General features: G+C 45.9%; 2 protein-coding genes across 2 annotated transcripts; both read right to left on the bottom strand.

Annotated features, from left to right (window-relative positions):
* Positions 1 to 18,127: 18,127 nt before the first annotated feature.
* On the bottom strand, positions 18,128 to 20,731 carry LOC135175620 (G2/M phase-specific E3 ubiquitin-protein ligase-like). Its single transcript, XM_064143953.1, has 8 exons — positions 20,495 to 20,731; positions 20,304 to 20,402; positions 19,910 to 20,034; positions 19,519 to 19,681; positions 19,326 to 19,432; positions 18,999 to 19,112; positions 18,752 to 18,870; positions 18,128 to 18,585 (listed from the first exon to the last, which is right to left on the bottom strand). Exons 1-8 carry the CDS (start codon positions 20,729 to 20,731, stop codon positions 18,128 to 18,130), a joined length of 1,422 nt encoding a protein of 473 aa, XP_064000023.1.
* Positions 20,732 to 39,325: 18,594 nt separating this feature from the next.
* Positions 39,326 to 41,929, bottom strand: LOC135175619 (G2/M phase-specific E3 ubiquitin-protein ligase-like). The gene is made up of 8 exons (XM_064143952.1): positions 41,693 to 41,929; positions 41,502 to 41,600; positions 41,108 to 41,232; positions 40,717 to 40,879; positions 40,524 to 40,630; positions 40,197 to 40,310; positions 39,950 to 40,068; positions 39,326 to 39,783 (listed from the first exon to the last, which is right to left on the bottom strand). Exons 1-8 carry the CDS (start codon positions 41,927 to 41,929, stop codon positions 39,326 to 39,328), a joined length of 1,422 nt encoding a protein of 473 aa, XP_064000022.1.
* Between the last annotated feature and the right edge of the window lie 29,048 nt (positions 41,930 to 70,977).

Here is a 70,977-nt window from a genome sequence, read left to right as displayed (position 1 = left end):
TACTCTACCAATTCCCTCCTCATCTGCATCAAATTGGTCCATTTTGTAGCTATCTCACACCACCTTTCCTAAGATGCTGAGGGATCTTCTTCAGGTCTCTGCATGACTTGGTGCAATTTAGACCCATTCTGGGATTTGGGTGCCCAGTACTGGATCACTTTTCCAATCAGTTGAGAGAGTTTAATCATCATTATTGCTTGAAACTTGTTCCTCACATTCAATCTCAGTCGGTTGTCGTGATTGGTTTGGGTGCTACCTGCCCCCCCACACTTCAGAAGTACCCAGCTAGACTGAGCCATCTCTGGGAATATAAACGAAGCTATGTATTTACAGCTAGCACAATATACAAGCAGATATTTTCAGTATATACAGCTATATACAGAAATATACAAGGTAAAAGCAATACAGAAACACAACTCCCCTCCCAGAGTCCCCAGGAGGGGCTCTCAACCACCCCTGCACCTTCCCTGTGCCCCTCTCAACCTTACCTCAGTCTTAAGGAAGAATAGAGGTTCAGCCAAGAGGTTAAGAAGCAAAGGTGAGTGGAAGGTGAGGTTAGGGAGATGCAGCTCAGTCAAAGCCCAGCCGGAGAGTGAAGAAAAAATGGCGAGAGTGTTATCTAATGTTTACTTTCTTCTTCAGCAAGACTGTGAGGGAAGCAGACATCACCATTGTTTTCCTTTCACGGCCTATAATATACTTTTTCTCACCAAAGTGCCTAACAACGGATTCTTTGCCTGCGATTGCACTAACCCCTTTTAATTTTTATGCACTAACTTCTAGCATGGTTGTGCTGTGTGGTGTATAATGTTATGCTTAGTGTGTGCTTTGTGTAAGTGTTCAGTAAACATTTGTGTACATCTTCTCATATTTGGACAAGAAAAAATGCACAGCCCAAGATTTTTAAAGTATGGGTTAAATTGACAATATGAAGATATGTACAAGTTATCTAAAATACATTTCCTTCTGATGAACTTTCCTTTTCCTGTAACTGAAAAGATGATTAGTTTGCTGGTGTTTTTAGGACCCTATTCATCTAGACTTCTGGAAGCAGAATCCTTCTTATCTTTTGTTAATGATATATATGTTATATGAATTCTCCTGTAAGTATATGTTACATGTCCTCCTGTATGTATATGTTATATGAATCCTCCCTTAACACAATGGCTTGTTCTCAACTAATGTGCAAGATCCTCCACAGCAATTGTAATTTAAAGCATTATTCTACTCATGATCCTAGAGGCACACATTGTATTAAAGTAACACGTTTATCATTATCATTTGTGTTATGATAATGAGTAGATGGAAAGATCAAAAATACAATGAGTAGGCAGTCTCTCTCTTAAAGGTGGATGGTAGCAACTTCATCTGGGGATGTCCTAGTTGTCTACCTAGGTACGTATTATGTTGTAGTGCTGCAGGATGAATACCAAGGCTGTTGAGTGGGAAACTGAGAGAAAAACATTCAGGTCTACAATCTTCAGTAAAACCAAATGGGAACTTCTAGGGCTCCACATGAGACCTTAACCTCAGAGGTACTGCTGGGCACCTAGCATTTCTCAGGACAGAAAGAAAATATCACTATGGTGTGTGGAGAGTGTTTTTCATGGGGCAGGAGGAAAGAAATTTTCTTGAGTGATAAATTATGCAGACAAAATCATAAGCAATAATGAGAAAGTACATTCCACTTCCAACAACTTTTCAAATTTTATTACTGAGAAAAAAATCTATTGAGGGGGAACACTGAAGTCTGAATGTCATGGAAAAGATCAAAAAAGAAACATAGGAGAGGCAGAATATTAATCTGCAAAGATAACAGAATGGAACATGCATGTACTGGAACAGTTGCAACCACACTGAAACATATCAAAGAAGGAAAACCACTTTTGATTTCCTTACACTAATGAAACCTGATAAATAACCACATGTTGAACTTCCACATACTGCAGCATACTGCAGAGAAACTACTGGAAAGCAAGACTCAGATCTGAGCCTACAGTGTTTAGGTACCCTTAATACTACTTATTTCTGAGAACATTTAATTTCATCAATAGGAACAGAGGTAGACAAAGGTGCAACTTGTTGCATACAGAAACGATTAACTGAATTCATGGGAGAGATACTAAAAAGAAAACCTATTTTCAAGGAAAGAAACTAAGCACTAAGAGAGATTTTAAAGATTAATTTTTTTCAGACAAAACATAATCCTTATATCAGAATTCTCATATCTTATCAAACTGAGTGAGTTGGGCTTTTTTGTTTGTTTTGAGGCAGGAGTTGTTGGTTTTGGTTGTTCACTTTTCAGAAAATCACTGACTATTTCTTGGCATCACGACACCACAATGGATTTTCAACTTTTGCACCACAAAATCGTATCATCTATACATCATGATTATAGACAATTGCTGTCTCTGGACAGGGACCAGTCACGACCCCTCACAGGACAGCCAGTGACTCACAGGAGCAATTATCATTGGAGAACTAGATGGTGCTGCGTTGTCAAAAACAGTACTTGACATACGTACAGCAGAACAGAGAGACAATTTGTAGGTTGATATCACAAGAGCAAAGTTTTAAAGTATTTCCTTCTCTTGACAGGATACTTGTGACAAATGAATGAATGTAAAGACTAGATAGTTGCTTTGTGTTGGTCTTTATGTTGATTTCTGTAATAATCCATTTCTCTTTGGGAAGCTGTAAGTAACTGCACTGCAGACACATGCAAAACAGAGACATTCTTATGTTTAGAAAACCAAATAACCAGTCTTTAATGTCTTTGTTAATTTTGCTTTTTCAAGTGCAAGATACTGCTAGATATTTTCTTATTGTGTTTGTTGTTTCAGAATGAAGCACTGAGGTCTTACCCAGAATCTGGTTTAGCTGCCTGCGTTCAATGAGAAGGGTGATATCTTATGGACGCAGTCTGCTTCATCATAAACTATGCTATAAACAGTAAGTAGTCCTGATTAAAAATCAGACACAGACTTACCAAGTTTTGCCTTCTTTTTTAGTTATAAAACTTTCACAGAAGTTTGTTGTTATTATTGCTAGCATTGTTGTTAAGAATCCTCTTTCAGCTCTGCTGGATATAAATACCTGTTTGGTTGATACTCTTCACTAATAAAGAAGTACTCAGTGTTGTAGCACACAAGGTAAATTACACACAGAAATACTGTTAACTGATATGTAATTTTCTTAAATATCTGGGGATTTGAACTTACCTGAAGACTGTAACTGAAAAGCCACCAGGTTGCCCAATGTGACAATCATTGAACATGCTTGAAAGATGAGTTTCATGGTTGGAATGACACAACAGACTGAAGACTCTACTATTTGATCACCTTGTACCAGCAACTGGAGGGAACTAGAGGAAATTACTACAGGAAACAAAAATTTGACATATCTCTAGCTATAAAAACGGAAAAAAAACCCACCCCCACCACCAAAAAGGCAGAACTTCAGAATGCACACCATTTTAACGTATTAAGAAAAATATATATTCATATTCTGAGAAACTAACTGTATGTCTCTTCTCAGTGCTTCATCTCTTCACAGCTGTATCAATCAGGTGTGACTGTAGCCCTGATCCAAATGACTATCAGGTAGCTGTGATCACATCACACGACAAATGAAGATTCCGACTACAAGAACACGGTGACTGAGGGTACACGAAGTATAAATAATGTACCTTCCCACAAGAAATCAGAAGCTATTCCTTCTAGCAATGTTTATATTGCCACTCCACATGCCTGGTGCACGTGTGCTGGTTTGAGCCATTTCTCTCACCAAATCAAAGGAAGAAGTTGTGGGTCTCTGTAACAATGGGACCTGAGCTGTTGAGAGTATTACACAACAGGTAACCCCAGAATGAGCTTCCTCCTGTGTCACCTGGATATATGCTTCTGCAGCTTCCAAAAATGTCCATATACCTAAAATTATACATATACATGTAGATACTACACCTCTAATATATATCTATATACCTAAAATTATGCGTAAGAAGTGGGAAATAGAACATTGTTTTACCTGAGATGAAACATTCTAGAAATGGCAGAAGTTAAAATCTTGTAATAAACACAATTATCACATCTAAAACAGACCTATAGGTCTACAGTAAACTGAGTTTAGACTGTCCTGCACACACTAGAGCAGCAAGCAGGAGCAGTGAAGCAGTGAGGTGAAGTAGCTGGTGCTGAGGACTCAAGCCACACAATGTGCATGGGAACACCAGAGTCTTCCCTAGACTAACACCAGTCCTTGTGGGCTGAATGCCTGCTAGCAATCAGCCTGTCATATGCTCTCCGGGAGCACATCTTCAGGGCAAGGCTCATCCAAGAGGAATCCAATGCTCCACTGAGTAAACAAAAGTACAGGAACATTTACATCCACAAGGACGGTCTTAATATAAACGAACAAGTTGGTGTGGCCCTAGCTTGGTGGCTTTGTCCAGCAAGATCTCAGGAAGAAATACCTGAGAAACCAGGAGGGGCATGGAGAAACCAGGAGGGGCATCAACAGAACCTCCACACTGGACTTCCGAAGGGCAGACTTCAGCCTATTTAAGGAACTAATTCAGAAAGTTCCTTGGGAAATAGCCCTTAGAAACAAAGGGGTCCAGGAAGGTTGGACCTACTTCAAGACAGAACTCCTGAAGGCACAGGAGCAGGCAGTGCCACTGAGCCGGAAGATGAGCCGACGAGGGAGGCAGCCAGGCTGGATGGGCAGGGAGCTGCTGAAGGAATTAAAGATTAAAAAGAGAGTGTATCACCTTTGGAGAAGAGGGGAGGTGTCCCAGGAGAAGTTCAAGGAGGTTGCTAGGTCTTGTAGAGGAAAAATTAGAGAGGCAAAAGCCCACTTGGAGCTCAGGCTGGCCACGGCTGCCAAGGAAAATAAAAAGTGTTTCTTTAAATATATGAATGGCAAGAGAAGGGCCAAGGCCAACCTCCAGTCCTTACTAGATAGAGAGGGGAACATAGTGACAAAGGATGAGGAAAAGGCAGAGGTGCTTAACACCTTCTTTGCCTCAATCTTCACTATTGGGACAGGTTGTCTCCAGGACAGCTGGACTCCTGAAGTGGTGGATGGAGTCAGGGATCAGTACAGTCCCCCTCTAATCCATGAGGAAGCAGTAAGGGACCTGCTGCGTCATTTGGGTCCTCACAAGTCCATGGGACCGGATGGGATCCACCCTAGGGTGCTGAGAGAGCTGGCAGCTGAGCTGGCCAAGCCACTCTCCATCATTTATCAGCAGTCCTGGCTCACTGGAGAGGTCCCTGAAGACTGGAAGCTGGCCAATGTGATTCCCATACACAAGAAGGGTCGCAAGGAGGAGCCAGAAAACTACAGACCTGTGAGCCTGACCTCAGTGCCAGGCAAGGTCATGGAACAGGGCATCTTGGGTGCCATCACAAAGCACCTACAGGATGGCCAAGGGATCAGGCCCAGCCAGCATGGGTTTAGGAAGGGCAGGTCCTGCCTGACCAACCTGATCTCCTTTTATGATCAGGTTACCCGCCTGCTGAATGTGGGGAAGGCTGTGGATGTAGTCTACCTGGACTTCAGCAAAGCCTTTGACACTGTCTGCCACAAGAAGCTCCTAGCCAAGCTGGCAGCTCATGGTTTGGACAGATTCACTCTGTGCTGGATCAAGAACTGGCTGGATGGCAGAGCTCAGAGAGTGGTGGTGAATGGTGCCACATCCAGTTGGCAGCTGTCACTAGTGGTGTTCCCCAAGGATCAGTGCTGGGCCCAGTCCTGTTCAATATCTTTATTAATGATCTGGACGAGGGCATTGAGTCCAGCATCAGTAAGTTTGCAGATGACACCAAGCTAGGAGCAGGTGTGGATCTGTTGGAAGGTAGGAGAGCCCTGCAGAGGGACCTGGACAGGCTGGATGGGTGGGCAGAGGCCAATGGGATGAGATTCAACAAGGCCAAGTGCAGGGTTCTGCACTTCGGCCACAACAACCCCAAGCAGCGCTATAGGCTGGGGACTGAGTGGCTGGAGAGCAGCCAGGGGGAAAGGGACCTGGGGGTACTGATAGATAGTAGCTGAAGATGAGCCAGCAGTGTGCCCAGGTGGCCAAGAGAGCCAATGGCATCCTGGCCTGGATCAGGAACAGTGTGGCCAGTAGGACAAGGGAGGTTATTCTGCCCCTGTACTCAGCACTGGTCAGGCCACACCTGGAGTCCTGTGTCCAGTTCTGGGCCCCTCAATTCAAGAAAGATGTTGAGGTGCTGGAACATGTCCAGAGAAGGGCAACAAAGCTGGTGAGGGGCCTGGAGCATAAATCCTATGAGGAGAGGTTGAGGGAGCTGGGCCTGTTTAGCCTGGAGAAGAGGAGGCTCAGGGGTGATCTGATTACTGTCTACAACTACCTGAAGGGGCATTGTAGCCAGGTGGGGGGTGGCCTCTTCTCCCAGGCAACCAGCAATAGAACAAGGGGACACAGTCTCAAGTTGTGCCAGGGTAGGTATAGGCTGGATATTAGGAAGAAGTTCTTCCCAGAGAGTGATTTCCCATTGGAATGGGCTGCCCAGGGAGGTGGTGGAGGCACCGTCCCTGGGGGTCTTCAAGAAAAGACTGGATGAGGCACTTAGTGCCATGGTCTAGTTGACTGGATAGGGCCGGGTGATAGGTTGGACTGGATGATCTTGGAGGTCTCTTCCAACCTGCTTGATTCTATGATTCTATGATTCTATGAGTGACAAAGTGCTCTCTTCTCTGGGCTTGCTGATTGCCTGATGTCTTGGTAAAGGTTTACAGTTTGCTTATCTAGGCACATGTAAGTGTCCACTGACTCCAATCAAATACAGTCTCTGCCTTCATTAAGTATCTCACTGTAGGAATAGGGGAATGGCCTGTTAGCAGGGAACAGCTCCCCAAGACGAAACAAAACATAGTATAGACCTTGGGCATGTAATGTGTGGGTCAGACAGACCTCAGAAGAGTAAGATAAGTAAGATCCTGCGGTCAGGACTGCTCAGATAGTTGCATAGCAACTTATATCAAGGAGCAGAGAAGAAAGTAGAAACAGCGTCTTCGGCCTGAGCAGAGTATCAGCCAATCATATAGTAGTTACTAACTTTTACTGTAATTCTATCCAATCAGTGAGTAACATGCTAGCCCTTCTGATACAATATATACCTGCCTATTTTTCTAATAAAGTGGATTTTTGGCTTGCATCAAGCCGCTGCCCCGTCCCTTCATTGCGGCAAATGGTGACTCCCGATGTGATATCGGTGCTTATCGTCCGGGATATGAGGACGACCGGCCGCAAGCCTCTGGGAACTGAAAGCTGCTGAAAGGAAGCAGATCGCGGGCCCGCACTTCATCACCTCCTCGAGATTGGTAGGTGAGCTCAGAGGAACTTAAACATGGGGAATCAAACCTCATATGAAGAAAGGGACGTTTATAAGCTCACGAAAGATTTTGTATATGAACATAAGAAAGACGTATCTGGTTATGAGCTGGAATTACTTATGAGATGGGTCAAGGATAAATTCCCTGACACTACAGAAATTACGGTTTTTGAGTCGGAACTATGGGACAATGTAGGGGTCTGTTTATGGGATCTTTCTACAAATGGTGATTTAGAAGCACAGCGCTTGCTTGCACCGTGGCGAAAGGTGTTTGAGGCTGTTAAAGAACAGGAGGGGAAGTCGGGGAGAGCATTTAATCCCGTAGATTTAAAGAAGAAGGGAATGCAGACGAATGCTCCGATTCAACCCTCTGCCCCTCCCTTGCCTTTTGATGCTAACGACTTGCCTACTCTATCGGCGCCTAAGCCGCGAGTGCGATTTAAGCCCGCTGTGGGAACTTCGCAATCAACATCATTTAGCGAAGATCATTTTGAGTTAGATCCCTTTGATCCCGAAAAGGAACCAGACCCGTATCTACCGGATGGTCATGATCCCCGTGTCGTGTGGGCAGCAATTAAACAACGAGCTTTAGACGAAGGGGATGCCGACATGGCAGGGCGTATTACGATTCCGCCCCGACCTGCCACAGTACCAGCCCGCATCGTCGCAGCACCGGTGATCTATCCAGGACGTGGCGGCAACCCCCAGTGGGAAGCTCTCAGCTTTTCAGTTACCAAAGAGCTGCGCCGTGTTGCCGCTGATAATGGACTGGGTTCACATTATTTCGCGGGACTGTTTGAGTCTGTTTGTGAAAGTTACGTTTTAACACCTTATGATTTGAAGACAATAGCCAAATTGCTTTTAAATTCTTCTCAATACATGCTTTGGGAGTCGGGATGGCGTCAGAGTTTAGAAACTGTTTTACAAAGGTTTGCAGCGGGGAATAATCCAGCCCTGCAAGCCTTAACTATGGATCATCTGATGGGCATGGGGCCGTTAGCCGATCCCGTTGCCCAGGCGAGAGATTGTCCGAGAGAAGCTCTGGATGCCACTAAGGAGGCTGCTAAGCGAGCGCTCCTTAAGATTCCGGACACCCGTAAACCCCAAAAGGCTTTTACGACTATCATGCAAGGACCAAAGGAGTCGTCCGGACACCCGTAAACCCCAAAAGGCTTTTACGACTGTCATGCAAGGACCAAAGGAGTCGTTTATGGACTTCGTAGCAAGATTGCAGGAAGCTCTTGGAAAGCAGGTTGAAAACGAGGAAGCTAGAGAGATTTTACTTCAACAATTAGCAATTGAAAATGCCGATGTGGACTGTAAGAAGTTGCTGAAATCGTTACCGAATCCAAAACCCTCCCTGGTTGAGATGATGGAAGCTTGTAATCGCTTCGGGACGTCCGATTTTAAATGCGAGACTATGGCGGCTGCTTTTGCCGCTGTGAACACGGGGGGAGGGCGACTGTTTGTTTTGGCTGCGGGAAGCCAGGTCGCATTAGGAAGAACTGTTACGCTCAAAAGGGGCAAGTGAATAAGCCTGTATCAATATGCCCCCGGTGCCAGAAAGGTCGCCATTATGCAACTCAGTGCCACTCTAAATACGATAAACAAGGGAAGCCGCTTCAGGGAAACTGGCGGAAGAGCGCGGATCGGCGCCGCGCTCCGACACAAATGGTGCAGCCGGCATACCAGCTCTCCGAACGCCAGTCTGCGGCTTGCAACGAGCCACAACAGGCAGTGCAGGACTGGACTTGGAAACCAAATACGCAGTGACCTCACTCGATTCTTCAGTTCACTTATTAGACACGAACTTTCAGGGACCTTTGCCAAAAAATACAACGGCTTTGATTTTGGGAAGATCGTCAACTACCCTGACTGGTCTTTTTGTATTACCAGGAGTTATTGATAGTGATGCAAAGGAAGTGAAAATTATGGTTTGGACACCACTCCCTCCTTGTACGATTGCAAAAAATAGCCGTATAGCTCAGTTGCTTTTACTTCCTAGGGATCCATTTAATCCTCAAACAGTGAAGAAACGTGAAGGAGCTTTCGGTTCAACAGGACTTCCAGAGGTCTATTGGACTCAGTCGGTGTCTAATGAAAGACCTATACAAAAATGCATAATGAAAAAAGCAGACCAGCAGGTTGTTTTAAATGGCATTATTGATACTGGTGCTGATGTTACTGTTATTTCTTTGGCCAAATGGCCCCCGGTATGGCCACTGGCAAAAATCTTACAGCCACTGGCAGGAATAGGGGGTGTGGGGAAATGTCAGCAGAGTGTGGAATTTATACAGATTGTTGGGCCTGAGGGAAGGATTGCCACTGTTAAACCTTTTGTGTTGCCGGTACCTATGGTCCTGTGGGGGAGAGATGTCCTGTCGCAATGGGGTCTCACATTGGAAACACATTTTCAGAGAGGGCTGCTGATGGGCGCGATACGCCAAAATTATCTTGGAAAATACAAATTCCTATATGGGTAGATCAGTGGCCCCTCCCTGAGGAAAAACTTCGTGCCTTGGAACAGTTAGTACAGGAGCAGCTAGAGCAAGGGCACGTAGTACCTTCTTTTAGTCCCTGGAATACTCCTGTCTTTGTGATTCAAAAAAGGTCTGGCAAATGGCGTTTGCTTCACGATTTAAGAAAAATTAATGATGCTATGGAATCCATGGGAGCATTGCAACCAGGGCTCCCCTCTCCCACAATGATTCCTAAAGATTGGGCTTTAACTGTCATAGATTTGAAAGATTGCTTTTTCAGCATTCCTCTTCACCCTCAAGATGCTCCTCGGTTTGCCTTTTCCATCCCAAGTGTTAATATGCGAGCACCTCTAAAGCGTTATCAATGGACTGTATTACCACAGGGAATGAAAAATAGCCCCACAATTTGTCAATGGTATGTGGCTAAAGCATTGTCTCCAGTACGTGAGCAATTTCCTCAGGTGTTGCTGTATCACTACATGGATGATTTGCTTATTGCTGCCAAAGATCCATTTGACATGGAACGGGCAGTACAGGAGGTTTGTGCAGCCATTGAAAAAGCCTGTCTTTGTATCTCTAAAGAAAAGATACAGAGATTTGAACCTTGGCAATACCTGGGATGGAAAATAAGAGCTCAAACAATAACACCTCAGAAGGTTCAGCTGCAAACTCAAGTGAGCAATTTGCATGACATTCAAAAACTACTAGGTTCTATAAATTGGCTACGGCCTCTTCTGGGTATTTCTAATTCTGATTTGACCCCACTATTTGAACTCCTAAAAGGTGACATTAATTTGTCTGCCCCCCGTTCTTTGACTCCAGAAGCAAAGAAAGCCATTCAAAAAATTTGTGAAGCCATACAATCACGACAGGCTCATCGTTGGGACCCTGACCTGCCACTGTTTCTGATAATTTTGTGGGATGATGTTAAACCTTTGGGTCTCATCTTTCAATGGGATTTGAGCCTGAAAGATCCATTGCTACTTCTTGAGTGGGTCTTTTTACCCCATCAGCCTTCAAAAAACTATTTATTCCCAGCCAGAAATGTTTGCTCATATTATCATGAAAGCTAGGAATAGGGTAGTTACCCTAACGGGCAAACAATTTTCAGTCATTTACACCCCACTTACAGATGCTTATTTTATCTGGCTGATGCAGAATTCCTTACCATTTCAAGTGGCAGTCCAGGGGTATGTGGGTCAGTTTTCAAATCACCCACCACCCCACAAATTGTTTCATTTATCTTTCGCTCGGGCAGAGGAACCTAAGAGAAGCCTTCAACCACTGGATGCGATTACCTTTTTTACAGATGGGTCAGGAACATCACAAAAGTCAGCAATAGTTTGGTGGGATGTTAATATGCAAGGTTGGAATTCAGAAGTTTCTTTATGTCCAGGTTCCCCTCAAATAGTGGAACTAGCAGCAGTAACACGTGTGTTTCAATTGCATCATGATAAGCCTTTCAATTTAGTCACTGATTCTGCCTATGTGGCAGGGATTGTTATACGTGCTGAAGCTGCTGCACTTAAAGATGTTTCCAATCCCCACCTTTTTGATTTGCTGCAGAAATTGATTTTTCTTTTAAATAACAGACAACATTCATTTTTCATTATGCACATTAGATCTCATACTGACCTCCCAGGATTTCTTGCAGAAGGGAATCGTCAAGCAGATTTACTAACTTTACCACTTTTGACTTTACCTGATCGGATGGCTCAGGCCAAGCTCAGTCATATGTTTTTCCATCAAAATGCAAAAGGCTTAAGAAGGCAATTTGAATTGTCTGCTCAACAAGCAGCAGATATCATTGCATCCTGTCCAGATTGCCAACGTACTATTGTACCTACAGGTAGCGAAGGTGTTAACCCTCGTGCATTAAACAGCTTAGAAATCTGGCAATCAGATGTGACCCATGTTCCAGAATTTGGATTGTTTAAATATGTACATTCTTCTATTGATACCTTTTCTGGAGCATTATATGCCTCCTGTCACAAAGGAGAAAAAGCAAAGGATGCAAAAAAGCATTTTCTTAGAGCCTTTGCCATGTTAGGAGTGCCTCGAGCTATTAAAACTGATAATGGCCCTGCCTATATTTCTCAATTCTTGCAAACCTTTTTTTCAGAATGGGGAATTCGGCATGTCACTGGGATTCCACACTCCCCTACAGGGCAATCTATCATTGAGAGATCACATCAGACTTTGAAATCTCTTTTGCAGAAACAAAAAGGGGGAGGAGGGATTTCAGTGACACCTGAAGAAAGATTACAAAAGGCTCTTTATGTTTACAACTTTTTGAATTGCACAAGGACAGATGATATTCCACCAATAGTGCGGCACTTTGCAAATAATCACCTTTTTGAGCTTCAGGAAAAGCCACCAGTTTTAATTCGTGATTTAGAATCAGGTAAAGTCAAAGGTCCTTATCCTTTAATAACATGGGGAAAAGGATATGCTTGTGTTTCCACAGAGTCAGGTCCTAGATGGATACCAGCAAAATATGTTCGTCCTTACAAGGGATCGATTCAAGAAGATCAGACGGACAAGGACAAAGTAACAGCTTTGACTCTAGGATGAAAGTTGCAGTTATTGTGATCTTGGGAATATGGGTGGTTGGATTAGTTGTTAGTTTACTTTAGTTAAAGTCACTGAATTAGAATTGCTTTGTTTAGTTATGGTCACTTTTTAGAATTTCTTTTTGTAAAATCTTTTGTGGGATGGGGACTAATTGGATTTATTTGTAGTGTGTAAAAATGCTTTGTTATGTATTGCTTATAATATTCTTGCTACTTATATTGCTGCTATGTATTTTGTTGTGTATTTAACGAATGATTGGTTGTGCTACTGTTAGGTTCTCCTTTGTATAACAAAAAGGGGGAGATGTAGGAATAGGGGAATGGCCTGTTAGCAGGGAACAGCTGCCCAAGACGAAACAAAACATAGTATAGACCTTGGGCATGTAATGTGTGGGTCAGACAGACCTCAGAAGAGTAAGATAAGTAAGATCCTGCGGTCAGGACTGCTCAGATAGTTGCATAGCAACTTATATCAAGGAGCAGAGAAGAAAGTAGAAACAGCGTCTTCGGCCTGAGCAGAGTATCAGCCAATCATATAGTAGTTACTAACTTTTACTGTAATTCTATCCAATCAGTGAGTAACATGCTAGCCCTTCTGATACAATATATACCTGCCTATTTTTCTAATAAAGTGGATTTTTGGCTTGCATCAAGCCGTGGCCCCGTCCCTTCATTGCGGCATCTCACAAAAAAAGCTACTCTATAAAATCAAAAGCTGAACATATAAATGATAGATCTCAATTCCTATCTCTGTTTCCCAGCTTGTCTAATGTTTTTCTGTGCTTGTATCAGAAACAGTACAGGAACCTCCTTCTGATGCAGGGGCATGCCTGGCCACACAGCTAAGTCAAGCTGCATGGATAGTGGCCTGGGCACACACAGCATATTGCCTTCTGGAGATCTCATCCCCCAGATTATGTTTTGCTTTGAGTTTCTCAAGTACGAAGAGTAGGAATTTTTCCTGCTGCATATGGTACAAGGTAGGGAGCTTGATCATGACTGGGGGATACAAGCAGAAATGCTGCCATGATTTCTGTATTGGCTTAATTTTCTTCCCCTTCAGAGCCTTTCATAACTTGTTCACTGTCCTTTTTAACCCAATAGTATGGTTTTTCAGATGAGATATTTATCAACTTTGACACAGTCTCCACCCAAGTGATGTGAAAAGTTTTGATCTGGCTATTCATCTTTCTTGAGTTGGCTACTTTCACTAGCTTACCTATCGCATGTTCTAGAAAGACCTATTCAAATCTCAGGAGCTCTTGGTAACTCCAGCATGACTGTCTGACATACGCCGAGTCCTTTAACTGTCTAGCCCCTGATGTGATCCAGATCCTCCAGGGAGGCATTAATTCCTGCATACGTCTAGGTAAAGAAAGTCAGTTAACATCTGCTTTCAAATGGGAAAGTCTTGCCATTGGACACGCAACTTACTTGGACAATGTTGCCACAGGGATTAAAAATAGGTGGTAACTGGCTGAAGAATTGGAATCGTGGAAGAAAGAGTAGCATTACAATATGTGGGTGAAAGTTTATTAGCTGCAGAAACCTAAGAATGCTTGCAAATGACTACAAGCAGGTAAAATCTTCTGGGATAGAGGGAGTACCATTTGTTGAAAAATAGGATCCAAATAGGAAAAGAAGCTGTGACTTATCCGGGCTTCAAAATTCTGCATGAACAAAGAGGGCTGGGAACAAATAGAAAAGAAGTTATTTGCCATGGGCTACAATGCCACAGGCATCAGAAGAGACAGGGAGACGCTTTATGCAAGCAAATTCAATCCATTTATTGCATTCCAAACATGTGTTTGTATACCTTTCATGAGAAGGCTACAAATTGTATTAAACTGTAATTGGTTACATGTACTTGCATTAGAAATTACATACTAATTGGTGTAGACATACATCATACTCTCTCAACACTACATGCATTGTGTCTAAGCAATCTAAGTCAGCAGAGATAGGCGAAAACCACAGGCTCCAGAGTTACATTTGTTACACCATTCTCTAAGGTCATTCCAAGCTTCTATTTTATCTTAACTCCGTACTTCTGAGCTCATGCTCTCTCCCCTGTCTACGGCTTATGCTCAAGTATTGTATTTCAAGTTCCAATAGCTGTACCATTCAAACATTTCCCCCTTTCTGTTTTGGGGTTTTTTTTTTGTTTTTTGTTTTTTTAAAGGCAGTGCTTCCTATCTCCCTGCAAGGCAGCTTTTGCAAAAAGATAGCAAGCACAGCACTTTAAACATTGCTAACAAAAGAGTTGTTCCCCATCTTTGCCTGTGAGTGGGAATTGTTGGAAGCTCACAAAAATACCTAGATTCATTAAGCGTGATCAAAACCTATGACCTATGCAAACACAACCATTATCTCAGCATTCCTTTCAAGTTGCCACATTGATTCCCTAGGCCCTAGTAGCCTTCTCTAGGGTGAATCTCTCTGTATGATGTAACCAGAGAATTTTCACTTTTTTTCCTTCTCTCTCTTTTCTCAGAAGAATCACAGGCATTAAAATATCTAGCGAGCAGGGGTTGTTATCCATAAGAAAGCAGTTTAAAAAATTAAAAATATATAAGGGTTTCTTGCAGTCCCCCTTCCAGGGTGGCTGCCCCCGCTTCCCCTCATGCAATTTGGTCCCTTTAAAAATCAAAGGTGCTTCTTTTTGGAGCGGCTGTAAGGAAAAAATTAGGAGGAGGCGAGGCCAGCCCTCGACCTCCCTTGCAACCCAAAAGCATCCCACACAGAGTCCCCAGACCCCATCCCAAGCCAGTCTATACTCAGCACTCTGGGGTCTGCCAGGAAGGTCCCCAAGCTGTGCATCTCCTAGTCCCAGGAGATTCGCTGTCCCTGGACGGCGAGCTGCGAATTGAGAGGAATGATAAGGGTAGATTCGAGACTACTTCTTGTGTGACTGGAGGAAGGCGATGAGCAGAGGGCGCTTCACTGAAGGAATCCCTAGTCCTTGATCGCTTGCCCTTCCTCCCATCCTCTGCTTTCTCCCGGCTCTCCATATTTGTAACTTGAAAGAAAACTTTAAGCAGATGCTTTTTTGAGCTGCAGACGTTTAAAGAAGTTGGCAATTAATCATGTAAGGACTCTTATGGCATTCAGCTTATGCCTCTGCAGTGCTAACTCTCTGTTACTCTCCTCATCTTCTCTGTCAAGGCAAACTTATAAGTCTTTGGAGCCCTGGTTTCTGTCATCTCTCAGGGCTTTTCTCACCACATGGTAGGTGATTTTAAAATCAGACTTTTTGCACAGCAAAAATGATTTTTAAAGTTTCAGTGTCCATCTCTCACAGAGAGAAAGAATTCAGTGCTTTTTTTTTTTTTTAATTACTTTTTATATCTGTTTCTGTCTGTTCCTTCCTTGGATTTCAACATCAGATTTACAGCTTTCAGCAGATACAGCTTTCTGATGTTTATCACTGTCTTCCCACTTCATGACCAGTTTTCATTCATGGCCAGAAAGAGCTTTGCCACCAGATTCCCAAACCAAAGAGTGGCAATTGAGGGTGTTACTGGTGACGATCAGAGGGTGCAGGTTGTGGATACTCAACTATAGGCTGCTGGTAAAACCCCTGTATAAAACTCTGAATAAGCCAAGAAGAGACTGGATATGCAGTTGTCATTACCAAGCAATAGTGAAAGCTGGTGCCATGTATGCGCTGCCTTGCAGCAAGCTCAAAAATAGCTACAGGAAAGACACTAAACATTTAGAAGACTCTGTGGAAAGAGAAAGGATTCCTGTTGGCCCAAGGATTGCCCACCAAACACAAAGAGACTTTCCCCAACTCCTATAGGATCTACAAAACCCCTAAAGAAGTGGCAGTGATGCACCGCAAAAGCATATCAATATGAACAGACTGCATTGGTAACTTGCATTGGTACCAGTAAAACAGGTAAAGTTACTAATTTTAAAGCCTAATTATGGTAAGGCAGGTCAACTCTTGGCATCGTATTTAAAGGTGATCACAAATGAAGAGTGTTGGTTAACTATTGCAAAGCAAATTAACCCAACATAATTAATAATTAAAATAGTGGAGAGAAAAAGAAACACACTGGGGTAGTGAAGCCATAGCTCATAGTCTTCAAAATGCAACAGTATGTGTAAGTATGACAGGAATAATAAAATATATGTCTGAAAAATAAGCCTGTGAATAAAAGAGACCATCCCTCAGGAATAACTAAGCAAAAGAATTCTGCTGGCGATTTCTGACCATTTGATGATGAGTTACCAAAACAAAATGGTCATAAACATTTGCTGCTGATGATTGACACCTATTTGGGATGGCCTGAAGCTTTTCCCTGTTGCACCAACAAAGCTAGGGTAGTGGCCAAAATTTACAAACTTTTTTTCTGGAAGCCAGCCCCAGTAAGATTTTTTTTTCAAATGTGGATAATCCCCATCCATGAACTGAAAAGACACATGTGAGCCACTGAATCTGTTCTCCCCAAGGTCTGCCTGCAGAAATGCAAGTGATTAACTTTCTCACATCCTCTGAGTTGTTGCTCCCACAAGGACAAGGACAGAGCATTGTCACAGTGTGCCCCCTCTTCAGGGTTTACACACATTTCAGTGTTGGCATCTCAAGCCTGAGAAACAATATCCATCCTAAAACTGCAACTTCATGCAGAAACAGAGGAAATGAAAAATTACGATGAATTGAAAATTAGCAGCCAGAGCTTGTGATTTTACCACCAGTAGAAAAGTCTCTTAAGAAGATACTCAGAGGATGAGGACAATGTAAGTACGTCAGATAAACCAAAATAACCCTCCTGAACTTAATTATGCACTTCAAATAAAACGTCATAAACAGCTCTTGGCTCTCCACCAACTCCTTCATCCATGACAGCAGCTCTCAGAGGTGGCTTTACTTGCTAGATGCAACCACCATCATCAGCTTGCTTGCTCTTTTTGTTCCCCTTCCTATTTCATCAGTGATCTAAAACAGGTCTTTGATCATTACATAGTTCAGCAAAGCAAATTGTACTTGATTTACTTTTTTCCTTCCTTACAACCTGAACAACTCTATAGCCTGTAACTTCCATTTAATGTTGGTAACAGACTCCACGAAAACCCCCACAATACAGCAGAGGTTCTCTCTCTTTTTTTTTTCCCAGTGATGATCCCTTGTAATTTTTAGTATTAAAGGAAAGTTATTTCAATGTGCTTTGAGTTGGAAAAAAGAGAATAATGAGCCATTTGCAGAAAATAGTGACTCCACTCCACGACAAAACAGCTTAATCAATGAGTCAGTACAGTCCTTTGTTCTGACAGAACAACCTGTTACCCTCTTGAAATAAGCTACAAAGTGCACGTGTAAAGGCTCTACTGTACTTTTTGGGCTCATCTTCTGCCCACGGGCAAAACCTCAAGGATGAGTCTCCAAAAGGGCTTCTAGCACACTTAAAATTCATACTTTTGTGCAATCACTTCAAAATGTCACTGTTTGATCCCTCCATGTGTCACCATGGCTTGGGCTGTCTCAGCCTAATCTATGAACAACAGGAAAACAATGAAGGAAAGACACAGGAAAGATGGCAGGTGGTCTGCACAAATGAACAAGCTAATCCTATAACGAAATCAGACATGAAAAGGAAATTTGTAACTAGTGGAAACTAGAGGAAAAGACCTAGTAATATCAAGCTACTTTTTGATCTTGAAAGGACAAGGTTAGAAAAGTCAAGGCAGAAGTCGGGGCCACCACATCTCAGGTCCTTCGGCGATGTCCGGGCCGACTGTAAGGGTTTGATCTCCCTCGTCGCCTGCAGGAACGGTCTGGGCCCCGCACGGGCCCGGCAGAGCGGCAGCAGCTGCCGCTGTCTGCTGCTGGGGAGCTGGAGGCAGCCGGTGCTGGCATCTGACTGGCGGCGTGGAGGCTGCTGGCCTCGGGTGCCAGCAAGCTGTGGGGCACCGCCGGCGCTGCCTCGCTCGGGATGCTGCTCGCTGTCGCGGGGGCTGAGGTGCGGCTCCTCTGGCGGCGTCTCCTGGGCCAGCTGTAGGGGTCGTACTCAGCTCGGCGCTGCAAGCGGGATCCGACTCGCACCCACACGGGCCCAGGGGCATCGAAGCGGCTGCTGCTCTCAAGTCCTAGGGAGCCCCGGGATGGCCCCGATCCTGCCTGGCTGACACTGCTGAAGTCAGCCATCTCAGAGCTGGCACTGGAAGCTGCAAAGAGAGGCAGAAGGATGAAAGGGCGTGGCCTCCATGCCTGCAACGGGACAGGCCAGAGCAGTACCCCAGCCCTCCTAGAGCAGATGGGCTCTGGCAAGCCACCTTGGGCACTCAGTGCCAGGACAGCAGCTCAGGGTCACCTGAGTGCCGTGTTTCTTACCAGTGCTGGGGTCTGCACAGTCTGGGCACTCCCATCTGTTTGTGCTGTCTGTCAAGTTGGAGCAGCTCCTGTGGGTTCCTTCAGCAGCACAGGAGCTGCACAGAAGCATCTGCCAGGGCCTAGGGAAGCAAAGGAGTTGCAGGCTGTGAGGAGACACTGACAGCAGCAGAGCACTAGGAGCCCTCTCCAGCTTGTGCTTTGAGGTCTTGGCTGGACAAAGACCGGGTGCAGAGCTTTGGGAGCTTACCCTTCCTCCTCTTCATACTCCCTGCCTGCTGGGCACAGGCACTCTATGACATCACACCGGCTGTGCCTTGCCATGATGTCTTGGAATGCCTCAACAGTCTCCCAGGATGGTGGTCTGATGGAGAAAGGAAAGTTAGTGAGCCCTTGCTGCTCCAGAGTGAGGCAGGTGCAGGGTGTCCCTGCCTCCACCTGCCCTTTTTTCCACTCTCCCATGTTGCTGAAGCCCAGGCTCATGAGATAGTGGAGGGCCAGGAGTGCAGGGACAGCCTCTGGCCTGGCAAGCACTGGCACCCTCCTGTCTTCTGGGCTGTGATGAAATGCAACCAACCTCTTGGGGATGCGGATGCCCATGCAGAGCATTTCCTGCTGGAACAGCTCTTTGTCTCTGCACAGCATGCACTTGAAAGCTGAAATGCCAGCATGAAGAGCCTGTTCCTGCAAGAGAAACAGGAGGAGCATGAGGGACACCCTGGAGGTGTTGAACACTTGCAATGCCCCTGGGCTGAGGGAACAGCTCCTACCTGGACGCAGTGCCTGTGAAACCAGGAATGCTGGCACACTGGACACACCATGGTTGTGTAGGTCTTGGTGTCATCCACCAGCTCCGTGCAGAGCAGGCACTCAGTCTCAGGCTCTGGGTTGATGTCCACTGCCTGCTGAGGGCGGTGGAGTGAGCAGAAGGCCCTGTGGGGAAGAGCAAAGAGATGGGAGAGGTCTGTGATGCTGAGCCCTTCCTTGCTGGTGAGGATGGCAGGGGAGGTGTGAGGGAGCTGGAGAGCTCACCCAGCTCTGGCTGTGCCTGTGCCTGGCCACAGGCCAGATCCACAGCAGATTCATTTCTCGTTTGCCTATAGCTGTCAGGAAGGGGACTGAAGGTGAGGAGCATCCCTGGGGAGGGTCATCTGCCCTTACCTGTAGTAGTCGAAGTATTGAGTGATGCATTCCCCGCGCAGGGCACAGGGCAGGTGGAAGCTCCGCTCACAGCTCCGCTCCCAGCAGTCGATGGCAGCTCCACTGCTGCCGCAGACACAGCATTGCTAGAAAAAGCACAGTAGCCTCCGTCAGCATCTGATCAGCGCCTCCGCAGCCAGCCTCACACCCCTTGGCAGGGTGCAGGATGCGCCAGCTGCCGTGGACACCCCACAGCTCTGGCTGGCAGATGAGTCTCCACTGCTGTGGAGCTGCTGGGAGCAAGACCTCTGTCCCAGAGCTGGATGGAAGGGCTGGGCTTTCTTTCTTGGGGTCTCCACTAAACTCCTGCAGACCTCTCCTGGCACAAATCTCCTTGTGCTTGCCAGGTCCTCACCTTCTCTGCTGCCTCCTCGATTCCTCTTTGAATAGCAGAAGAGGAATAGATCACCCAATCCGACATCGCAATGATGGGATAAATGTCACTTGCAAAGTACTGTAGGAGGGAGGGAGAAAAGAAGAGCTGCTGAGGAGAGTTTGGCAGGGCCAGGAGGTGGGAAAGCAGGAGGGAGCTGCTGAGGTACTCACCAGGCAGAATTCATGGACACAGATCCCCTCTTGCTCTAATATGGGCCCATAGATCTCGGGGTCCAAATGTGCCCGGTGGCACAGCTGGCAGGCTGCAGGAGACAGAGCAAATTGCAGTGGGATAAGCACCTCTGTGGGGCAGGGCAGGACTCCCAAGTGGTTGTCCCCAGTTGGCCCTCTGCCAGACTGTCGGAGGGAAGCTTTGCTCTCACCTCGCTCCACTGAGTTGGTGGCCATCTCACTCCTGGAATTTGTCACCGCTGAGCCTCTGGAGTGTCCCTCTCACTACAGTGCTGGGGGTTCTCCAAATGCTCTGCTGCTGACTCTGAGAGAGAAGCAGCAGAGGGGTGAGAAAGCAGCAGGACACAGGTGGGCCTGCAGCACAGGCCTCAAGCTCTGAGGTGTGGGGCCCACTCCTCCCTCAGCCTTCCCATGCCAGCCCCTGTCCCTCCCCTGCCCATCGCCTTACCTCTCCAGGTCCAACTGACCAACGTCCTGAGCCCAACGCTTCCTTTTATAGACCAGGGCCAGTTGCAGAGGTCACCATGGCCATTGTGACATCATCACTGTTGCCCAGCATGCAGCGCAGCCCTAGGCACCCAGACCCTCACCCACCAGCCCTGAGGTGGTCCAGGAGCCACCTGCTTGCTGCAGCTGTGGCTGCTGGTCCTGACTTCCAGAAGCACAAGAGAAAGGACCAATTGCACCTGCTGGGCTGAGGTACCAGGGAAAAGTGGAAATGGCCCAGCCCTGTCTGGCTGGCACTGCTGGGGTCAGCCATCTCAGAGCTGGCACTGGAAACTGCAAAGAGAAGCAGAAGGATGAAAGGGCATGGCCTCCATGCCTGCAACGGGACAGGTCAGAGCAGTGCCCCAGCCGTCCGGGGGCAGATGGACTCTGACAAGTCACCCAGGGCACTCAGTGCCAGGACAGCAGCTCAGGGGCACCTGAGTTTTGTCATTTCTTTATGGGCTCCAGAGCTAAGTGGCCATGAGAACTGCATGTTCAGAGTTACTCTACCAATTCCCTCCTCATCTGCATCAAATTGGTCCATTTTGTAGCTATCTCACACCACCTTTCCTAAGATGCTGAGGGATCTTCTTCAGGTCTCTGCATGACTTGGTGCAATTTAGACCCATTCTGGGATTTGGGTGCCCAGTACTGGATCACTTTTCCAATCAGTTGGGAGGGTTTAATCATCATTATTGCTTGAAACTTGTTCCTCACATTCAATCTCAGTCGGTTGTCGTGATTGGTTTGGGTGCTACCTGCCCCCCCACACTTCAGAAGTACCCAGCTAGACTGAGCCATCTCTGGGAATATAAACGAAGCTATGTATTTACAGCTAGCACAATATACAAGCAGATATTTTCAGTATATACAGCTATATACAGAAATATACAAGGTAAAAGCAATACAGAAACACAACTCCCCTCCCAGAAACCTGAGTCCCCAGGAGGGGCTCTCAACCACCCCTGCACCTTCCCTGTGCCCCTCTCAACCTTACCTCAGTCTTAAGGAAGAATAGAGGTTCAGCCCAGAGGTTAAGAAGCAAAGGTGAGTGGAAGGTGAGGTTAGGGAGATGCAGCTCAGTCAAAGCCCAGCCGGAGAGTGAAGAAAAAATGGCGAGAGTGTTATCTAATGTTTACTTTCTTCTTCAGCAAGACTCTGAGGGAAGCAGACATCACCATTGTTTTCCTTTCACGGCCTATAATATACTTTTTCTCACCAAAGTGCCTAACAACGGATTCTTTGCCTGCGATTGCACTAACCCCTTTTAATTTTTATGCACTAACTTCTAGCATGGTTGTGCTGTGTGGTGTATAATGTTATGCTTAGTGTGTGCTTTGTGTAAGTGTTCAGTAAACATTTGTGTACATCTTCTCATATTTGGACAAGAAAAAATGCACAGCCTAAGATTTTTAAAGTATGGGTTAAATTGACAATATGAAGATATGTACAAGTTATCTAAAATACATTTCCTTCTGATGAACTTTCCTTTTCCTGTAACTGAAAAGATGATTAGTTTGCTGGTGTTTTTAGGACCCTATTCATCTAGACTTCTGGAAGCAGAATCCTTCTTATCTTTTGTTAATGATATATATGTTATATGAATTCTCCTGTAAGTATATGTTACATGTCCTCCTGTATGTATATGTTATATGAATCCTCCCTTAACACAATGGCTTGTTCTCAACTAATGTGCAAGATCCTCCACAGCAATTGTAATTTAAAGCATTATTCTACTCATGATCCTAGAGGCACACATTGTATTAAAGTAACACGTTTATCATTATCATTTGTGTTATGATAATGAGTAGATGGAAAGATCAAAAATACAATGAGTAGGCAGTCTCTCTCTTAAAGATGGATGGTAGCAACTTCATCTGGGGATGTCCTAGTTGTCTACCTAGGTACGTATTATGTTGTAGTGCTGCAGGATGAATACCAAGGCTGTTGAGTGGGAAATGGAGAGAAAAATATTCAAGTCTACAATCTTCAGTAAAACCAAATGGGAATTTCTAGGGCTCCACATGAGACCTTAACCTCAGAGGTACTGCTGGGCACCTAGCATTTCTCAGGACATAGATAAAATATCACTATGGTGTGTGGAGAGTGTTTTTGCATGGGGCAGGAGGAAAGAAATTTTCTTGAGTGATAAATTATGCAGACAAAATCCTAAGCAATAATGAGAAAGTACATTCCACTTCCAACAACTTTATTACTGAGAAAAAAATCTATTGAGGGGGAACATTGAAGTCTGAATGTCATGGAAAAGATCAAAAAAGAAACATAGGAGTGGCAGAATATTAATCTGCAAAGAAAACAGAATGGAACATGCATGTACTGGAACAGTTGCAACCACACTGAAACATATCAAAGAAGGAAAACCACTTTTGATTTCCTTACACTAATGAAACCTGATAAATAACCACATGTTGAACTTCATAGAGTCATAGAATCATAGAATCAACCAGGTTGGAAGAGACCTCCAAGATCATCCAGTCCAACCTATCACCCAGCCCTATCCAGTTAACTAGACCATGGCACTGAGTGCCTCATCCAGTCTTTTCTTGAACACCCCCAGGGACGGTGCCACCACCACCTCCCTGGGCAGCCCATTCCAATGGGAAATCACTCTCTCTGTGAAGAACTTCTTCCTAACATCCAGCCTATACCTACCCTGGCACAACTTGAGACTGTGTCCCCTTGTTCTATTGCTGGTTACCTGGGAGAAGAGGCCAACCCCCACCTGGCTACAATGTCCCTTCAGGTAGTTGTAGACAGTAATCAGATCACCCCTGAGCCTCCTCTTCTCCAGGCTAAACAGGCCCAGCTCCCTCAACCTCTCCTCATAGGATTTATGCTCCAGGCCCCTCACCAGCTTTGTTGCCCTTCTCTGGACATGTTCCAGCACCTCAACATCTTTCTTGAATTGAGGGGCCCAGAACTGGACACAGGACTCAAGGTGTGGCCTGACCAGTGCTGAGTACAGGGGAAGAATAACCTCCCTTGTCCTGCTGGCCACACTGTTCCTGATGCAGGCCAGGATGCCATTGGCTCTCTTGGCCACCTGGGCACACTGCTGGCTCATCTTCAGCTTACTATCTATCAGTACCCCCAGGTCCCTTTCCTCCTGGCTGCTCTCCAGCCACTCAGTCCCCAGCCTATAGTGCTGCTTGGGGTTATTGTGGCCGAAGTGCAGAACCCTGCACTTGGCCTTGTTGAATCTCATCCCATTGGCCTCTGCCCACCCATCCAGCCTGTCCAGGTCCCTCTGCAGGGCTCTCCTACCTTCCAACAGATCACCACCTGCTCCTAGCTTGGTGTCATCTGCAAACTTACTGATGCTGGACTCAATGCCCTCGTCCAGATCATCAATAAAGATATTGAACAGGACTGGGCCCAGCACTGATCCTTGGGGAACACCACTAGTGACAGCTGCCAACTGGATGTGGCACCATTCACCACCACTCTCTGAGCTCTGCCATCCAGCCAGTTCTTGATCCAGCACAGAGTGAATCTGTCCAAACCATGAGCTGCCAGCCTGGCTAGGAGCTTCTTGTGGCAGACAGTGTCAAAGGCTTTGCTGAAGTCCAGGTAGACTACATCCACAGCCTTCCCCACATTCACCAGGCGGGTAACCTGATCATAAAAGGAGATCAGGTTGGTCAGGCAGGACCTGCCCTTCCTAAACCCATGCTGGCTGGGCCTGATCCCTTGGCCATCCTGTAGGTGCTTTGTGATGGCACCCAAGATGCCCTGTTCCATGACCTTGCCTGGCACTGAGGTCAGGCTCACAGGTCTGTAGTTTTCTGGCTCCTCCTTGCGACCCTTCTTGTGTATGGGAATCACATTGGCCAGCTTCCAGTCTTCAGGGACCTCTCCAGTGAGCCAGGACTGCTGATAAATGATGGAGAGTGGCTTGGCCAGCTCAGCTGCCAGCTCTCTCAGCACCCTAGGGTGGATCCCATCCGGTCCCATGGACTTGTGAGGACCCAAATGACGCAGCAGGTCCCTTACTGCTTCCTCATGGATTAGCGGGGGACTGTACTGATCCCTGACTCCATCCACCACTTCAGGAGTCCAGCTGTCCTGGAGACAACCTGTCCCAATAGTGAAGATTGAGGCAAAGAAGGTGTTAAGCACCTCTGCCTTTTCCTCATCCTTTGTCACTATGTTCCCCTCTCTATCTAGTAAGGACTGGAGGTTGGCCTTGGCCCTTCTCTTGCCATTCATATATTTAAAGAAACACTTTTTATTTTCCTTGGCAGCCGTGGCCAGCCTGAGCTCCAAGTGGGCTTTTGCCTCTCTAATTTTTCCTCTACAAGACCTAGCAACCTCCTTGAACTTCTCCTGGGACACCTCCCCTCTTCTCCAAAGGTGATACACTCTCTTTTTAATCTTTAATTCCTTCAGCAGCTCCCTGCCCATCCAGCCTGGCTGCCTCCCTCGTCGGCTCATCTTCCGGCTCAGTGGCACTGCCTGCTCCTGTGCCTTCAGGAGTTCTGTCTTGAAGCAGGTCCAACCTTCCTGGACCCCTTTGTTTCTAAGGGCTATTTCCCAAGGAACTTTCTGAATTAGTTCCTTAAATAGGCTGAAGTCTGCCCTTCGGAAGTCCAGTGTGGAGGTTCTGTTGATGCCCCTCCTGGTTTCTCCATGTATTGAAAACTCTATAATTTCATGGTCACTGGACCCCAGGCAGCCTCCAACCACCACATCCCCTACCAGCCCCTCTCTATTTGTGAGCAGCAGGTCAAGCAGGGCTGCCCCCCTGGTAGGCTCACGTAACAGCTGGGATAGGAAGTTGTCTTCCACACATTGCAGAAACCTTCTAGACTGCTTCTTCTCTGCAGTGTTTAAGTCCCAGCAGATGTCTGGTAGGTTAAAGTTGCCCACCAGAACAAGGGCAGGTGATCTTGAGACAGCCTCCAGTTGCTTAAAGAGTAATAAATCAACCTCTTCTTCCTGGTTGGGTGGTCTGTAACAGACTCCAACCAGGATATCAGCCGTGTTGGCCTTCGCCTTAAGCCTCACCCATAATGACTCAACTTGATCATCTTTGATTTCTACCTCCATGACATCCAGAGTATCCCTAATATACAGAGCCACTCCCCCGCCCTTTCTCCCTTGCCTGTCTCTCCTGAAGAGTCTGTAGCCATTGATTACAGCACACCAATCATGTGAGCCATCCCACCACGTTTCAGTGATGGCCACAATATCATAGTTTTCCTCCAGCACCAGAGCTTCCACATACTGCAGCATACTGCAGAGAAACTACTGGAAAGCAAGACTCAGATCTGAGCCTACAGTGTTTAGGTACCCTTAATACTACTTATTTCTGAGAACATTTAATTTCATCAATAGGAACAGAGGTAGACAAAGGTGCAACTTGTTGCATACAAAAACGATTAACTGAATTCATGGGAGAGACACTAAAAAGAAAACCTATTTTCAAGGAAAGAAACTAAGCACTAAGTGAGATTTTAAAGATTATTTTTTTTTTTAGACAAAACATAATCCTTATATCAGAATTCTCATATCTTATCAAACTGAGTGAGTTGGAATTTTTTGTTTGTTTTGAGGCAGGAGTTGTTGGTTTTGGTTGTTCACTTTTCAGAAAATCACTGACTATTTCTTGGCATCACGACACCACAATGGATTTTCAACTTTTGCACCACAAAATCGTATCATCTATACATCATGATTATAGACAATTGCTGTCTCTGGACAGGGACCAGTCACGACCCCTCACAGGACAGCCAGTGACTCACAGGAGCAATTATCATTGGAGAACTAGATGGTGCTGCGTTGTCAAAAACAGTACTTGACATACGTACAGCAGAACAGAGAGACAATTTGTAGGTTGATATCACAAGAGCAAAGTTTTAAAGTATTTCCTTCTCTTGACAGGGTACTTGTGACAAATGAATGAATGTAAAGACTAGATAGTTGCTTTGTGTTGGTCTTTATGTTGATTTCTGTAATAATCCATTTCTCTTTGGGAAGCTGTAAGTAACTGCACTGCAGACACATGCAAAACAGAGACATTCTTATGTTTAGAAAACCAAATAACCAGTCTTTAATGTCTTTGTTAATTTTGCTTTTTCAAGTGCAAGATACTGCTAGATATTTTCTTATTGTGTTTGTTGTTTCAGAATGAAGCACTGAGGTCTTACCCAGAATCTGGTTTAGCTGCCTGCGTTCAATGAGAAGGGTGATATCTTATGGACGCAGTCTGCTTCATCATAAACTATGCTATAAACAGTAAGTAGTCCTGATTAAAAATCAGACACAGACTTACCAAGTTTTGCCTTCTTTTTTAGTTATAAAACTTCACAGAAGTTTGTTGTTATTATTGCTAGCATTGTTGTTAAGAATCCTCTTTCAGCTCTGCTGGATATAAATACCTGTTTGGTTGATACTCTTCACTAATAAAGAAGTACTCAGTGTTGTAGCACACAAGGTAAGTTACACACAGAAATACTGTTAACTGATATATAATTTTCTTAAATATCTGGGGATTTGAACTTACCTGAAGACTGTAACTGAAAAGCCACCAGGTTGCCCAATGTGACAATCATTGAACATGCTTGAAAGATGAGTTTCATGGTTGGAATGACACAACAGACTGAAGACTCTACTATTTGATCACCTTGTACCAGCAACTGGAGGGAACTAGAGGAAATTACTACAGGAAACAAAAATTTGACATATCTCTAGCTATAAAAATTGAAAAAAAAACACCCCCACCACCAAAAAGGCAGAACTTCAGAATGCACACCATTTTAACGTATTAAGAAAAATATATATTCATATTCTGAGAAACTAACTGTATGTCTCTTCTCAGTGCTTCATCTCTTCACAGCTGTATCAATCAGGTGTGACTGTAGCCCTGATCCAAATGACTATCAGGTAGCTGTGATCACATCACACGACAAATGAAGATTCCGACTACAAGAACACGGTGACTGAGGGTACACGAAGTATAAATAATGTACCTTCCCACAAGAAATCAGAAGCTATTCCTTCTAGCAATGTTTATATTGCCACTCCACATGCCTGGTGCACCTGTGCTGGTTTGAGCCATTTCTGTCACCAAATCAGAGGAAGAAGTTGTGGGTCTCTGTAACAATGGGACCTGAGCTGTTGAGACTATTACACAACAGGTAACCCCATGTGATGGTTTGGGGGTTACCCCGCCCCTCCCACACTTTGTATTTGCCCCAGCTAACTCAGACGGACCCTGGGAATATAGATGAAGCAATTTATTTACAGCTAGCAGAATGTACAAGCAGCTATTTACAATATATACAGTTATATACAATTATATACAGAAATATACAAAGGATAAACAATACAAAAGCACAACTCCCCTCCCAGAAACCTGAGTCCCCAGGAGGGGCTCTCAAACCACCCCAACACCTCCCCCGGCCCCTCTCAACCTTACCCCAGTTCTCAGGAAGAAGAGAGGGGCAGCCAAGAGGTTAGGGAGCAAGGTTAGTAGGAGCAGGGTTAATGAGATGTGACCAGGTCTAAGGCAAAAGCAAGAGTGAGAGACAAAATGGAGAAAGTCTACTTCTTCTTCCCAGAGCTCTCAGCGAGACTGTGAGAGAAGTTGACACCAATTGTTTTCATTTCACTGCCCGTTATCTAGTTCTTTTACCAAAACATTCTAGCTTGCTTCAAACTAGCACGACAGGAACCATCTGTGAACAAAGCATAGTTCTTTTCCTGATCAGAGAGATCACCATAGGGAGGAGCTTCCTCAGCACGAGTTATTTTCTCCTCTGGAGGTTTGGAACAGTCTGTGCCTTCCGGCCAGTTGGTGATCACCTCCACCAGACCAGGTCGGTCAAGATTACCCATTCGTGCTCGCTGGGTTATCAAAGCCATCCATTTAGACCAGGTTGCGTCTGTGGCATGATGTGGTGATGAACCCTTGCCCTTGAACATCCAGTTAAGAACTGGCAGTCTAGGAGCTAAAAGCAATTGTGACTCAGTTCCGATCACTTCAGAAGCTGCTTTCACTCCCTCATAGGCTGCTAGAATCTCTTTTTCTGTTGCAGTATAATTTGTCTCTGAACCTCTGTAGCTACGTCCCCAGAAACCAAGTGGACGACCACGTGTCTCATTTGGAGCTCTCTGCCAAAGACTCCAAGTTGGACCATTGTCACTGGCAGCCGTGTACAGAATGTTTTTAATGTCCGGACCAGATCTCACAGGTCCCAAGCCCACTGCATGGACTACTTCTCGCTTGATCTGATCAAAGGCTGCTTGTTGTTCAGGTCCCCACTCGAAATTGTTTCTCTTACGAGTCACATCATGCAGAGGTTTGACAATCTGACTGAAACCAGGAATGGGTAGTCTCCAAAATCCCACCACACCAAGAAAAGAAAGTGTGTCCTTTTTACTGGTGGGAACAGCCATGGTAGAGACTTTGTTGATCACATCCTGAGGAATGCAACGGCGACCATCCTGCCACCGCACTCCCAGAAACTGAATTTCTTTGGCAGGTCCTTTGACCTTGTCTCTCTTAATGGCAAAACCTGCTTGCAACAGAATGTCAATGATTTTGTTACCTTTCTCAAAGACTTCCTCAGCAGTTTGGCCCCACACAATGATGTCGTCGATGTACTGGATGTGCTCTGGAGCTTTACCTTTCTCCAGTGCATTGTGGATGACTGAATGACAGATGGTTGAGCTGTGTTTCCACCCCTGAGGCAAACGATTGAACTGGTACTGGATTCCTGTCCAGGTGAATGCAAACTGAGGCCTGCACTCCTTTGCTATGGGAATAGAGAAGAAAGCATTAGCAATGTCTATGGTAGCATACCATTTAGCCTCCTTCGATTCCAGCTCGTACTGGAGTTCCAGCATGTCCGGCACAGCTGCACTCATGGGTGGTGTCACCTCGTTGAGGGCACGAAAATCAACTGTGAGTCTCCAGTCACCCATAGGTTTACGCACAGGCCAGATGGGACTGTTGAAAGGTGAATGAGCTTTCTCGATGACAGCCTGACTCTCCAGTTGACTAATCAGCTGATGAATGGGCAACAAAGAGTCACGGTTAGTTCTGTACTGCCTATGATGAACAGTTTGAGTTGCAATTGGCACTTCCAGGTCCTCTATGTCATGATGTCCCACAACTGCAGATTCATCAGAAAGTTCAGGTCTAATGGACAATTTCAATTTATCATCCTCTATCTCTACAGTTGCTATTCCAAAAGCCCATTTATGACCCTTAGGATCTTTGAAACAACCTTGTCTCAAAAAGTCAATTCCCAGAATGCAAGGCGCATCAGGACCAGTTACAATAGTATGTGTCTTCCACTCTTTACCAGTTAAACTGATCTCAGCCTGTATCTTAGTTAGCTCTTGAGATCCACCAGTGATTCCAAAGATAGAAATGGACTCTGTCCCTTTACAATTTGATGGCAATAAAGTACACTGAGCACCTGTGTTAACTAAAGCCCTGTATTTCCGAACTCTTGAACTGCCAGGCCACCTAATGAATACATTCCAATAGATTCGGTTCTCTCCACTATCCCTTTCCTCCTCCTGGCTGGAGGCAGGGCACCCCTAATGCTGAACATGGCATGTAGGGTGTACACAATGATTGGTGTTGTTGTGAGAGGAACTGCAACTGTTGGAACAATTGCAGTTGCTCTTGGGAGCTGAAGAAGTGACAGCTACTTTCCTGGCATTATTGCCTCTGTTTCTGCCACTCTGCAGTTCCCTGACCCTCTTTGAAAGAGCTGAAGTAGGTTTACCATCCCATTTGTTCATGTTCTCCCCGTATGTGTCACGCAGAAGTATCCACAGTGACGCGCGTGATTGCTGCTGTCTGGGTGGAATTTGTCTCCTCCTGGGCTGGAATTGCCTTGCAGGAGGTGGGCGTCTGTTCCTGACGGCAGAAACATGCACCCATTCAGATGATGCAGGAACGGTATCCTTTACCAGATTGGCAATGTTTTTAAGATCCTCCTTCAGTTCTTTCATGCCATTTCTAATGCCATTCTCAATGCTATCTTTCATCTCTGTAGTCATAGTTTGTATGGCAGAGATTAGGCCAGAGTGTGACAAGCTGTCCTCTATCTGCCTGAGCTGATCAGTGAATTCACCAACAGTGAAAGATCTTCCATTATCACTCCTTGATAGAAACTTACTGGCCAAGATGTTAGCATAGGATGAAGGAGCAAGCTTAATCAGCTTCTTCATGAGGCCTGTTCCCAAAGGAATATCGTCAGGCTCATGAGTGCCATGATCTCCATAAAGCACTTCCTTCACAGCAAACTCCTTCAGAAGCTTAATTCCCTGCTCAACAGTGTTCCACTTCTTGGCAGCCCATGGCAGATCATCTCGGGAAGGAGATCTCATAGCCACAGCCAACAAAAGGCGTGTCCACAAGCTAACCCTACCAAGAGGACTTGCTAGGTGTTTGTCCACTCCACTCTCCTTGGTGAGTGGTCCCAGCTGCTTGGCAGACTTGTCTCCTACCTGCAGAGCATTAGCACCAATGCCACGGCATCTCACTAGCCAGCTTAGGATTGGCTCACCTGATTCCCTTGTGTATTCCTTCCTAACTTCCCTGACCTCTCTGAGTGGATCCTTGGAGCCCTGGATGTCATCTTCCACCTCCTCTTCCTGTTGTTGATCTGGTGGTATTGGGCCTAACAGAACCTTCCTCATAGCACTCCTAAACTCATTGGAACCATCCTCTCTCTTGGCAGCTAACCTCACAGCACTCCTCTCACTTGAGTATTGTTGTCTCAGCACATCTACAAGGTCTCGCAGACTATCTCCTCCTCCTCTTCTCCTTGCTGATCACCAGAGGTCCCCTCTCTTACATCCTCCTGCGAACCACTCTTTGTCTTAGCTTTTGCCTTAGCAGGTGCCAGAAAGGCCTGAACAGCAACAGACTTGGATGTGTCTGCTGGAGGATTCGAATCATTAGGGGTCTGACTTGGAGGCTTTGAATCATTGGGGGTCTGACTTGGAGCATTTGAATCATTAGGGGTCTGACCTAGAGGGTTTGAATTATTGGAGGTCTGACTTGGAGCTTGTGAGTTCAAATCTGCCTTGCTTTTAACAGGAGGATTTTGGTTCTGGTCTGCTGGCTGGGGGTTCGAATTGGCTGAGCTGGTGTCAGTAGGATTTGGACTGACTGGGCCAGCGTTACCAGCACTAGTGGGATTGTTTGCCTGTCCTCCTGGAATGCCTGCCAACCCTGACGTGTTTTGATTGTTGCTAGGAACATTCTGATTTTAGGTACCTGCCTGTGCTCCTGAGGCTCCTGCTAAACTCTGCCCGTTGTTTTTGTTTTTGTTATCATTGTTTATGTTAGCGGCGGGAACATTGGCTGTGTTCCCAGCACTTGGAGAAGGAGGGGCAGAGGCTGGCAAGGGGGAAGCCGATAACTGTGTTCCCTTGTTTTGCTGTGAAAGAGACTGCTTCTGAGACACAGAATTTTTCCTAGCTCTTACAGAAGCTGGTTTTGAATTTTTCACCAATAATGCCAAAATTAATATGAATATTAAAATCATGAGGCAAATATTAAAAACTGTGAGAAGAAAAACAGTTTTACACGAGCATGTACCTAAACAAACAGTTGGAATTCCTGTCTTAGGCTGAATAACTCTCATTAGAGCCATATTTAAAGCAGAATTTCCATTGATTGTCATATTATTGACCAGAGCTCCTGTAATATCCTTGGTAATATTTTCAGAGATATTAAAACCAGCATAACCAAGAATCAAATCACCCCAGCTCCAGAACATATTTGAAACCTTAGCTTTAGCCTTATTATAAGCCAGATCAATGAAATAAGCAACAATCTGAGCTTTTATCCAATTAAATGCCAAGAAAACAAAACCAGACCAGAGCAATGCACCAACCAAATACAACAGCTGCTTGATTAGCTTCATCTTAATTCCCAGAGCTAATTTCCAATCACTCAAAAATCTCTAGCCCCACGTTGGGAAAGCCAATAAAAAATGTGATGGTTTGGGGGTTACCCCGCCCCTCCCACACTCTGTATTTGCCCCAGCTGACTCAGACAGACCCTGGGAATATAGATGAAGGAATTTATTTACAGCTAGCAGAATTTACAAGCAGCTATTTACAATATATACAGTTATATACAATTATATACAGAAATATACAAAGGATAAACAATACAAAAGCACAACTCCCCTCCCAGAAACCTGAGTCCCCAGGAGGGGCTCTCAAACCACCCCAACACCTCCCCCGGCCCCTCTCAACCTTACCCCAGTTCTCAGGAAGAAGAGAGGTGCAGCCAAGAGGTTAGGGAGCAAGGTTAGTAGGAGCAGGGTTAATGAGATGTGACCAGGTCTAAGGCAAAAGCAAGAGTGAGAGACAAAATGGAGAAAGTCTACTTCTTCTTCCCAGAGCTCCAAGCGAGACTGTGAGAGAAGTTGACATCAATTGTTTTCATTTCACTGCCCATTATCTAGTTCTTTTACCAAAACATTCTAGCTTGCTTCAAACTAGCACACCCCAGAATGAGCTTCCTCCTGTGTCACCTGGATATATGCTTCTGCAGCTTCCAAAAATGTCCATATACCTAAAATTATACATATACATGTAGATACTACACCTCTAATATATATCTATATACCTAAAATTATGCGTAAGAAGTGGGAAATAGAACATTGTTTTACCTGAGATGAAACATTCTAGAAATGGCAGAAGTTAAAATCTTGTAATAAACACAATTATCACATCTAAAACAGACCTACAGGTCTACAGTAAACTGAGTTTAGACTGTCCTGCACACACTAGAGCAGCAAGCAGGAGCAGTGAAGCAGTGAGGTGAAGTAGCTGGTGCTGAGGACTCAAGCCACACAATGTGCATGGGAACACCAGAGTCTTCCCTAGACTAACACCAGTCCTTGTGGGCTGAATGCCTGCTAGCAATCAGCCTGTCATATGCTCTCCGGAAGTACATCTTCAGGGCAAGGCGCATCCAAGAGGAATCCAATGCTCCACTGAGTAAACAAAAGTACAGGAACATTTACATCCACAAGGACGGTCTTAATATAAACGAACAAGTTGGTGTGGCCCTAGCTTGGTGGCTTTGTCCAGCAAGATCTCAGGAAGAAATACCTGAGTGACAAAGTGCTCTCTTCTCTGGGCTTGCTGATTGCCTGATGTCTTGGTAAAGGTTTACAGTTTGCTTATCTAGGCACATGTAAGTGTCCACTGACTCTAATCAAATACAGTCTCTGCCTTCATTAAGTATCTCACAAAAAAAGCTACTCTACAAAATCAAAAGCTGAACATATAAATGATAGATCTCAATTCCTATCTCTGTTTCCCAGCTTGTCTAACGTTTTTCTGTGCTTGTATCAGAAACAGTACAGGAACCTCCTTCTGATGCAGGGGCATGCCTGGCCACACAGCTAAGTCAAGCTGCATGGATAGTGGCCTGGGCACACACAGCATGTTGCCTTCTGGAGGTCTCATCCCCCAGATTATGTTTTGCTTTGAGTTTCTCAAGTACGAAGAGTAGGAATTTTTCCTGCTGCATATGGTACAAGGTAGGGAGCTTGATCATGACTGGGGGATACAAGCAGAAATGCTGCCATGATTTCTGTATTGGCCTAATTTTCTTCCCCTTCAGAGCCTTTCATAACTTGTTCACTGTCCTTTTTAACCCAATAGTATGGTTTTTCAGATGAGATATTTATCAACTTTGACACAGTCTCCACCCAAGTGATGTGAAAAGTTTTGATCTGGCTATTCATCTTTCTTGAGTTGGCTACTTTCACTAGCTTACCTATCGCATGTTCTAGAAAGACCTATTCAAATCTCAGGAGCTCTTGGTAACTCCAGCATGACTGTCTGACATACGCCGAGTCCTTTAACTGTCTAGCCCCTGATGTGATCCAGATCCTCCAGGGAGGCATTAATTCCTGCATATGTCTAGGTAAAGAAAGTCAGTTAACATCTGCTTTCAAATGGGAAAGTCTTGCCATTGGACACACAACTTACTTGGACAATGTTGCCACAGGGATTAAAAATAGGTGGTAACTGGCTGAAGAATCGGAATTGTGGAAGAAAGAGTAGCATTACAATATGTGGGTGAAAGTTTATTAGCTGCAGAAACCTAAGAATGCTTGCAAATGACTACAAGCGGGTAAAATCTTCTGGGATAGAAGGAGTACCATTTGTTGAAAAATAGGATCCAAATAGGAAAAGAAGCTGTGACTTATCCAGGCTTCAAAGTTCTGCATGAACAAAGAGGGCTGGGAACAAATAGAAAAGAAGTTATTTGCCATGGGCTACAATGCCACAGGCATCAGAAGAGACAGGGAGACGCTTTATGCAAGCAAATTCAATCCATTTATTGCATTCCAAACATGTGTTTGTATACCTTTCATGAGAAGGCTACAAATTGTATTAAACTGTAATTGGTTACATGTACTTGCATTAGAAATTACATACTAATTGGCGGAGACATACATCATATTCTCTCAACGCTACATGCATTGTGTCTAAGCAATCTAAGTCAGCAGAGATAGGCGAAAACCACAGGCTCCAGAGTTACATTTGTTACACCATTCTCTAAGGTCATTCCAAGCTTCTATTTTATCTTAACTCCGTACTTCTGAGCTCATGCTCTCTCCCCTGTCTACGGCTTATGCTCAAGTATTGTATTTCAAGTTCCAATAGCTGTACCATTCAAACATTTCCCCCTTTCTGTTTTGGTTTTTTTTTTTTTTTTAAAGGCAGTGCTTCCTATCTCCCTGCAAGGCAGCTTTTGCAAAAAGATAGCAAGCACAGCACTTTAAACATTGCTAACAAAAGAGTTGTTCCCCATCTTTGCCTGTGAGTGGGAATTGTTGGAAGCTCACGAAAATACCTAGATTCATTAAGCGTGATCAAAACCTATGACCTATGCAAACACAACCATTATCTCAGCATTCCTTTCAAGTTGCCACATTGATTCCCTAGGCCCTAGTAGCCTTCTCTAGGGTGAATCTCTCTGTATGATGTAACCAGAGAATTTTCCATTTTTTTTCCTTCTCTCTCTTTTCTCAGAAGAATCACAGGCATTAAAATATCTAGCGAGCAGGGGTTGTTATCCATAAGAAAGCAGTTTAAAAAATTAAAAATATATAAGGGTTTCTTGCAGTCCCCCTTCCAGGGTGGCTGCCCCCGCTTCCCCTCATGCAATTTGGTCCCTTTAAAAATCAAAGGTGCTTCTTTTTGGAGCGGCTGTAAGGAAAAAATTAGGAGGAGGCGAGGCCAGCCCTCGACCTCCCTTGCAACCCAAAAGCATCCCACACAGAGTCCCCAGACCCCATCCCAAGCCAGTCTATACTCAGCACTCTGGGGTCTGCCAGGAAGGTCCCCAAGCTGTGCATCTCCTGGTCCCAGGAGATTCGCTGTCCCTGGACGGCGAGCTGAGAATTGAGGGGAATGATAAGGGTAGATTCGAGACTACTTCTTGTGTGACTGGAGGAAGGCGATGAGCAGAGGGCGCTTCACTGAAGGAATCCCTAGTCCTTGATCGCTTCCCCTTCCTCCCATCCTCTGCTTTCGCCCGGCTCTCCATATTTGTAACTTGAAAGAAAACTTTAAGCAGATGCTTTTTTGAGCTGCAGACGTTTAAAGAAGTTGGCAATTAATCATGTAAGGACTCTTATGGCATTCAGCTTATGCCTCTGCAGTGCTAACTCTCTGTTACTCTCCTCATCTTCTCTGTCAAGGCAAACTTATAAGTCTTTGGAGCCCTGGTTTCTGTCATCTCTCAGGGCTTTTCTCACCACATGGTAGGTGATTTTAAAATCAGACTTTTTGCACAGCAAAAATGATTTTTAAAGTTTCAGTGTCCATCTCTCACAGAGAGAAAGAATTCAGTGCTTTTTTTTTTTTTTAATTACTTTTTATATCTGTTTCTGTCTGTTCCTTCCTCGGATTTCAACATCAGATTTACAGCTTTCAGCAGATACAGCTTTCTGATGTTTATCACTGTCTTCCCACTTCATGACCAGTTTTAATTCATGGCCAGAAAGAGCTTTGCCACCAGATTCCCAAACCAAAGAGTGGCAATTGAGGGTGTTACTGGTGATGATCAGAGGGTGCAGGTTGTGGATACTCAACTATAGGCTGCTGGTAAAACCCCTGTATAAAACTCTGAATAAGCCAAGAAGAGACTGGATATGCAGTTGTCATTACCAAGCAATAGTGAAAGCTGGTGCCATGTATGCGCTGCCTTGCAGCAAGCTTAAAAATAGCTACAGGAAAGACACTAAACATTTAGAAGACTCTGTGGAAAGAGAAAGGATTCCTGTTGGCCCAAGGATTGCCCACCAAACACAAAGAGACTTTCCCCAACTCCTATAGGATCTACAAAACCCCTAAAGAAGTGGCAGTGATGCACCGCAGAAGCATATCAATATGAACAGACTGTAGTGAATGCAGGGAATCAATTAGTTCACGAAACTGCTAAGGAGGTGGATGGTACCTTGCATCGGTACCAGTAAAACAGGTAAAGTTACTGATTTTAAAGCCTAATTATGGTAAGGCAGGTCAACTCTTGGCATCGTATTTAAAGGTGATCACAAATGAAGAGTGTTGGTTAACTATTGCAAAGCAAATTAACCCAACATAATTAATAATTAAAATAGTGGAGAGAAAAAGAAACACACTGGGGTAGTGAAGCCATAGCTCATAGTCTTCAAAATGCAACAGTATGTGTAAGTATGACAGGAATAATAAAATATATGTCTGAAAAATAAGCCTGTGAATAAAAGAGACCATCCCTCAGGAATAACTAAGCAAAAGAATTCTGCTGGCGATTTCTGACCATTTGATGATGAGTTACCAAAACAAAATGGTCATAAACATTTGCTGCTGATGACTGACACCTATTTGGGATGGCCTGAAGCTTTTCCCTGTTGCACCAACAAAGCTAGGGTAGTGGCCAAAATTTACAAACTTTTTTTCTGGAAGCCAGCCCCAGTAAGACTTTTTTTTCAAATGTGGATAATCCCCATCCATGAACTGAAAAGACACATGTGAGCCACTGAATCTGTTCTCCCCAAGGTCTGCCTGCAGAAATGCAAGTGATTAACTTTCTCACATCCTCTGGGTTGTTGCTCCCACAAGGACAAGGACAGAGCATTGTCACAGTGTGCCCCCTCTTCAGGGTTTACACACATTTCAGTGTTGGCATCTCAAGCCTGAGAAACAATATCCATCCCAAAACTGCAACTTCATGCAGAAACAGAGGAAATGAAAAATGAAGATGAATTGAAAATTAGCAGCCAGAGCTTGTGATTTTACCACCAGTAGAAAAGTCTCTTAAGAAGATACTCAGAGGATGAGGACAATGTAAGTACGTCAGATAAACCAAAATAACCCTCCTGAACTTAATTATGCACTTCAAATAAAACGTCATAAACAGCTCTTGGCTCTCCACCAACTCCTTCATCCATGACAGCAGCTCTCAGAGGTGGCTTTACTTGCTAGATGCAACCACCATCATCAGCTTGCTTCCTCTTTTTGTTCCCCTTCCTATTTCATCAGTGATCTAAAACAGGTCTTTGATCATTACATAGTTCAGCAAAGCAAATTGTACTTGATTTACTTTTTTCCTTCCTTACAACCTGAACAACTCTATAGCCTGTAACTTCCATTTAATGTTGGTAACAGACTCCACGAAAACCCCCACAATACAGCAGAGGTTCTCTCTCTTTTTTTTTTCCCAGTGATGATCCCTTGTAATTTTTAGTATTAAAGGAAAGTTATTTCAATGTGCTTTGAGTTGGACAAAGGGAATAATGAGCCATTTGCAGAAAATAGTGACTCCACTCCACGACAAAAGAGCTTAATCAATGAGTCAGTACAGTCCTTTGTTCTGACAGAACAACCTGTTACCCTCTTGAAATAAGCTACAAAGTGCACGTGTAAAGGCTCTACTGTACTTTTTGGGCTCATCTTCTGCCCACGGGCAAAATCTCAAGGATGAGTCTCCATAAGGGCTTCTGGCACACTTAAAATTCATACTTTCGTGCAATCACTTCAAAATGTCACTGTTTGATCCCTCCATGTGTCACCATGGCTTGGGCTGTCTCAGCCTAATCTATGAACAACAGGAAAACAATGAAGGAAAGACACAGGAAAGATGGCAGGTGGTCTGCACAAATGAACAAGCTAATCCTATAACGAAATCAGACATGAAAAGGAAATTTGTAACTAGTGGAAACTAGAGGAAAAGACCTAGTAATATCAAGCTACTTTTTGATCTTGAAAGGACAAGGTTAGAAAAGTCAAGGCAGAAGTCGGGGCCACCACATCTCAGGTCCTTCGGCGATGTCCGGGCCGACTGTAAGGGTTTGATCTCCCTCGTCGCCTGCAGGAACGGTCTGGGCCCCGCACGGGCCCGGCAGAGCGGCAGCAGCTGCCGCTGTCTGCTGCTGGGGAGCTGGAGGCAGCCGGTGCTGGCATCTGACTGGCGGCGTGGAGGCTGCTGGCCTCGGGTGCCAGCAAGCTGTGGGGCACCGCCGGCGCTGCCTCGCTCGGGATGCTGCTCGCTGTCGCGGGGGCTGAGGTGCGGCTCCTCTGGCGGCGTCTCCTGGGCCAGCTGTAGGGGTCGTACTCAGCTCGGCGCTGCAAGCGGGATCCGACTCGCACCCACACGGGCCCAGGGGCATCGAAGCGGCTGCTGCTCTCAAGTCCTAGGGAGCCCCGGGATGGCCCCGATCCTGCCTGGCTGACACTGCTGAAGTCAGCCATCTCAGAGCTGGCACTGGAAGCTGCAAAGAGAAGCAGAAGGATGAAAGGGCATGGCCTCCAGGCCTGCAACGGGACAGGCCAGAGCAGTACCCCAGCCCTCCTAGAGCAGATGGGCTCTGGCAAGCCACCTTGGGCACTCAGTGCCAGGACAGCAGCTCAGGGTCACCTGAGTGCCGTGTTTCTTACCAGTGCTGGGGTCTGCACAGTCTGGGCACTCCCATCTGTTTGTGCTGTCTGTCAAGTTGGAGCAGCTCCTGTGGGTTCCTTCAGCAGCACAGGAGCTGCACAGAAGCATCTGCCAGGGCCTAGGGAAGCAAAGGAGTTGCAGGCTGTGAGGAGACACTGACAGCAGCAGAGCACTAGGAGCCCTCCCCAGCTTGTGCTTTGAGGTCTTGGCTGGACAAAGACCGGGTGCAGAGCTTTGGGAGCTTACCCTTCCTCCTCTTCATACTCCCTGCCTGCTGGGCACAGGCACTCTATGACATCACACCGGCTGTGCCTTGCCATGAGGTCTTGGAATGCCTCAACAGTCTCCCAGGATGGTGGTCTGATGGAGAAAGGAAAGTTAGTGAGCCCTTGCTGCTCCAGAGTGAGGCAGGTGCAGGGTGTCCCTGCCCCCACCTGCCCTTTTTTCCACTCTCCCATGTTGCTGAAGCCCAGGCTCATGAGATAGTGGAGGGCCAGGAGTGCAGGGACAGCCTCTGGCCTGGCAAGCACTGGCACCCTCCTGTCTTCTGGGCTGTGATGAAATGCAACCAACCTCTTGGGGATGCGGATGCCCATGCAGAGCATTTCCTGCTGGAACAGCTCTTTGTCTCTGCACAGCATGCACTTGAAAGCTGAAATGCCAGCATGAAGAGCCTGTTCCTGCAAGAGAAACAGGAGAAGCATGAGGGACACCCTGGAGGTGTTGAACACTTGCAATGCCCCTGGGCTGAGGGAACAGCTCCTACCTGGACGCAGTGCCTGTGAAACCAGGAATGCTGGCACACTGGACACACCATGGTTGTGTAGGTCTTGGTGTCATCCACCAGCTCCGTGCAGAGCAGGCACTCAGTCTCAGGCTCTGGGTTGATGTCCACTGCCTGCTGAGGGCGGTGGAGTGAGCAGAAGGCCCTGTGGGGAAGAGCAAAGAGATGGGAGAGGTCTGTGGTGCTGAGCCCTTCCTTGCTGGTGAGGATGGCAGGGGAGGTGTGAAGGAGCTGGAGAGCTCACCCAGCTCTGGCTGTGCCTGTGCCTGGCCACAGGCCAGATCCACAGCAGATTCATTTCTCGTTTGCCTATAGCTGTCAGGAAGGGGACTGAAGGTGAGGAGCATCCCTGGGGAGGGTCATCTGCCCTTACCTGTAGTAGTCGAAGTATTGAGTGATGCATTCCCCGCGCAGGGCACAGGGCAGGTGGAAGCTCCGCTCACAGCTCCGCTCCCAGCAGTCGATGGCAGCTCCACTGCTGCCGCAGACACAGCATTGCTAGAAAAAGCACAGTAGCCTCCGTCAGCATCTGATCAGCGCCTCCGCAGCCAGCCTCACACCCCTTGGCAGGGTGCAGGATGTGCCAGCTGCCGTGGACACCCCACAGCTCTGGCTGGCAGATGAGTCTCCACTGCTGTGGAGCTGCTGGGAGCAAGACCTCTGTCCCAGAGCTGGATGGAAGGGCTGGGCTTTCTTTCTTGGGGTCTCCACTAAACTCCTGCAGACCTCTCCTGGCACAAATCTCCTTGTGCTTGCCAGGTCCTCACCTTCTCTGCTGCCTCCTCGATTCCTCTTTGAATAGCAGAAGAGGAATAGATCACCCAATCCGACATCGCAATGATGGGATAAATGTCACTTGCAAAGTACTGTAGGAGGGAGGGAGAAAAGAAGAGCTGCTGAGGAGAGTTTGGCAGGGCCAGGATGTGGGAAAGCAGGAGGGAGCTGCTGAGGTACTCACCAGGCAGAATTCATGGACACAGATCCCCTCTTGCTCTAATATGGGCCCATAGATCTCGGGGTCCAAATGTGCCCGGTGGCACAGCTGGCAGGCTGCAGGAGACAGAGCAAATTGCAGTGGGATAAGCACCTCTGTGGGGCAGGGCAGGACTCCCAAGTGGCTGTCCCCAGTTGGCCCTCTGCCAGACTGTCGGAGGGAAGCTTTGCTCTCACCTCGCTCCACTGAGTTGGTGGCCATCTCACTCCTGGAATTTGTCACCGCTGAGCCTCTGGAGTGTCCCTCTCACTACAGTGCTGGGGGTTCTCCAAATGCTCTGCTGCTGACTCTGAGAGAGAAGCAGCAGAGGGGTGAGAAAGCAGCAGGACACAGGTGGGCCTGCAGCACAGGCCTCAAGCTCTGAGGTGTGGGGCCCACTCCTCCCTCAGCCTTCCCATGCCAGCCCCTGTCCCTCCCCTGCCCATCGCCTTACCTCTCCAGGTCCAACTGACCAACGTCCTGAGCCCAACGCTTCCTTTTATAGACCAGGGCCAGTTGCACAGGTCACCATGGCCATTGTGACATCATCACTGTTGCCCAGCATGCAGCGCAGCCCTAGGCACCCAGACCCTCACCCACCAGCCCTGAGGTGGTCCAGGAGCCACCTGCTTGCTGCAGCTGTGGCTGCTGGTCCTGACTTCCAGAAGCACAAGAGAAAGGACCAATTGCACCTGCTGGGCTGAGGTACCAGGGAAAAGTGGAAATGGCCCAGCCCTGTCTGGCTGGCACTGCTGGGGTCAGCCATCTCAGAGCTGGCACTGGAAACTGCAAAGAGAAGCAGAAGGATGAAAGGGCATGGCCTCCATGCCTGCAACTGGACAGGTCAGAGCAGTGCCCCAGCCGTCCGGGGGCAGATGGACTCTGACAAGTCACCCAGGGCACTCAGTGCCAGGACAGCAGCTCAGGGGCACCTGAGTTTTGTCATTTCTTTATGGGCTCCAGAGCTAAGTGGCCATGAGAACTCCATGTTCAGAGTTACCCTATCAATTCCCTCCTCATCTGCATCAAATTGGTCCATTTTGTAGCTATCTCACACCACCTTTCCTAAGATGCTGAGGGATCTTCTTCAGGTCTCTGCATGACTTGGTGCAATTTAGACCCATTCTGGGATTTGGGTGCCCAGTACTGGATCACTTTTCCAATCAGTTGAGAGAGTTTAATCATCATTATTGCTTGAAACTTGTTCCTCACATTCAATCTCAGTCGGTTGTCGTGATTGGTTTGGGTGCTACCTGCCCCCCCACACTTCAGAAGTACCCAGCTAGACTGAGCCATCTCTGGGAATATAAATGAAGCTATGTATTTACAGCTAGCACAATATACAAGCAGATATTTTCAGTATATACAGCTATATACAGAAATATACAAGGTAAAAGCAATACAGAAACACAACTCCCCTCCCAGAAACCTGAGTCCCCAGGAGGGGCTCCCAACCACCCCTGCACCTTCCCCATGTCCCTCTCAACCTTACCTCAGTCTTAAGGAAGAATAGAGGTTCAGCCCAGAGGTTAAGAAGCAAAGGTGAGTGGAAGGTGAGGTTAGGGAGATGCAGCTCAGTCAAAGCCCAGCCGGAGAGTGAAGAAAAAATGGCGAGAGTGTTATCTAATGTTTACTTTCTTCTTCAGCAAGACTCTGAGGGAAGCAGACATCACCATTGTTTTCCTTTCACGGCCTATAATATACTTTTTCTCACCAAAGTGCCTAACAATGGATTCTTTGCCTGCGATTGCACTAACCCCTTTTAATTTTTATGCACTAACTTCTAGCATGGTTGTGCTGTGTGGTGTATAATGTTATGCTTAGTGTGTGCTTTGTGTAAGTGTTCAGTAAACTTTTGTGTACATCTTCTCATATTTGGACAAGAAAAAATGCACAGCCTAAGATTTTTAAAGTATGGGTTAAATTGACAATATGAAGATATGTACAAGTTATCTAAAATACATTTCCTTCTGTTGAACTTTCCTTTTCCTGTAACTGAAAAGATGATTAGTTTGCTGGTGTTTTTAGGACCCTATTCATCTAGACTTCTGGAAGCAGAATCCTTCTTATCTTTTGTTAATGATATATATGTTATATGAATTCTCCTGTAAGTATATGTTACATGTCCTCCTGTATGTATATGTTATATGAATCCTCCCTTAACACAATGGATTGTTCTCAACTAATGTGCAAGATCCTCCACAGCAATTGTAATTTAAAGCATTATTCTACTCATGATCCTAGAGGCACACATTGTATTAAAGTAACACGTTTATCATTATCATTTGTGTTATGATAATGAGTAGATGGAAAGATCAAAAATACAATGAGTAGGCAGTCTCTCTCTTAAAGATGGATGGTAGCAACTTCATCTGGGGATGTCCTAGCTGTCTGCCTAGGTACGTATTATGTTGTAGTGCTGCAGGATGAATACCAAGGCTGTTGAGTGGGAAATGGAGAGAAAAATATTCAAGTCTACAATCTTCAGTAAAACCAAATGGGAATTTCTAGGGCTCCACATGAGACCTTAACCTCAGAGGTACTGCTGGGCACCTAGCATTTCTCAGGACAGAGAGAAAATATCACTACGGTGTGTGGAGAGTGTTTTTGCATGGGGCAGGAGGAAAGAAATTTTCTTGAGTGATAAATTATGCAGACAAAATCATAAGCAATAATGAGAAAGTACATTCCACTTCCAACAACTTTATTACTGAGAAAAAAATCTATTGAGGGGGAACATTGAAGTCTGAATGTCATGGAAAAGATCAAAAAAGAAACATAGGAGAGGCAGAATATTAATCTGCAAAGATAACAGAATGGAACATGCATGTACTGGAACAGTTGCAACCACACTGAAACATATCAAAGAAGGAAAACCACTTTTGATTTCCTTACACTAATGAAACCTGATAAATAACCACATGTTGAACTTCATAGAATCATAGAATCAACCAGGTTGGAAGAGACCTCCAAGATCATCCAGTCCAACCTATCACCCAGCCCTATCCAGTTAACTAGACCATGGCACTGAGTGCCTCATCCAGTCTTTTCTTGAACACCCCCAGGGACGGTGACTCCACCACCTCCCTGGGCAGCCCATTCCAATGGGAAATCACTCTCTCTGTGAAGAACTTCTTCCTAACATCCAGCCTATACCTACCCTGGCACAACTTGAGACTGTGTCCCCTTGTTCTATTGCTGGTTACCTGGGAGAAGAGGCCAACCCCCACCTGGCTACAATGTCCCTTCAGGTAGTTGTAGACAGCAATGAGGTCAGCCCTGAGCCTCCTCTTCTCCAGGCTAAACAGGCCCAGCTCCCTCAACCTCTCCTCATAGGATTTATGCTCCAGGCCCCTCACCAGCTTTGTTGCCCTTCTCTGGACACGTTCCAGCACCTCAACATCTTTCTTGAATTGAGGGGCCCAGAACTGGACACAGGACTCAAGGTGTGGCCTGACCAGTACTGAGTACAGGGGAAGAATAACCTCCCTTGTCCTGCTGGCCACACTGTTCCTGATGCAGGCCAGGATGCCATTGGCTCTCTTGGCCACCTGGGCACACTGCTGGCTCATCTTCAGCTTACTATCTATCAGTACCCCCAGGTCCCTTTCCTCCTGGCTGCTCTCCAGCCACTCAGTCCCCAGCCTACAGCGCTGCTTGGGGTTATTGTGGCCGAAGTGCAGAACCCTGCACTTGGCCTTGTTAAATCTCATCCCATTGGACTCTGCCCACCCATCCAGCCTGTCCAGGTCCCTCTGCAGGGCTCTCCTACCTTCCAACAGATCACCACCTGCTCCTAGCTTGGTGTCATCTGCAAACTTACTGATGCTGGACTCAATGCCCTCGTCCAGGTCATCAATAAAGATATTGAACAGGACTGGGTCCAGCACTGATCCTTGGGGAACACCACTAGTGACAGCTGCCAGCTGGATGTGGCACCATTCACCACCACTCTCTGAGCTCTGCCATCCAGCCAGTTCTTGATCCAGCACAGAGTGAATCTGTCCAAACCATGAGCTGCCAGCTTGGCTAGGAGCTTCTTGTGGCAGACAGTGTCAAAGGCTTTGCTGAAGTCCAGGTAGACTACATCCACAGCCTTCCCCACATTCACCAGGCGGGTAACCTGATCATAAAAGGAGATCAGGTTGGTCAGGCAGGACCTGCCCTTCCTAAACCCATGCTGGCTGGGCCTGATCCCTTGGCTATCCTGTAGGTGCTTTGTGATGGCACCCAAGATGCCCTGTTCCATGACCTTGCCTGGCACTGAGGTCAGGCTCACAGGTCTGTAGTTTTCTGGCTCCTCCTTGCGACCCTTCTTGTGTATGGGAATCACATTGGCCAGCTTCCAGTCTTCAGGGACCTCTCCAGTGAGCCAGGACTGCTGATAAATGATGGAGAGTGGCTTGGCCAGCTCAGCTGCCAGCTCTCTCAGCACCCTAGGGTGGATCCCATCCGGTCCCATGGACTTGTGAGGACCCAAATGACGCAGCAGGTCCCTTACTGCTTCCTCATGGATTAGAGGGGGACTGTACTGATCCCTGACTCCATCCACCACTTCAGGAGTCCAGCTGTCCTGGAGACAACCTGTCCCAATAGTGAAGATTGAGGCAAAGAAGGTGTTAAGCACCTCTGCCTTTTCCTCATCCTTTGTCACTATGTTCCCCTCTCTATCTAGTAAGGACTGGAGGTTGGCCTTGGCCCTTCTCTTGCCATTCATATATTTAAAGAAACACTTTTTATTTTCCTTGGCAGCCGTGGCCAGCCTGAGCTCCAAGTGGGCTTTTGCCTCTCTAATTTTTCCTCTACAAGACCTAGCAACCTCCTTGAACTTCTCCTGGGACACCTCCCCTCTTTTCCAAAGGTGATACACTCTCTTTTTAATCTTTAATTCCTTCAGCAGCTCCCTGCCCATCCAGCCTGGCTGCCTCCCTCGTCGGCTCATCTTCCAGCTCAGTGGCACTGCCTGCTCCTGTGCCTTCAGGAGTTCTGTCTTGAAGCAGGTCCAACCTTCCTGGACCCCTTTGTTTCTAAGGGCTATTTCCCAAGGAACTTTCTGAATTAGTTCCTTAAATAGGCTGAAGTCTGCCCTTCGGAAGTCCAGTGTGGAGGTTCTGTTGATGCCCCTCCTGGTTTCTCCATGTATTGAAAACTCTATAATTTCATGGTCACTGGACCCCAGGCAGCCTCCAACCACCACATCCCCTACCAGCCCCTCTCTATTTGTGAGCAGCAGGTCAAGCAGGGCTGCCCCCCTGGTAGGCTCACGTAACAGCTGGGATAGGAAGTTGTCTTCCACACATTGCAGAAACCTTCTAGACTGCTTCTTCTCTGCAGTGTTTAAGTCCCAGCAGACGTCTGGTAGGTTAAAGTCGCCCACCAGAACAAGGGCAGGTGATCTTGAGGCAGCCTCCAGTTGCTTAAAGAGTAATAAATCAACCTCTTCTTCCTGGTTGGGTGGTCTGTAACAGACTCCAACCAGGATATCAGCCGTGTTGGCCTTCGCCTTAAGCCTCACCCATAATGACTCAACTTGATCATCTTTGATTTCTACCTCCATGACATCCAGAGTATCCCTAATATACAGAGCCACTCCCCCGCCCTTTCTCCCTTGCCTGTCTCTCCTGAAGAGTCTGTAGCCATTGATTACAGCACACCAATCATGTGAGCCATCCCACCACGTTTCAGTGATGGCGACAATATCATAGTTTTCCTCCAGCACCAGAGCTTCCACATACTGCAGCATACTGCAGAGAAACTACTGGAAAGCAAGACTCAGATCTGAGCCTACAGTGTTTAGGTACCCTTAATACTACTTATTTCTGAGAACATTTAATTTCATCAATAGGAACAGAGGTAGACAAAGGTGCAACTTGTTGCATACAAAAACGATTAACTGAATTCATGGGAGAGACACTAAAAAGAAAACCTATTTTCAAGGAAAGAAACTAAGCACTAAGTGAGATTTTAAAGATTATTTTTTTTTTTAGACAAAACATAATCCTTATATCAGAATTCTCATATCTTATCAAACTGAGTGAGTTGGAATTTTTTGTTTGTTTTGAGGCAGGAGTTGTTGGTTTTGGTTGTTCACTTTTCAGAAAATCACTGACTATTTCTTGGCATCACGACACCACAATGGATTTTCAACTTTTGCACCACAAAATCGTATCATCTATGCATCATGATTATAGACAATTGCTGTCTCTGGACAGGGACCAGTCACGACCCCTCACAGGACAGCCAGTGACTCACAGGAGCAATTATCATTGGAGAACTAGATGGTGCTGCGTTGTCAAAAACAGTACTTGACATACGTACAGCAGAACAGAGAGACAATTTGTAGGTTGATATCACAAGAGCAAAGTTTTAAAGTATTTCCTTCTCTTGACAGGGTACTTGTGACAAATGAATGAATGTAAAGACTAGATAGTTGCTTTGTGTTGGTCTTTATGTTGATTTCTGTAATAATCCATTTCTCTTTGGGAAGCTGTAAGTAACTGCACTGCAGACACATGCAAAACAGAGACATTCTTATGTTTAGAAAACCAAATAACCAGTCTTTAATGTCTTTGTTAATTTTGCTTTTTCAAGTGCAAGATACTGCTAGATATTTTCTTATTGTGTTTGTTGTTTCAGAATGAAGCACTGAGGTCTTACCCAGAATCTGGTTTAGCTGCCTGCATTCAATGAGAAGGGTGATATCTTATGGACGCAGTCTGCTTCATCATAAACTATGCTATAAACAGTAAGTAGTCCTGATTAAAAATCAGACACAGACTTACCAAGTTTTGCCTTCTTTTTTAGTTATAAAACTTCCACAGAAGTTTGTTGTTATTATTGCTAGCATTGTTGTTAAGAATCCTCTTTCAGCTCTGCTGGATATAAATACCTGTTTGGTTGATACTCTTCACTAATAAAGAAGTACTCAGTGTTGTAGCACACAAGGTAAATTACACACAGAAATACTGTTAACTGATATATAATTTTCTTAAATATCTGGGGATTTGAACTTACCTGAAGACTGTAACTGAAAAGCCACCAGGTTGCCCAATGTGACAATCATTGAACATGCTTGAAAGATGAGTTTCATGGTTGGAATGACACAACAGACTGAAGACTCTACTATTTGATCACCTTGTACCAGCGACTGGAGGGAACTAGAGGAAATTACTACAGGAAACAAAAATTTGACATATCTCTAGCTATAAAAATTGAAAAAAAAACACCCCCACCACCAAAAAGGCAGAACTTCAGAATGCACACCATTTTAACATATTAAGAAAAATATATATTCATATTCTGAGAAACTAACTGTATGTCTCTTCTCAGTGCTTCATCTCTTCACAGCTGTATCAATCAGGTGTGACGGTAGCCCTGATCCAAATGACTATCAGGTAGCTGTGATCACATCACACGGCAAATGAAGATTCCGACTACAAGAACACGGTGACTGAGGGTACAGGAAGTATAAATAATGTACCTTCCCACAAGAAATCAGAAGCTATTCCTTCTAGCAATGTTTATATTGCCACTCCACATGCCTGGTGCACCTGTGCTGGTTTGAGCCATTTCTGTCACCAAATCGGAGGAAGAAGTTGTGGGTCTCTGTAACAATGGGACCTGAGCTGTTGAGACTATTACACAACAGGTAACCCCATGTGATGGTTTGGGGGTTACCCCGCCCCTCCCACACTTTGTATTTGCCCCAGCTAACTCAGACGGACCCTGGGAATATAGATGAAGCAATTTATTTACAGCTAGCAGAATTTACAAGCAGCTATTTACAATATATACAGTTATATACAATTATATACAGAAATATACAAAGGATAAACAATACAAAAGCACAACTCCCCTCCCAGAAACCTGAGTCCCCAGGAGGGGCTCTCAAACCACCCCAACACCTCCCCCGGCCCCTCTCAACCTTACCCCAGTTCTCAGGAAGAAAAGAGGTGCAGCCAAGAGGTTAGGGAGCAAGGTTAGTAGGAGCAGGGTTAATGAGATGTGACCAGGTCTAAGGCAAAAGCAAGAGTGAGAGACAAAATGGAGAAAGTCTACTTCTTCTTCCCAGAGCTCTCAGCGAGACCGTGAGAGAAGTTGACACCAATTGTTTTCATTTCACTGCCCGTTATCTAGTTCTTTTACCAAAACATTCTAGCTTGCTTCAAACTAGCACAACGACAGGAACCATCTGTGAACAAAGCATAGTTCTTTTCCTGATCAGAGAGATCACCATAGGGAGGAGCTTCCTCAGCACGAGTTATTTTCTCCTCCAGAGGTTTGGAACAGTCTGTGCCTTCCGGCCAGTTGGTGATCACCTCCACCAGACCAGGTCGGTCAAGATTACCCATTCGTGCTCGCTGGGTTATCAAAGCCATCCATTTAGACCAGGTTGCGTCTGTGGCATGATGTGGTGATGAACCTTTGCCCTTGAACATCCAGTTAAGAACTGGCAGTCTAGGAGCTAAAAGCAATTGTGACTCAGTTCCAATCACTTCAGAAGCTGCTTTCACTCCCTCATAGGCTGCTAGAATCTCTTTTTCTGTTGCAGTATAATTTGTCTCTGAACCTCTGTAGCTACGTCCCCAGAAACCAAGTGGACGACCACGTGTCTCATTTGGAGCTCTCTGCCAAAGACTCCAAGTTGGACCATTGTCACTGGCAGCCGTGTACAGAATGTTTTTAATGTCCGGACCAGATCTCACAGGTCCCAAGCCCACTGCATGGACTACTTCTCGCTTGATCTGATCAAAGGCTGCTTGTTGTTCAGGTCCCCACTCGAAATTGTTTCTCTTACGAGTCACATCATGCAGAGGTTTGACAATCTGACTGAAACCAGGAATGGGTAGTCTCCAAAATCCCACCACACCAAGAAAAGAAAGTGTGTCCTTTTTACTGGTGGGAACAGCCATGGTAGAGACTTTGTTGATCACATCCTGAGGAATGCAACGGCGACCATCCTGCCACCGCACTCCCAGAAACTGAATTTCTTTGGCAGGTCCTTTGACCTTGTCTCTCTTAATGGCAAAACCTGCTTGCAACAGAATGTCAATGATTTTGTTACCTTTCTCGAAGACTTCCTCAGCAGTTTGGCCCCACACAATGATGTCGTCGATGTACTGGATGTGCTCTGGAGCTTTACCTTTCTCCAGTGCATTGTGGATGCCTGAATGACAGATGGTTGAGCTGTGTTTCCACCCCTGAGGCAAACGATTGAACTGGTACTGGATTCCTGTCCAGGTGAATGCAAACTGAGGCCTGCACTCCTTTGCTATGGGAATAGAGAAGAAAGCATTAGCAATGTCTATGGTAGCATACCATTTAGCCTCCTTCGATTCCAGCTCGTACTGGAGTTCCAGCATGTCCGGCACAGCTGCACTCATGGGTGGTGTCACCTCGTTGAGGGCACGAAAATCAACTGTGAGTCTCCAGTCACCCATAGGTTTACGCACAGGCCAGATGGGACTGTTGAAAGGTGAATGAGCTTTCTCGATGACAGCCTGACTCTCCAGTTGACTAATCAGCTGATGAATGGGCAACAAAGAGTCACGGTTAGTTCTGTACTGTCTATGATGAACAGTTTGAGTTGCAATTGGCACTTCCAGGTCCTCTATGTCATGATGTCCCGCAACTGCAGATTCATCAGAAAGTTCAGGTCTAATGGACAATTTCAATTTATCATCCTCTATCTCTACAGTTGCTATTCCAAAAGCCCATTTATGACCCTTAGGATCTTTGAAACAACCTTGTCTCAAAAAGTCAATTCCCAGAATGCAAGGCACATCAGGACCAGTTACAATAGTATGTGTCTTCCACTCTTTACCAGTTAAACTGATCTCAGCCTGTATCTTAGTTAACTCTTGAGATCCACCAGTGATTCCAAAGATAGAAATGGACTCTGTCCCTTTACAATTTGATGGCAATAAAGTACACTGAGCACCTGTGTCAACTAAAGCCCTGTATTTCCGAACTCTTGAACTGCCAGGCCACCTAATGAATACATTCCAATAGATTCGGTTCTCTCCACTATCCCTTTCCTCCTCCTGGCTGGAGGCAGGGCACCCCTAATGCTGAACATGGCATGTAGGGTGTACACAATGATTGGTGTTGTTGTGAGAGGAACTGCAACTGTTGGAACAATTGCAGTTGCTCTTGGGAGCTGAAGAAGTGACAGCTACTTTCCTGGCATTATTGCCTCTGTTTCTGCCATTCTGCAGTTCCCTGACCCTCTTTGAAAGAGCTGAAGTAGGTTTACCATCCCATTTGTTCATGTTCTCGCCGTATGTGTCACGCAGAAGTATCCACAGTGACGCGCGTGATTGCTGCTGTCTGGGTGGAATTTGTCTCCTCCTGGGCTGGAATTGCCTTGCAGGAGGTGGGCGTCTGTTCCTGATGGCAGAAACATGCACCCATTCAGATGATGCAGGAACGGTATCCTTTACCAGATTGGCAATGTTTTTAAGATCCTCCTTCAGTTCTTTCATGCCATTTCTAATGCCATTCTCAATGCTATCTTTCATCTCTGTAGTCATAGTTTGTATGGCAGAGATTAGGCCAGAGTGTGACAAGCTGTCCTCTATCTGCCTGAGCTGATCAGTGAATTCACCAACAGTGAAAGATCTTCCATTATCACTCCTTGATAGAAACTTACTGGCCAAGATGTTAGCATAGGATGAAGGAGCAAGCTTAATCAGCTTCTTCATGAGGCCTGTTCCCAAAGGAATATCGTCAGGCTCATGAGTGCCATGATCTCCATAAAGCACTTCCTTCACAGCAAACTCCTTCAGAAGCTTAATTCCCTGCTCAACAGTGTTCCACTTCTTGGCAGCCCATGGCAGATCATCTCGGGAAGGAGATCTCATAGCCACAGCCAACAAAAGGCGTGTCCACAAGCTAACCCTACCAAGAGGACTTGCTAGGTGTTTGTCCACTCCACTCTCCTTGGTGAGTGGTCCCAGCTGCTTGGCAGACTTGTCTCCTACCTGCAGAGCATTAGCACCAATGCCACGGCATCTCACTAGCCAGCTTAGGATTGGCTCACCTGATTCCCTTGTGTATTCCTTCCTAACTTCCCTGACCTCTCTGAGTGGATCCTTGGAGCCCTGGATGTCATCTTCCACCTCCTCTTCCTGTTGTTGATCTGGTGGTATTGGGCCTAACAGAACCTTCCTCATAGCACTCCTAAACTCATTGGAACCATCCTCTCTCTTGGCAGCTAACCTCACAGCACTCCTCTCACTTGAGTATTGTTGTCTCAGCACATCTACAAGGTCTCGCAGACTATCTCCTCCTCCTCTTCTCCTTGCTGATCACCAGAGGTCCCCTCTCTTACATCCTCCTGCGAACCACTCTTTGTCTTAGCTTTTGCCTTAGCAGGTGCCAGAAAGGCCTGAACAGCAACAGACTTGGATGTGTCTGCTGGAGGATTCGAATCATTAGGGGTCTGACTTGGAGGCTTTGAATCATTGGGGGTCTGACTTGGAGCATTTGAATCATTAGGGGTCTGACCTAGAGGGTTTGAATTATTGGAGGTCTGACTTGGAGCTTGTGAGTTCAAATCTGCCTTGCTTTTAACAGGAGGATTTTGGTTCTGGTCTGCTGGCTGGAGGTTTGAATTGGCTGAGCTGGTGTCAGTAGGATTTGGACTGACTGGGCCAGCGTTACCAGCACTAGTGGGATTGTTTGCCTGTCCTCCTGGGATGCCTGCCAACCCTGAGGTGTTTTGATTGTTGCTAGGAACATTCTGATTTTGGGTACCTGCCTGTGCTTCTGGGGCTCCTGCTAAACTCTGTCCATTGTTTTTGTTTTTGTTATCATTGTTTATGTTAGCGGCGGGAACATTGGCCGTGTTCCCAGCACTTGGAGAAGGAGGGGCAGAGGCTGGCAAGGGGGAAGCCGATAACTGTGTTCCCTTGTTTTGCTGTGAAAGAGACTGCTTCTGAGACACAGAATTTTTCCTAGCTCTTACAGAAGCTGGTTTTGAATTTTTCACCAATAATGCCAAAATTAATATGAATATTAAAATCATGAGGCAAATATTAAAAACTGTGAGAAGAAAAACAGTTTTACACGAGCATGTACCGAAACAAACAGTTGGAATTCCTGTCTTAGGCTGAATAACTCTCATTAGAGCCATATTTAAAGCAGAATTTCCATTGATTGTCATATTATTGACCAGAGCTCCTGTAATATCCTTGGTAATATTTTCAGAGATATTAAAACCAGCATAACCAAGAATCAAATCACCCCAGCTCCAGAACATATTTGAAACCTTAGCTTTAGCCTTATTATAAGCCAGATCAATGAAATAAGCAACAATCTGAGCTTTTATCCAATTAAATGCCAAGAAAACAAAACCAGACCAGAGCAATGCACCAACCAAATACAACAGCTGCTTGATTAGCTTCATCTTAATTCCCAGAGCTAATTTCCAATCACTCAAAAATCTCTAGCCCCACGTTGGGAAAGCCAATAAAAAATGTGATGGTTTGGGGGTTACCCCGCCCCTCCCACACTCTGTATTTGCCCCAGCTGACTCAGACAGACCCTGGGAATATAGATGAAGGAATTTATTTACAGCTAGCAGAATTTACAAGCAGCTATTTACAATATATACAGTTATATACAATTATATACAGAAATATACAAAGGATAAACAATACAAAAGCACAACTCCCCTCCCAGAAACCTGAGTCCCCAGGAGGGGCTCTCAAACCACCCCAACACCTCCCCCGGCCCCTCTCAACCTTACCCCAGTTCTCAGGAAGAAGAGAGGTGCAGCCAAGAGGTTAGGGAGCAAGGTTAGTAGGAGCAGGGTTAATGAGATGTGACCAGGTCTAAGGCAAAAGCAAGAGTGAGAGACAAAATGGAGAAAGTCTACTTTTTCTTCCCAGAGCTCCCAGCGAGACTGTGAGAGAAGTTGACACCAATTGTTTTCATTTCACTGCCCATTATCTAGTTCTTTTACCAAAACATTCTAGCTTGCTTCAAACTAGCACACCCCAGAATGAGCTTCCTCCTGTGTCACCTGGATATATGCTTCTGCAGCTTCCAAAAATGTCCATATACCTAAAATTATACATATACATGTAGATACTACACCTCTAATATATATCTATATACCTAAAATTATGCGTAAGAAGTGGGAAATAGAACATTGTTTTACCTGAGATGAAACATTCTAGAAATGGCAGAAGTTAAAATCTTGTAATAAACACAATTATCACATCTAAAATAGACCTACAGGTCTACAGTAAACTGAGTTTAGACTGTCCTGCACACACTAGAGCAGCAAGCAGGAGCAGTGGAGCAGTGAGGTGAAGTAGCTGGTGCTGAGGACTCAAGCCACACAATGTGCATGGGAACACCAGAGTCTTCCCTAGACTAACACCAGTCCTTGTGGGCTGAATGCCTGCTAGCAATCAGCCTGTCATATGCTCTCCGGGAGCACATCTTCAGGGCAAGGCTCATCCAAGAGGAATCCAATGCTCCACTGAGTAAACAAAAGTACAGGAACATTTACATCCACAAGGACGGTCTTAATATAAACGAACAAGTTGGTGTGGCCCTAGCTTGGTGGCTTTGTCCAGCAAGATCTCAGGAAGAAATACCTGAGTGACAAAGTGCTCTCTTCTCTGGGCTTGCTGATTGCCTGATGTCTTGGTAAAGGTTTACAGTTTGCTTATCTAGGCACATGTAAGTGTCCACTGACTCTAATCAAATACAGTCTCTGCCTTCATTAAGTATCTCACAAAAAAAGCTACTCTACAAAATCAAAAGCTGAACATATAAATGATAGATCTCAATTCCTATCTCTGTTTCCCAGCTTGTCTAACGTTTTTCTGTGCTTGTATCAGAAACAGTACAGGAACCTCCTTCTGATGCAGGGGCATGCCTGGCCACACAGCTAAGTCAAGCTGCATGGATAGTGGCCTGGGCACACACAGCATGTTGCCTTCTGGAGGTCTCATCCCCCAGATTATGTTTTGCTTTGAGTTTCTCAAGTACGAAGAGTAGGAATTTTTCCTGCTGCATATGGTACAAGGTAGGGAGCTTGATCATGACTGGGGGATACAAGCAGAAATGCTGCCATGATTTCTGTATTGGCCTAATTTTCTTCCCCTTCAGAGCCTTTCATAACTTGTTCACTGTCCTTTTTAACCCAATAGTATGGTTTTTCAGATGAGATATTTATCAACTTTGACACAGTCTCCACCCAAGTGATGTGAAAAGTTTTGATCTGGCTATTCATCTTTCTTGAGTTGGCTACTTTCACTAGCTTACCTATCGCATGTTCTAGAAAGACCTATTCAAATCTCAGGAGCTCTTGGTAACTCCAGCATGACTGTCTGACATACGCCGAGTCCTTTAACTGTCTAGCCCCTGATGTGATCCAGATCCTCCAGGGAGGCATTAATTCCTGCATATGTCTAGGTAAAGAAAGTCAGTTAACATCTGCTTTCAAATGGGAAAGTCTTGCCATTGGACACACAACTTACTTGGACAATGTTGCCACAGGGATTAAAAATAGGTGGTAACTGGCTGAAGAATCGGAATTGTGGAAGAAAGAGTAGCATTACAATATGTGGGTGAAAGTTTATTAGCTGCAGAAACCTAAGAATGCTTGCAAATGACTACAAGCGGGTAAAATCTTCTGGGATAGAAGGAGTACCATTTGTTGAAAAATAGGATCCAAATAGGAAAAGAAGCTGTGACTTATCCAGGCTTCAAAGTTCTGCATGAACAAAGAGGGCTGGGAACAAATAGAAAAGAAGTTATTTGCCATGGGCTACAATGCCACAGGCATCAGAAGAGACAGGGAGACGCTTTATGCAAGCAAATTCAATCCATTTATTGCATTCCAAACATGTGTTTGTATACCTTTCATGAGAAGGCTACAAATTGTATTAAACTGTAATTGGTTACATGTACTTGCATTAGAAATTACATACTAATTGGCGGAGACATACATCATATTCTCTCAACGCTACATGCATTGTGTCTAAGCAATCTAAGTCAGCAGAGATAGGCGAAAACCACAGGCTCCAGAGTTACATTTGTTACACCATTCTCTAAGGTCATTCCAAGCTTCTATTTTATCTTAACTCCGTACTTCTGAGCTCATGCTCTCTCCCCTGTCTACGGCTTATGCTCAAGTATTGTATTTCAAGTTCCAATAGCTGTACCATTCAAACATTTCCCCCTTTCTGTTTTGGTTTTTTTTTTTTAAAGGCAGTGCTTCCTATCTCCCTGCAAGGCAGCTTTTGCAAAAAGATAGCAAGCACAGCACTTTAAACATTGCTAACAAAAGAGTTGTTCCCCATCTTTGCCTGTGAGTGGGAATTGTTGGAAGCTCACAAAAATACCTAGATTCATTAAGCGTGATCAAAACCTATGACCTATGCAAACACAACCATTATCTCAGCATTCCTTTCAAGTTGCCACATTGATTCCCTAGGCCCTAGTAGCCTTCTCTAGGGTGAATCTCTCTGTATGATGTAACCAGAGAATTTTCCATTTTTTTTCCTTCTCTCTCTTTTCTCAAAAGAATCACAGGCATTAAAATATCTAGCAATCAGGGGTTGTTATCCATAAGAAAGCAGTTTAAAAAATTAAAAATATATAAGGGTTTCTTGCAGTCCCCCTTCCAGGGTGGCTGCCCCCGCTTCCCCTCATGCAATTTGGTCCCTTTAAAAATCAAAGGTGCTTCTTTTTGGAGCGGCTGTAAGGAAAAAATTAGGAGGAGGCGAGGCCAGCCCTCGACCTCCCTTGCAACCCAAAAGCATCCCACACAGAGTCCCCAGACCCCATCCCAAGCCAGTCTATACTCAGCACTCTGGGGTCTGCCAGGAAGGTCCCCAAGCTGTGCGTCTCCTAGTCCCAGGAGATTCGCTGTCCCTGGACGGCGAGCTGCGAATTGAGGGGAATGATAAGGGTAGATTCGAGACTACTTCTTGTGTGACTGGAGGAAGGCGATGAGCAGAGGGCGCTTCACTGAAGGAATCCCTAGTCCTTGATCGCTTCCCCTTTCTCCCATCCTCTGCTTTCTCCCGGCTCTCCATATTTGTAACTTGAAAGAAAACTTTAAGCAGATGCTTTTTTGAGCTGCAGACCTTTAAAGAAGTTGGCAATTAATCATGTAAGGACTCTTATGGCATTCAGCTTATGCCTCTGCAGTGCTAACTCTCTGTTACTCTCCTCATCTTCTCTGTCAAGGCAAACTTATAAGTCTTTGGAGCCCTGGTTTCTGTCATCTCTCAGGGCTTTTCTCACCACATGGTAGGTGATTTTAAAATCAGACTTTTTGCACAGCAAAAATGATTTTTAAAGTTTCAGTGTCCATCTCTCACAGAGAGAAAGAATTCAGTGCTTTTTTTTTTTTTTTAAATTACTTTTTATATCTGTTTCTGTCTGTTCCTTCCTTGGATTTCAACATCAGATTTACAGCTTTCAGCAGATACAGCTTTCTGATGTTTATCACTGTCTTCCCACTTCATGACCAGTTTTAATTCATGGCCAGAAAGAGCTTTGCCACCAGATTCCCAAACCAAAGAGTGGCAATTGAGGGTGTTACTGGTGATGATCAGAGGGTGCAGGTTGTGGATACTCAACTATAGGCTGCTGGTAAAACCCCTGTATAAAACTCTGAATAAGCCAAGAAGAGACTGGATATGCAGTTGTCATTACCAAGCAATAGTGAAAGCTGGTGCCATGTATGCGCTGCCTTGCAGCAAGCTTAAAAATAGCTACAGGAAAGACACTAAACATTTAGAAGACTCTGTGGAAAGAGAAAGGATTCCTGTTGGCCCAAGGATTGCCCACCAAACACAAAGAGACTTTCCCCAACTCCTATAGGATATACAAAACCCCTAAAGAAGTGGCAGTGATGCACCGCAAAAGCATATCAATATGAACAGACTGTAGTGAATGCAGGGAATCAATTAGTTCACGAAACTGCTAAGGAGGTGGATGGTACCTTGCATCGGTACCAGTAAAACAGGTAAAGTTACTGATTTTAAAGCCTAATTATGGTAAGGCAGGTCAACTCTTGGCATCGTATTTAAAGGTGATCACAAATGAAGAGTGTTGGTTAACTATTGCAAAGCAAATTAACCCAACATAATTAATAATTAAAATAGTGGAGAGAAAAAGAAACACAGTGGGGTAGTGAAGCCATAGCTCATAGTCTTCAAAATGCAACAGTATGTGTAAGTATGACAGGAATAATAAAATATATGTCTGAAAAATAAGCCTGTGAATAAAAGAGACCATCCCTCAGGAATAACTAAGCAAAAGAATTCTGCTGGCGATTTCTGACCATTTGATGATGAGTTACCAAAACAAAATGGTCATAAACATTTGCTGCTGATGATTGACACCTATTTGGGATGGCCTGAAGCTTTTCCCTGTTGCACCAACAAAGCTAGGGTAGTGGCCAAAATTTACAAACTTTTTTTCTGGAAGCCAGCCCCAGTAAGATTTTTTTTTCAAATGTGGATAATCCCCATCCATGAACTGAAAAGACACATGTGAGCCACTGAATCTGTTCTCCCCAAGGTCTGCCTGCAGAAATGCAAGTGATTAACTTTCTCACATCCTCTGGGTTGTTGCTCCCACAAGGACAAGGACAGAGCATTGTCACAGTGTGCCCCCTCTTCAGGGTTTACACACATTTCAGTGTTGGCATCTCAAGCCTGAGAAACAATATCCATCCTAAAACTGCAACTTCATGCAGAAACAGAGGAAATGAAAAATGAAGATGAATTGAAAATTAGCAGCCAGAGCTTGTGATTTTACCACCAGTAGAAAAGTCTCTTAAGAAGATACTCAGAGGATGAGGACAATGTAAGTACGTCAGATAAACCAAAATAACCCTCCTGAACTTAATTATGCACTTCAAATAAAACGTCATAAACAGCTCTTGGCTCTCCACCAACTCCTTCATCCATGACAGCAGCTCTCAGAGGTGGCTTTACTTGCTAGATGCAACCACCATCATCAGCTTGCTTCCTCTTTTTGTTCCCCTTCCTATTTCACCAGTGATCTAAAACAGGTCTTTGATCATTACATAGTTCAGCAAAGCAAATTGTACTTGATTTACTTTTTTCCTTCCTTACAACCTGAACAACTCTATAGCCTGTAACTTCCATTTAATGTTGGTAACAGACTCCACGAAAACCCCCACAATACAGCAGAGGTTCTCTCTCTTTTTTTTTTCCCAGTGATGATCCCTTGTAATTTTTAGTATTAAAGGAAAGTTATTTCAATGTGCTTTGAGTTGGACAAAGGGAATAATGAGCCATTTGCAGAAAATAGTGACTCCACTCCACGACAAAACAGCTTAATCAATGAGTCAGTACAGTCCTTTGTTCTGACAGAACAACCTGTTACCCTCTTGAAATAAGCTACAAAGTGCACGTGTAAAGGCTCTACTGTACTTTTTGGGCTCATCTTCTGCCCACGGGCAAAACCTCAAGGATGAGTCCATAAGGGCTCCTGGCACACTTAAAATTCATACTTTTGTGCAATCACTTCAAAATGTCACTGTTTGATCCCTCCATGTGTCACCATGGCTTGGGCTGTCTCAGCCTAATCTATGAACAACAGGAAAACAATGAAGGAAAGACACAGGAAAGATGGCAGGTGGTCTGCACAAATGAACAAGCTAATCCTATAACGAAATCAGACATGAAAAGGAAATTTGTAACTAGTGGAAACTAGAGGAAAAGACCTAGTAATATCAAGCTACTTTTTGATCTTGAAAGGACAAGGTTAGAAAAGTCAAGGCAGAAGTCGGGGCCACCACATCTCAGGTCCTTCGGCGATGTCCGGGCCGACTGTAAGGGTTTGATCTCCCTCGTCGCCTGCGGGAACGGTCTGGGCCCCGCACGGGCCCGGCAGAGCGGCAGCAGCTGCCGCTGTCTGCTGCTGGGGAGCTGGAGGCAGCCGGTGCTGGCATCTGACTGGCGGCGTGGAGGCTGCTGGCCTCGGGTGCCAGCAAGCTGTGGGGCACCGCCGGCGCTGCCTCGCTCGGGATGCTGCTCGCTGTCGCGGGGGCTGAGGTGCGGCTCCTCTGGCGGCGTCTCCTGGGCCAGCTGTAGGGGTCGTACTCAGCTCGGCGCTGCAAGCGGGATCCGACTCGCACCCACACGGGCCCAGGGGCATCGAAGCGGCTGCTGCTCTCAAGTCCTAGGGAGCCCCGGGATGGCCCCGATCCTGCCTGGCTGACACTGCTGAAGTCAGCCATCTCAGAGCTGGCACTGGAAGCTGCAAAGAGAAGCAGAAGGATGAAAGGGCATGGCCTCCATGCCTGCAACGGGACAGGCCAGAGCAGTACCCCAGCCCTTCTAGAGCAGATGGGCTCTGGCAAGCCACCTTGGGCACTCAGTGCCAGGACAGCAGCTCAGGGTCACCTGAGTGCCGTGTTTCTTACCAGTGCTGGGGTCTGCACAGTCTGGGCACTCCCATCTGTTTGTGCTGTCTGTCAAGTTGGAGCAGCTCCTGTGGGTTCCTTCAGCAGCACAGGAGCTGCACAGAAGCATCTGCCAGGGCCTAGGGAAGCAAAGGAGTTGCAGGCTGTGAGGAGACACTGACAGCAGCAGAGCACTAGGAGCCCTCTCCAGCTTGTGCTTTGAGGTCTTGGCTGGACAAAGACCGGGTGCAGAGCTTTGGGAGCTTACCCTTCCTCCTCTTCATACTCCCTGCCTGCTGGGCACAGGCACTCTATGACATCACACCGGCTGTGCCTTGCCATGAGGTCTTGGAATGCCTCAACAGTCTCCCAGGATGGTGGTCTGATGGAGAAAGGAAAGTTAGTGAGCCCTTGCTGCCCCAGAGTGAGGCAGGTGCAGGGTGTCCCTGCCTCCACCTGCCCTTTTTTCCACTCTCCCATGTTGCTGAAGCCCAGGCTCATGAGACAGCGGAGGGCCAGGAGTGCAGGGACAGCCTCTGGCCTGGCAGGCACTGGCACCTTCCTGTCTTCTGGGCTGTGATGAAATGCAACCAACCTCTTGGGGATGCGAATGCCCATGCAGAGCATTTCCTGCTGGAACAGCTCTTTGTCTCTGCACAGCATGCACTTGAAAGCTGAAATGCCAGCATGAAGAGCCTGTTCCTGCAAGAGAAACAGGAGGAGCATGAGGGACACCCTGGAGGTGTTGAACACTTGCAATGCCCCTGGGCTGAGGGAACAGCTCCTACCTGGACGCAGTGCCTGTGAAACCAGGAATGCTGGCACACTGGACACACCATGGTTGTGTAGGTCTTGGTGTCATCCACCAGCTCCGTGCAGAGCAGGCACTCAGTCTCAGGCTCTGGGTTGATGTCCACTGCCTGCTGAGGGCGGTGGAGTGAGCAGAAGGCCCTGTGGGGAAGAGCAAAGAGATGGGAGAGGTCTGTGGTGCTGAGCCCTTCCTTGCTGGTGAGGATGGCAGGGGAGGTGTGAAGGAGCTGGAGAGCTCACCCAGCTCTGGCTGTGCCTGTGCCTGGCCACAGGCCAGATCCACAGCAGATTCATTTCTCGTTTGCCTATAGCTGTCAGGAAGGGGACTGAAGGTGAGGAGCATCCCTGGGGAGGGTCATCTGCCCTTACCTGTAGTAGTCGAAGTATTGAGTGATGCATTCCCCGCGCAGGGCACAGGGCAGGTGGAAGCTCCGCTCACAGCTCCGCTCCCAGCAGTCGATGGCAGCTCCACTGCTGCCGCAGACACAGCATTGCTAGAAAAAGCACAGTAGCCTCCGTCAGCATCTGATCAGCGCCTCCGCAGCCAGCCTCACACCCCTTGGCAGGGTGCAGGATGTGCCAGCTGCCGTGGACACCCCACAGCTCTGGCTGGCAGATGAGTCTCCACTGCTGTGGAGCTGCTGGGAGCAAGACCTCTGTCCCAGAGCTGGATGGAAGGGCTGGGCTTTCTTTCTTGGGGTCTCCACTAAACTCCTGCAGACCTCTCCTGGCACAAATCTCCTTGTGCTTGCCAGGTCCTCACCTTCTCTGCTGCCTCCTCGATTCCTCTTTGAATAGCAGAAGAGGAATAGATCACCCAATCCGACATCGCAATGATGGGATAAATGTCACTTGCAAAGTACTGTAGGAGGGAGGGAGAAAAGAAGAGCTGCTGAGGAGAGTTTGGCAGGGCCAGGATGTGGGAAAGCAGGAGGGAGCTGCTGAGGTACTCACCAGGCAGAATTCATGGACACAGATCCCCTCTTGCTCTAATATGGGCCCATAGATCTCGGGGTCCAAATGTGCCCGGTGGCACAGCTGGCAGGCTGCAGGAGACAGAGCAAATTGCAGTGGGATAAGCACCTCTGTGGGGCAGGGCAGGACTCCCAAGTGGTTGTCCCCAGTTGGCCCTCTGCCAGACTGTCGGAGGGAAGCTTTGCTCTCACCTCGCTCCACTGAGTTGGTGGCCATCTCACTCCTGGAATTTGTCACCGCTGAGCCTCTGGAGTGTCCCTCTCACTACAGTGCTGGGGGTTCTCCAAATGCTCTGCTGCTGACTCTGAGAGAGAAGCAGCAGAGGGGTGAGAAAGCAGCAGGACACAGGTGGGCCTGCAGCACAGGCCTCAAGCTCTGAGGTGTGGGGCCCACTCCTCCCTCAGCCTTCCCATGCCAGCCCCTGTCCCTCCCCTGCCCATCGCCTTACCTCTCCAGGTCCAACTGACCAACGTCCTGAGCCCAACGCTTCCTTTTATAGACCAGGGCCAGTTGCACAGGTCACCATGGCCATTGTGACATCATCACTGTTGCCCAGCATGCAGCGCAGCCCTAGGCACCCAGACCCTCACCCACCAGCCCTGAGGTGGTCCAGGAGCCACCTGCTTGCTGCAGCTGTGGCTGCTGGTCCTGACTTCCAGAAGCACAAGAGAAAGGACCAATTGCACCTGCTGGGCTGAGGTACCAGGGAAAAGTGGAAATGGCCCAGCCCTGTCTGGCTGGCACTGCTGGGGTCAGCCATCTCAGAGCTGGCACTGGAAACTGCAAAGAGAAGCAGAAGGATGAAAGGGCATGGCCTCCATGCCTGCAACGGGACAGGTCAGAGCAGTGCCCCAGCCGTCCGGGGGCAGATGGACTCTGACAAGTCACCCAGGGCACTCAGTGCCAGGACAGCAGCTCAGGGGCACCTGAGTTTTGTCATTTCTTTATGGGCTCCAGAGCTAAGTGGCCATGAGAACTGCATGTTCAGAGTTACTCTACCAATTCCCTCCTCATCTGCATCAAATTGGTCCATTTTGTAGCTATCTCACACCACCTTTCCTAAGATGCTGAGGGATCTTCTTCAGGTCTCTGCATGACTTGGTGCAATTTAGACCCATTCTGGGATTTGGGTGCCCAGTACTGGATCACTTTTCCAATCAGTTGGGAGGGTTTAATCATCATTATTGCTTGAAACTTGTTCCTCACATTCAATCTCAGTCTGTTCTCATGATTGGTTTGGGTGTTACCTGCCCTCCCCACACTTCAGAAGTACCCAGCTAGACTGAGCCATCTCTGGGAATATAAACGAAGCTATGTATTTACAGCTAGCACAATATACAAGCAGATATTTTCAGTATATACAGCTATATACAGAAATATACAAGGTAAAAGCAATACAGAAACACAACTCCCCTCCCAGAGTCCCCAGGAGGGGCTCTCAACCACCCCTGCACCTTCCCCGTGCCCCTCTCAACCTTACCCCCGTCCTAAGGAAGAATAGAGGTTCAGCCAAGAGGTTAAGAAGCAAAGGTGAGTGGAAGGTGAGGTTAGGGAGATGCAGCTCAGTCAAAGCCCAGCCGGAGAGTGAAGAAAAAATGGCGAGAGTGTTATCTAATGTTTACTTTCTTCTTCAGCAAGACTCTGAGGGAAGCAGACATCACCATTGTTTTCCTTTCACGGCATATAATATACTTTTTCTCACCAAAACGTTCTAGCCTGCTTCAAACTAGCACAGCTCTGCTCTCATACCAAACCATTGTCCCTGGTCCTGTCCCTGCAGGCCTTCAGGAACAGTTCCTCTGAAGGCTTCTTTTAGCCCTCTCAACTATCGAGGGGCTACTGTAAGGTCTTCCTGGAGCCTTTTTTCCTCCAGACTGAACAACCCCAGCTCCCTCAGCCTCTCCTCACAGCAGAAGTATTGCAGATCTCTTCAGCCAGGATTATGGCTTTAAATTATCATTTGAGATGTCTTATGTGCTAGAGGACACTTAGCTGTCTAGACAGCTTACCAGAGAGACTGGTGTCCAACATTTGCTGACTCTGGACTTTGACCATTTGCCATTAAGTGATGTGCTGGGAGCTGCCAAGCCCCCAGGGGCTTGGTGCAAGGACACCAAGGGGCAAGTTGTCTGCTGCAGCTTAGGAACTGCCATGCTTTGAGCCTAGATCCTCAGGAAAGTTTCCACCACTCACCCTGGGCTATGATGAGTTGTTGATGGTTTGGAAGCTGCTCAATGGGCTTTGGCTTGGAGAGAGGGAGAACAGCAGAAACCACTGAAGCAGAGCCTGCTCAGACTCAACTACTTGTCTGACCTACCTTTCTGCTTCTGAGCAGAAAGCTCATAATATCCCCATCATAAGAAGAACATAGAATTGCTGGAGCAAGTCTAGAGGAGGAATGATCCAAGGGCTGGAGCACCTCTGTGATAAGGACAGGCTGAGAGAACTGGGATTGTTCATTCTAGAGAGGTGAAGAGTCTGGGGAGGCCTTAGAGCTGCTTTCCAGTAGCTGAAAGGATCCTCCAGGAAGGCTGCAGAGGGACTTTGCATGAAGGTCTCTAGAGACAGGCCAAGGGAGAATGGTTTGAAGCCGAGGCAGAGCAGGGTTAGACTGGAGCGGAGAAGTTCTTCAATCTAAGGGTGGTGAGATGCTGGAGACACAGAGGTTGTGGATGCCTGAATTGGATGAAGCCTTGAGCAACCAAATCTATCTGTGAGGTGTCCCTGCCCCTGGCACGGGCCTTGGAGTAGGTGATCCCTGAGGTCACTTCCAACCTAAGCCATTCTATGACTCTCTGATCTATGCTCAATGCCTCATGTGGAAGAATTTTCCTGGGGGAGGAGACAGAGCAGTTCAGTTTTCCAGCACAAGCAGCCCGATTCCTCTGTAATGACAAGCAGAGAGTGGGCTGGTGACCCTCTGGCTCACAGGGACTGCGCTGCTGCTGCACTCCTTGCACAGAGGTGTTGCTATCTTTTCTACTGCCAAGATACTTCAGCCCATAGGCTGCTTTCAGCCTCCTTGGTGTTAGTGCATCCCTAGGAGTAGGTCCTAGGGAGGGCTCCAGCTATCCAGAGTTCAGGACCTTTCTCCACAAGGAGTGTGGGACCTTGGGCAAACCCTTTGCATGTTTTGGTTCTCCATCTGTGAACTGTGGAGGCTCTCCACAAGATCTGGGTGGAAAAGCTCTGATCCAAACTGAGCAGATTTGGTTCTCCTGAGATTTGCTGCCTTTTGTTTTTGTTTACCTCTCTGAGACAGAGAGGGATAAAGAGGAGGGTAGCTTTGAGCCCTTCTGAGCATTTTCTTTGTCCAGGAGGGAGTTTGGATTTCTGTATTATTTTGATTTTGTATATAATTGTATATATATTGTGTGTATATGCTTGTGAATTGTGCCATGCTGTAAACACAGCTTCAGCTTACTTCCAAGCCATCTGAGCTAGGCTGGGAAATTTCAGTTGCTGGGGAGGGGAAGTTTCTGACCTATCTCAGTGTGGTTGGAAAGCTGTGACTCTGTGAGAGACCTGGGGGTGTTGGTTGGCAGTGGCCAAGAAAGCCAGTGGCATCCTGTCTTGGGTGGACAGCAGGGAGAAGAGGGCATAATCCCCCTGTGCTCAGCACTGGGGAGGCCACACCTCAAGTGCTGTGTTCAGTTCTGGGCCTCTCACATTGAGGGGCTGCAGCCTGTCCAGAGATGGGCAACGAGGCTGGGGAAGGGCTTGGAGCAGCTGGACTGTGAGGAGAGGCTGAGGGTGTTCAGGCTGGAGAAGAGGAAGCTGAGGGCAGACCTCGTTACTCTTTACAGCTTCCTGCAGAGAGGATGCAGTGAGGAGAGGGCAGCCTCTGCTCCTTGGTAGCAAGAGACAGGAGCAGAGGAAATAGTTCCAGGTTGCCTCAGGGGAGGCTCAGGCTGGCTGATAGGAAATATTTCTGCACTGGAATGGTTCTCAGACATTGGCATAGGCTGCCCAGGGCAGGTCTGGAGTCACCATCCCTGGAGGTGTTTAAGCATGAGGACCTAGTGCGCAGGGACATGGGTAAGGGTCTGCCCTACACTGGGTTGAGGCTTGAGCCAGATGATCTCTGAGATCCCTTCCAGCTGTGGACATAGTCTGTGATTCTGGCAGATTCACAAGTCATAGCATTATGGAATCGTTTCAGCTGGAAAAGACCTTGCAGATCATCACGTCACACCAACAGTCACACCAAAAAGCTTCCCATCTGAAAGGCCTCACAAGCACCTTCACCTTAGCAACCACTGCACTAAACCCCACACCAGCACTTGTTACCTCTACTGGAGGTCCAGCAGTGCCTGAGAGCAGTTCTATGAGGTCGCATAGAATCGATTCGAGTGATTACTGTGTCAGAGTTGTTAGGCCATTCTGGCCCAGAACGAGGAAGTCTCTCCCAAACTCTTCCTGGGCCTAGCTGGCAGTTAGCTCACAGCAGACATCCCTGCAAAGAGCAGCCTGGATGCAGCCACATTAGTTGAGGCTGGGAGAGGGACTTGTGTGGCCTCACTGCAAGGAAGACACTCCCAGGCTTGAGTCCTTTTCCAGAACTCCATGGTCTGAGTGTCCATGTTTGCTCCTTGCTTGCAGATTGTTTCTTCTTTAAATCATGGACTCACAATGTGCCCTTGGGTCAAGGCAAACAGTATTCTGGGGTGTATTAATAAGAGTCCTTGTGAGGTCACACCTGGAGTAATGTGTCCAGTTCTGGCCTCCCCAGTTCAAGATGGACAGGGAACTAGTGAAAATAGTCCAAGTGAGGGCCACAACACAGACTAGGGGAACCAGAGCATCCCTCTTAATAGGTGAGACTGTGACACCTGGGGCTCTTTAGACTGGAAAAGAGATGACTGAAAGGGGATTTTATCAATGTTTATAAGTATCTAAAGGTTGGAGATCATGAGGATGAAGCTGGGCTCTTTCCAGTGGAGGCCAGTGATAGGACAAGGGGTAATGGGTACAAGGAGGAAGTTTCACTTGAACTTAAGGAAAATTCTTTTCCTTGAAGGTGACAGACCACTGGAACAGGATGCCAGAGAGGTTGCAGAGTCTTCTCTCACCCACTGTTCTGTGTGATTCTGTGATTCCATCACAAATTATTGCTATACACACATATGAACATGTATACACTCATTTATGTTCTACTGTTTTATCCTGTGATGAGCAAGACACTTTTCATTCATATTTCTAGATCAAATGAAATCACATTTAAAAAGTTATTTCAATGCACCATGCAAAATATTTAATGATCAATACTTTCTATTATCCTTTAAGACTAACCTAGCAGTTAGTTTGCTTTCTTTGCTCAGCCCCACTTGCTGGGCTTGCTTTACTTCTATAAATCATACACACATAGAAAATGAGAGAACTCACATAGTAGGTTAAGTTTTGATCTACACAGAGGTGCCTTCATATGATTGACTCCATATGTGAAGTATCACAGATTAAACTGAAACCTGTGTTTTTTTTTCCTTAGGTTTAACCAGAGGTTAAACACTACCTGGCAAGTGCCCTGGCATGCTGACTCTGCCAGTACCAGTCTATCGAGGAGATGTTAGGGAGGCATCACTGTCTGCTGGCACCAGCCTATGCCCAGTGCTCCTCAGAACCTCATCCATTGTGCAGCTGGGAGTATCTCTGGGAGGGAGAAAGCTCCAACTCTGTGCTCAGGCTTCAAACAGCTTTTTCCACAGGAGCATGAAACCATTTGAAAACCCACCTTCAAGTGTGAGAATGGGAATGATCTGTGTAGGGATAAAGCCCTGCACAGACTTCTTAACAGAAAATAGGATCTGCTTAAGTTAATACTCTACTGTCAGTAGTTAAGATGTTGGACTAATGAATAGCAGTTTAATGGATCTCAAGTGGATACTGCAGTGAACAGAGGCAAGTAAGATGATTTTGAATGCCCAAGTAGCTGAAAAGTTGAAAGTCATCTAAATTTTAAAAACAATCTTCAGGTTCAAGAGCTGAAAAGTGTGATATAGCCAGATTCAGGGGCTGAAAATTTGAGTTGGCTTCAGCTCTCCCATCCTAGAGATACCAGCAAGGCTACAATTACCTGTGTTTCACTTTGTTATATTACTCTAATTATCTACTTTCCCTCTGTATTATGTTCCACAATGAAAAACGCAGCACACGATAAAATTAATATAGGCATTCAATCAACAAGAAAAAATAATGTGAAAAGCATTATTTAAATGTAGAAATTGACATTGTTAAAGTATGTAAACCACTAATTTAAAGCTTTCAGAAGTGAAAATGCTACTTTTCTCCAAAATTCCAGTTTCATTAAAACAAAAATTAAATCATAATTGCCACAATGTATTTAAATGGGTTTTAATCAAAACACCTGGACACATTCCTGTGTGACCTACTCTGGGTGATCCTGGCTGATCTTTTGAGCTCACTTCCAACCCCTAACATTCTATGTGATTCTGTGTGAGAACATAGCAATAAGAATATTAGTAAATGGGAAGACCAAATACATAGTCATCAATAATACCAATTAAGCATAGAGAAAACTTCTGTTTTCAGAAGGCAGCCACAGTTGAATGAAAAGGCTTCAGTCTTTGCTTATTTAAAATATTGGGCCTCTAAACATGCTTGGAAGAACAGCAGCATCATTTAGCTAAAACAGGTGGACACAACAGTTCCATCATTCTCATGGGACTAGTTTACAATCTCCTACAGGACCTGATTACAGGACAGTGAGCTAAGGAAAATGAACATAAATAGACATGTCCAAATGCACAAAAATGAAGCACCATGGAAGTAAAATATTTTTAAAGGTTAGAGGAAAAGTTTATGGCTTTAGAAACTTAAGTTGTGTCTCTGTTTTGCATTTGGGTTTCAAATGTCTTCCAAAATGCACTCATGCTTTAATGCATAATCAGTGTGACATGAAATTACAGTGACTGCTGATGCAAATGAGGTAATTGTGCATGCCAATTATGTGTTACATGCCTGTTGCCTTGTTTGAATATGCAATTACTGAATTTATAGAGACAAGCATGTTAACTAGGAATGCGTATTAGGTACATAATTACCACCACTTAATTCAGAAAATGAGGCAAAGCAGAATTTTAGCTGGGGGAATGGTTATGAATCTTGGCATTTTTTTTCCTAGGCATAAAATTCAAGTTTCATTACATGGATTCCTTGCATTTATACCAGCTTATGCCCCAAAGTGATTTATAAAATTAAATAAGCTCAGTAAATTCAGACACATGCCTAGCTAAGAATACAAATGGTCATTTTTCTTTGGCACTTCTCAAGTTTTGTGGGTAAATCTCATAGAAGTGTGGAGACCTCTTAATTTTTTTACTGATCTTCAGTTGTCCCACTGCAAAATTAAGCAGTCCTAAATGCTGTAGATCAGAGGAGAGAGTGAAGAACCAACACACTGAAACCAACATTTTAGCCAGAAGGATGCCTGATTCTATTTTTAGATTCTTGGCAGCCTAAGATTGCCAGGCTGCATTTTTACCTAATCTGAGTAGTGCCATCAAATGGTGTCACAACATCAACTGGATAGCTGTGTTGGCTCACAGATCATCCAGAATTTTTGAGACCTTTGACCATCTTATGTTCTGCATGGTTTTCTGTAATCTGAATGGTTTCCTCCATTTCAAAGTGGCATGTACATGTAAACCCTCAATTCGGTTACAGCATTTCCTGCAAATGAATTTATAATATGTGTCTGTCAACTTGAAAAGCAAAATCTTGTATTTGATAGCTCCTGGTGATGGCTTTGTTTGCAGTCTCAATGATAAATAGGTAGCAATAATTCTTACATAGAGATGCCAATATAAAGAGAATATCCAGAATCACCTATTTTATAACTTTGTAGCCTGTTTATATATCATGTTCTATAAACCAGCTATTTTATATTTGTTTCAAATTATAAACTAGTTGTTTAATATATAATCATTGAATCAACCAGGTTGGAAGAGACCTCCAACATCATCCAGTCCAACCTAGCACCCAGTCCTGTCCAATCAACTAGACCATGGCACTAAGTGCCTCATCCAGTCTTTTCTTGAACACCTCCAGGGACGGT

This window comes from Pogoniulus pusillus, chromosome 5 (assembly GCF_015220805.1).
Source record: "Pogoniulus pusillus isolate bPogPus1 chromosome 5, bPogPus1.pri, whole genome shotgun sequence".
Lineage (NCBI taxonomy): Eukaryota > Metazoa > Chordata > Aves > Piciformes > Lybiidae > Pogoniulus > Pogoniulus pusillus.
Note: the sequence above shows the minus strand (reverse complement) of the source record. Positions and strands in the feature narration are given on the sequence as shown.

Excerpts from the sequence above, each read along its gene's own strand:
- LOC135175620 (XM_064143953.1), bottom strand. The coding sequence starts at position 20,731 with ATGGCCACCAACTCAGTGGAGCGAGGTGAGAGCAAAGCTTCCCTCCGA. Across the intron at positions 19,682-19,909 it reads CAATACTTCGACTACTACAG|GGCCTTCTGCTCACTCCACC; the intron begins GTAAGGGCAGAT and ends TCTTCCCCACAG. Across the intron at positions 18,586-18,751 it reads CTGTGCAGACCCCAGCACTG|CTTCCAGTGCCAGCTCTGAG; the intron begins GTAAGAAACACG and ends CTCTCTTTGCAG.
- LOC135175619 (XM_064143952.1), bottom strand. The coding sequence starts at position 41,929 with ATGGCCACCAACTCAGTGGAGCGAGGTGAGAGCAAAGCTTCCCTCCGA. Across the intron at positions 41,233-41,501 it reads TCGAGGAGGCAGCAGAGAAG|CAATGCTGTGTCTGCGGCAG; the intron begins GTGAGGACCTGG and ends TGCTTTTTCTAG. Across the intron at positions 40,311-40,523 it reads GGCATCCGCATCCCCAAGAG|ACCACCATCCTGGGAGACTG; the intron begins GTTGGTTGCATT and ends TTTCTCCATCAG.